The 69016-nt window shown below is 49.7% G+C and overlaps 4 protein-coding genes and 1 long non-coding RNA gene across 8 annotated transcripts; all 5 read left to right on the top strand.

The window, feature by feature from the left end:
• The first annotated feature begins 588 nt into the window (after window positions 1-588).
• Serpina4 (serpin family A member 4) lies at window positions 589-7112 on the top strand. The gene is made up of 5 exons (XM_020185362.2): window positions 589-745; window positions 3041-3702; window positions 4714-4987; window positions 5808-5967; window positions 6719-7112. Exons 1-5 carry the CDS (start codon window positions 741-743, stop codon window positions 6917-6919), a joined length of 1302 nt encoding a protein of 433 aa, XP_020040951.2. The 5' UTR covers window positions 589-740; the 3' UTR covers window positions 6920-7112.
• Window positions 7113-10052: 2940 nt separating this feature from the next.
• Window positions 10053-26358, top strand: Serpina5 (serpin family A member 5). Of its 4 annotated transcripts, XM_074067218.1 has the most exons (6): window positions 16457-16567; window positions 18967-19108; window positions 21987-22626; window positions 24175-24445; window positions 24754-24901; window positions 25408-26358. In XM_074067218.1, exons 3-6 carry the CDS (start codon window positions 22002-22004, stop codon window positions 25591-25593), a joined length of 1230 nt encoding a protein of 409 aa, XP_073923319.1. In that variant the 5' UTR covers window positions 16457-16567; window positions 18967-19108; window positions 21987-22001; the 3' UTR covers window positions 25594-26358. The 4 variants fall into 4 exon arrangements, with proteins under 4 accessions (XP_073923320.1, XP_020040959.2, XP_073923319.1 ...); XM_074067219.1 differs by lacking the exons at window positions 16457-16567; window positions 18967-19108 and adding an exon at window positions 10053-10161; XM_020185370.2 differs by lacking the exon at window positions 18967-19108 and having other exon boundaries at window positions 16409-16567.
• Window positions 26359-40577: 14219 nt separating this feature from the next.
• Window positions 40578-51799, top strand: Serpina3 (serpin family A member 3). Its single transcript, XM_020185367.2, has 5 exons — window positions 40578-40707; window positions 42710-43356; window positions 45993-46266; window positions 48783-48933; window positions 50923-51799. The coding sequence occupies exons 2-5, from the start codon at window positions 42720-42722 to the stop codon at window positions 51115-51117; spliced, it is 1257 nt and encodes a 418-aa protein (XP_020040956.2). The 5' UTR covers window positions 40578-40707; window positions 42710-42719; the 3' UTR covers window positions 51118-51799.
• A 2935-nt stretch (window positions 51800-54734) lies between these two features.
• LOC141421492 (uncharacterized) lies at window positions 54735-58690 on the top strand. Its single transcript, XR_012446045.1, has 2 exons — window positions 54735-55593; window positions 56020-58690. It is a non-coding gene; the product is annotated as an uncharacterized lncRNA (long non-coding RNA).
• A 5125-nt stretch (window positions 58691-63815) lies between these two features.
• On the top strand, window positions 63816-67995 carry LOC109700259 (putative serpin A13). The gene is made up of 4 exons (XM_020185363.2): window positions 63816-64403; window positions 66081-66351; window positions 67569-67689; window positions 67849-67995. The coding sequence occupies exons 1-4, from the start codon at window positions 63827-63829 to the stop codon at window positions 67993-67995; spliced, it is 1116 nt and encodes a 371-aa protein (XP_020040952.2). The 5' UTR covers window positions 63816-63826.
• The last annotated feature ends 1021 nt before the right edge of the window (window positions 67996-69016 follow it).

Below are 69016 nucleotides of genomic sequence, written 5' to 3'. Positions count from 1 at the left end.
AGACCACAACACCCCCTGCCTTGGCTGTTCCTCAAATAGCTTGAGCAACGACTGTCCCTAGAAAATCCTGGGGACAGACACTTACTGTTTCCTGGAAAGAGAGCAGATTTTAGGTACAGTTAGAAAGAAATGTGCCTGGCCTAAGGAGAGGGCTGTTCCCAGTCACACCACCTTGCCCCAGGATGCACTTTCCTTCAGGTCCAGCATGTGCCATCTCAGGGGTCCATCCTCAGAAATTATGTAGTCCAGGGCTGCAAACTGGAAGCCCTATGCAGGATACAGTCCACAGTTGGTCACCTCTGGCCAATACCACATGCCCACCCTGGCAGTTTCTTCACCTGGTTCCTGGGGACACAGGAGTTTGCTGCCCTCGCTGTGGTCCAGTCCCTCACTGTGAAGCCCACACAAGGGGCTAGGTGGGTTTCACAGAGCAAATGAGGGGCTGGTGGAGGCTAGACCCTCCAGGGGTTTCCCCTGGATAAACCTCCATGTCCTCAGCAAACACAGAGAGGTAAGCCCTCTTGGGGTCCTCTCAGGAGGGTAGAAGGGTATTCTTAATAGGAGGGAGCCAACTTCGGGGAGTTTTCTCTGAGACTCTGTGCCATACTCTTGGCGCATTAATCATTAGCTGGCCAGAAGAAGTAGGTGGTGCTCAGAGGGCCTTGTTTGCCAGTCCTCCTGGGCTCGATGAGTTACTCCTGCAGCTCCGACAGCCACCTGAGGCCACTGCAAAACTGACTATGCCGTAAGTAACCCAGGGACCATAGAGACTATAGATGGAGGGTGATTCACAGTCCTGGTTTGCCCAAGACTGAGAGCTCTCCTGGGTCCCAGGAGTTTAGTGCTAAAGCCAGAAAAGTCCTGGGAAAAGTGAGACATTGGTCACCCTCCCTAGACATGAGAACAGCTAAGCTTAGAAGGAACTGTTCCCAATACCCTTGCCATAGTGCTGGGCAGCTGGCACCCAGACCTCAAAGGCTTCCCTCCCACAGCTAGCTCAAGGCAGCATCAGACCAGGTCCCAGGTTTTCCAGATCCCAGGTCAGGTGTTATTGGCAGGCTCATGCCAGAGGGGAATTCTGGGCAATCTCACTTAAAGCCACAGAGAAGAATATGGTGCTGGGGGTGGGTGATCTAGGAAGCCATGTTGGAGAGGGATGCTGAGCAGGTGAGTGGAGTGGTCCCGGGTGTGTTTTAAAATAATTCCTCTGACTGCTAAGGTGAAACAGAGGAGAAAGATAAGGTCTGAGCTACTGCAGTGGTCAAGGTTAGCAAAGTACCACTTGTGGGTCAAAGATGGCCCACAAATCCTGAGCCAAGAATGCAAGACATAAAAGGTCAATGCAAAGCTTGTAACTATACCAGCCGGGTGCTGGTGGCTCACACTACCAATCTTAGTACTCAGGAGGCAAAGATCAGAAGGATCAAGGTTTGAAACCAGCCCAGGCAAATAGTTCGTGATAGTATATTTTGAAAAATACCCAACAAAAAACAGGGCTGGTGAAGTGGTTCAAGTGGGAGAGTGGCTGCCTAGCAAGTGTAAGGCCGTGAGTTCAAACCCCAGTACCACCAAGAAAAAAAAATGTTTATAATTAAATTTAAAATATAAGTTATGAATATAAAATAAAAATGTATGATGTATAAATGGTTGAAAATATCAATAATAGCAACACTTTGTGACACTGAAAATTATTTGAAATTCAGATGTCAGGGTCCATAAATAGAGTTTTGGTGGAACACAGCCCTACCCATTGCTGTACACCTTGTCCACAGCTGCTTGTCAGAGACAAGATGGCACCATCTGGCCCTTTGCAGGGAAGGTTTCTGAACCCTGTTCTGAGAGAAGAATGTGGATACCTGGACAAGGATCCCGGTGTGCAGGGGATGAGAGGAGCCCAAGGAAGAACCTCCAGGGGATGTGTTGACAGATGAAGGGGTGGGTGCAAGGATAGAGAGATGTTGGGGTGGCCGCTGGGGTTTTGGCTTGAGAACCCAATAACAGTAGGGCCCGTAGTGGAGCAAGAGCAGATATGGTGGAGAAAACCAAACAGCCTATCTTGGGCAGGTCAAGTTTGTCATAAGAACGGGATCAGTACTACCACTGCAACCTTGGGTGAGTCCCTCAACACTTTCCTCCTCCAAGAGAGGTGATAATAGAAGACCTGCTCTACAGGACTCTACCTGGGTGGGAGGGTCACAGGAAATAGCAGAAATGTGGACCAAAGGTTGTAGAGTACAGCACAGATGGCAGGAACAGATACTCCAACAACTTTGGTGATTTGTACCCTCTGTGTCCTGTCCCTGGGCTGATTCAATAAAGTCAATGGGAAAAGCAGTGTGGGAGAAACAGTGCCTGGTGGAAACTGGAGGCCTGAGTTCCAGTTTGGACTTCTGCAAGTTGGTAACTTGGTCAAGTCATTTTTGAGAATGGGATAGAGTCAAGCTCACAGAGATGGTGAATGAAATGAGATAAGGACATAGGAATGTGTTTTGCAAGACGAAAGCACTGCCACCAAATAGTGACATTGTCACCACGTTTGTGGAGGATGCTAGGCATTCCCTTGCCTTCCACCAGCAAGTGTTGAATGTGTTCTATTGGGGACACTGAGGCAGATTCACACTGGAGAGATGTCATCACATTTGGAGGCAAGCACATCCCATGTTTAGGCCCCGCTGGAGATCATACTTCACACATTGCATGTGCCAAGATGGCAGAGAGCAGCCCCTTCATGGTAGAGAATTTAGCTCTACAGTCAGCAACATTTACTCTAGATCAGTAGAAGAGGGCTGGGCAGCAATGACTGGTGTAAACCTGTTCCTTGTGGGTTTTCTCTGGAGTACTTCATCTGAAACAAAAAAACAACTTGAAGGTAAATTAGCACTCATGTTAAAAGTTTCTCCCTTTGTAAGCACAGGTGCTAGCCCCCAATTACCTGCCCAGCAGAACACCTCACCACCCCTGGGACTGTGTCTGCTGCCATCTGCTCAGCAGGGCTCAGTGTCTGCTGAGGAATGTCCTGGGCATCTCTTTCCCTCTGCAGATCTCAGAACCTGAGCATGCATTGTATCCACCATCTGCCACTTCTTCTGGCTGGACTCTTGGCCCTTTCTCATGGTCAGCTGCCCTCAGGTGACAATAAAGGTTATGGCAACAGTTCCCACCAGCATGGGCAGGAGTCAGGGGAGGATCCCAGCAGCCCTCAGGTTGCCCCCAGCAATACCAACTTTGCCTTCCGCTTCTACCACCTGCTCACATCTGAAAACCCCAGGAAGAACATCTTCTTCTCCCCACTAAGCATCTCGACTGCCTATGCCATGTTGTCACTGGGGGCTGGCGGGCACAGCCAGACCCAGATCCTCAATGGCCTAGGCTTCAACCTCACCGAGCTGTCCATACTTGACATCCACCGGGGCTTCCAGCATCTGTTGCGTGTGCTCAGCCTCCAAGACCATGGGTTGGAAGTGCACTTGGGCAACACACTGCTCTTGAGTGATGACCTGGAGCTCCTTCCGGGGTTCCTCAATAGCACCATGACCTTCTATGACCCCAAACTCTTCCGACCTGACTTCTCAGACACTGTGGGCACAACCAAGCTCATTAACGACCATGTCAAGAAGGAAACTCGAGGGAAGATCACAGATTTGGTCAGCGAGCTGACCCCGGATGTCAAGATGATAGTAGTGAATTATATCTACTTCAAAGGTGAGGTCAGGGCACTGTGCCAGCCCATTTCTGAGCATGGAGGGCACTGGCCACTGCTGCTCTGTGAGGTGTGGGGGGGCATGGTGTGAGGCAGTCAGGGACAGACTGGAGCATTCAGTTTGTCCTCATCACATCTGCTTGTGAAGGCTTCCAAAGTGCTATAGAGCTTATTCTACTTCCCAATCTCTGCTTGTAACCAGCGTGAACACAGACTCAACAGGGAGCAAAACTCTGGGAAACATTCCCACACAGTAATCCAGGCCACTTAGTCATCACCTGTGTGTCACATGTGGAATTTTTATACACCATGGAACATTTAAAAACAACTTCATAATTCAAAGTAACCAAGGAAAGACAGCAGAAGTCAGGAAGGCCGGGGGAGGGTAGAGTGGGTTAGAATCCCAGGTTGCTTGTGTTGATCTGGACTAATGCTCTGCTGTGGAGACATGGTTCCATTCTCCCTGCCTCCCACTACCACCTGCCCATCACCTCCTGTCCATCTCCTCACAGAGTGTAGATTCTGTGATCGTCACTGCAACCACTTCCTTGCAAACCCTTGTAACCTCCCCCTTGCTATCCCCTTACACGTACATGCAAAACTGCACACCTGCTTAAACCCAATGACCCACCTGATCTGCTTCTGCCCTTGCAGCTGGATGTGTCTGAGGAAACAACCCAAGTGGACAATGGTCTCGCCTGATATTTTATGAACATGGATATAACCAGTCACTGCATACCATCCACAATCCCCTCTCTCTTCTTCCCTTTCCTGATCAAAGATGCTGACCCAACAGTTAATCCCACTTCCCAGTATCATCGATCTCTTCCTCCACTGTTTCCATACCAGCAAACAAACATTCTCTGCTACCTTTTGTTTTAAAATCTAAACAAGCCTAAGGGACCACTCCCATAGTGCACACCAGTGAGATGTTGAGGAAGGGTGACATTCCCTGTTGGGGGATCAGCTTCCTGGCCACAAATGGTCTGTGCCTCCTTTTCATCTCCCTTCAGGTCTGTGGAAGAAACCCTTCCATCTCTCCAGGACTACTGCCGGTGACTTCTATGTAGATGAGAGCACAACGGTGAAGGTTCCTATGATGGTGCAGAGTTTCCAGCACCAGTGGTATCTTCAAGACAGACATGTGCCCTGCTCAGTACTTCGGCTGGATTACCAAGGCGATGCAGTGGCATTTTTCATTCTTCCTGACCGAGGCAAGATGGCGCAGGTGGAGGAGGTGTTGACTCCACAGATGTTGGCAAGGTGGAATCACTTGCTCCAGAATAAGTAAGCAACATGTCATGTGAATTTATAGACCCACCTGCAAATGGACACTTCTAACACAAGCCAGTGCCCTAAATAGGGAGTGATGACATCATTATGCAAGCATTTTCCCTTGCTCTAAGACTTTCTGTGGGTTTCCTTACATAGTGAACTCTCCTATGGTACTTAGAATATGATTTCGTTCCCATCAGTGAAGAGAACCATTGAGGTGTTAGCAATCCTGGGACCTGGATGTAGCCCTTCGACAAGCCTTGAGTGGAGTGACATTGTCTCTCCGAGGGTCAAACCTGTGCAATGAATATGGAGCCCTCCAGCCAGGTGGCTGCTTGAGCAGGCATGAGGGCTCAAGAAAATTCTTTTCAGCCATCCAAGAGAGTAGCGAGGCAGCTTCCCATCACTCAGGGTTCTGAGTGAAAAAGTGTCCAATCACACATAAGAAAAGAACCCATGCTGAAGCCCCATGCTGGTGGAAAACACACAACTCTGTATGATTTCCGTATACTCCATAGAAATCATCTGGCCCCAAACAGGTGCAAAGGGCCACGTGGAAGAATTTGCACCCATCTCCCCGGGCAGCTGCATGCCCCGGAATGCAACCTCTGTGAAAGATGAACCCCCACGGGCAGGAACTCCCCAAACAGCAGGGTCTGAGGGCAGAAGAGCCTGATCTACAGACATTGGAGGGATGGCTGAGCCACAGGTGTTTCTGGTGACCCAACTCAGATGGAGGAGAGGCGGTCACAGTGCCTCCAGGGAGAGCTTAGTCTAGCTCAGGCCCTGGCTGCTTCATGAATCTAATGCTTTTATCCATCACCCCTCCCAGGTATTTTTACAGAAGTGTAGAGATCCACTTCCCCAGGTTCTCCATTTCGGGCTCCTATGCATTGGATCAGATTCTGCCCAAGCTGGGCTTCCAGGACCTGTTCTCTCAGCAGGCTAACTTCTCTGGCATCACCACACAGAGGAAACTGCAGGTGTCCAAAGTAAGTCATCAGGGTCATCAAACCTGCGGACTTCCATGGAGGAACTTCTGCCTCTTGGAAGCAGCTGGGTGGTGGGTGCTCTCCCTGACATAACATGGAGTCCCAGAGCCGGGTTCTGTTCAGTCACCACAAGCATCTGGGAACCAACCCACCAGGTGGAGGGCCTGGTCTCACTGCTGAGCTAGGCATCGACCCAGCCCCTGCATCAGAGGTGCCTCCCAGTCAGGCCAGCTGTGTTTGCATAGGTCATGGTCAGAGAGAGGATGAATGCAGTACAGAAGCAGCCAAAGGTTATAAACAAGACCGGGTTGGGTGTGTGTACATTTTTAAATGACAGTAAGAGACCGAGGACTTCAACTGAGCAAAGCATATATGCACTAGAGGGGACCCACTCAGGTTGGAGGGTCTGAATTCCAGTCCTGCTTCTTATGGCCTTGGGAAGTTGCCTGGTCTCTGAATTAATTATTCTCACCTGTAAAAATGGTCATAATGCTATACCGATTGAATGACTTTGGTGATCACATAAGATCACACACACACCCACACTGAGGGGTTCAGTTAATGATAGCTTTCATTTCTGAGTATCCTGATAGGCTGTCCAGCTCAGCGACCACCCAGTGCACAATATCCCCAGCAAGTGGCCTTGTAGTCATAAGGTGCAGTACTGATCACCAGCAGTTCCTAGTCCCCCACTCTCGTCTAACACCGCCCCACATTGTCTTGGAGATAACACCTGTGATTTCTCTCTCAGAGTTTCCACAAGGCCACCTTGGATGTGAATGAAGTTGGCACCGAGGCAACAGCCGTCACCAGCTCTTTTCTGACTTTTCTTTCCGCCCCACGCAGTCATCTAGTTGTTCGGTTCAACCGACCTTTCCTTTTGACAATCTTTTCTCCCAGCACCCAGAGTGTCTTGTTTTGGGGCAAGGTGGTCGACCCTACGGCACCATAGCCCTCCTGGTTCTGGCTGGGAGGGGAGGGCTGGGTGTGAACAGCTCCATGTTCGGGGCTGGGACAAAGAAAGGACCCAAATCCAGGACAGAAGCCACTGGCAAGGGGAGGGGATTGGGTAGGATGAGACGGGCTGGAAAGCGAGAGAAACCCTCCAAGGTGGTTGTGCTGATTAAAGCCAATGATGCTTCTGAGACCCTGTTGTGGTACCTCATACATATTGGACACTCACAAACACATTCTCTGCCTATCCCTCCAGGGCTCACCTGTCCTCCTCTGAAAAACCTGGGGACAGGGGGTGTGAGATGATGCTCCAAGTCCCAGTGGGCTGTCTAGGTGTGTGGAGAGGGGAAGCCAGCTGCCTTAGGCAGGGTACATGCCTTATTTTAGGGGGATGGGGTAGGGAAGCCTTAGCAGGGCCTGGACATTGATCTGGTGAGGGGCTCCTCACTTGTGGCCAGGAGATGTCCCCGTGTCTCTCGGGCATAAATGGCTGCAGTCAAGGGGTATGCTATAGGAGCAGAAGACAACCTGGTCCTACTGCTGTGGGGACTCCTGCAAATATCTTACCTTCTTGGCCTCAGTTTCCTTACCTGGATGCTATGGACCATCCCAGCTGGTCCAGCTCTAGTTATTTCTTCAAGGAGCATCCCCCCAGAGTCTACCCCCTGTAGAAGCAGGCAGACAGGTAGAACTGGCTTTGTTTGCAGCAAACCTCACTGATCTCTGCCTAGTGCCTTCTCTCTGCCCAAAGGGTTTATTTTTGGCATTAGTATCAGCTCAGGCTCCAGTTTAGCCTCTTTAACCATGGACATGGAGTTCCCAGGAGAGTTATTGCTGGAACAGTACAACCAAGAGGGACCTCTCTCCATTATTTTTCTAGACCTAGGACATCCTCTGCTTTGAGGTCTAGGGCAAGAACTCCGATGAAGCTTTGCCATCGGCAGCTCCCTCGCTGGCCTATACTGTTCCCACTTATTGCACAAGAAACATCATAATTCATGGGGTCAAATCCTAGCTTGCTGCTTAGAAGCTGTGTGATCTTGGGGAAATCATGTAACCTTTCTGGGCATCAGTGTCCCCCCGTAGGAAATGGGGACAAAGGTAGCTTCCCTTACCTCCCGGAATCCTGGTGAAGATTAAGCACACGTGAAACACAGTACAATGCTCACATGAACCCTGTTAGTCGCTGTAATTCCTGTGGCTCCAGTCAGTGCAACCACCACTACCACCTCTGAACTGGGGTCTGTCCCCCCAAAATCAGCTGCCCCTAGAGACCCTGGGCTCTTCTCACGTGGGCACTTTTTCCACTCAGGAAATTGGCACAGCATACCAGAGTGTGCGTGGTGGGGGGGTGGCTGCCAATACTGGAGATGTGTTATGGGCCCTTCTTCTCCCACTGCTTGTCCCCTCAAGCTCCCAGCTGAATTTGAAGAAGATTCTAGATCAGCACTAGCTCTTCAGCATCCTCTACCTTTTCTCTTAGTAGGGCCAGCTGAGGCCAAATGTCTCCTTGCAGTCTGTTCCAGATGGCAAGGTAGGGCTGTTACTTTGGAATTGGCTAAAAGAATCCTCCAGGTTTCAGAATTGGAGGTCACAAATCATCTCTATTCTAGGGGCTGCTTAATATTCAAGAGGCCCATGGCCAGTTCTGAAAACTCAAGCCATAGGCTCAAAGTCAAGACCCAGTGGCACAGGTCTCTGTTTCTGGCACGCAGGATGACCGACATCACAAAAAATGTTCACGGGTGATCCAGGACAGCAGGCTAGAGAGTCCTCTCCCATGATATAGCCAAAATATTTTAGAAACTATGGGACATGGTCCCTGTCTCATTCAATACCACAGTCCCAGGAAACAAGACAGGCAGCAACAGTCAGCCTCTGCTCAAATGCAAAAGAATGGCCAAGGTGGAGGAGAGGACCCTGGAGGCTTCTGTCCCCTCCTGCCTCTAAAACACAGTTCTCAACTGGACACAGAATGGCCTCAGGAGAACACGGACAAAGGAAAGTTCCAGAAGGACAAAATTCCTGAGTGGTTCTATGCTGGGGCTCATCATACCTGCTCTAGGCTTTGCTCACCAGGACCTGAGGGCCTTCCAAAGTCAGAAAATGGCACACCTTCTTTTTCCACCTCTTGGTTTTATTGACTAAAAAGCAAATCTGAGAGCTCAAGGATTAATCCATTTCTCCCATATCTGCTGGGAAGTTGGATTCTGGTTTTCAATAGTCAAGCAAGAAATAAAGTCAGGCCCAGGCTGACTCATGCCCGCCTCTGCTACTTCAAAGGGAGGTGGGTGGATGGAAAACAAGCCTGAAGAAGGCCAAGGTCTAGAGTTACCATGGCAACAGCTCTGCCCAGGGTCATGTGTGAATGTGTGAGGCTTGGTGCTTGAATGGGGGAAGGGGGTAGCAAGTCACCCTCAGGTCAGCATTGAGAGTGATGACTCTTTGCTCTGGTGAAGCTCATTCCTCTCCCAAGCAAAAAAAGTCAATGGCTCCCTGTTGCCTACAAGACAAATTTCAAAGGCCTCTAATCTGTGGCCAAAGCCCTCCCTGATCCTGTCCCTGGCTGACTCACCTGCCTCAGGCCCTCCTCTTGCTCTATTGTATCCTGTGATTTCAGTCACAGAAGATCCTGCTATTTCCCCCAGGCTGTCCACATGTCCCACTTCCAAGTCTCTCTCCTGCAGGCCCCTGATCTACACTCTACAAGACCTCACACAAATGCTTCAACTCTTCATGGAGTCAGACTGTCATCCTGCCCTTACACACAGCTGGGCTGACAATCATTTCTGTCCCCCACCCCATCCCATCTCCTGTTAGATGAGACAGCTCAGCAATAGCACTACTGACTCTGCTTTCCTCTAGCTCCTCGACCCCAGAGCCAACCATGTATGGCAGAGGCCCTGCCAGTACTTGTTAAATGAGTAAATGAATGAATGAGTGAATAATGAGCAAGTGAACGGAAAAGACTGAGCTTTGTGCAAGGTCACTGAGCTATTTGTTCTGCATCACAACTCCTAACAGTCCTTGGCCTGGAATTGATTGGGCAAATATTTAGTTTAGCTCCTCAGATTGCAAAATGTCCTTCCGGAGCATTAAAAATAAAGTAAAATGAAGACACCACACAGGAGATGCTGCCGCTCCAGAGCAGTGCCTCTTGCCTTTGTTGCTGCCTGTGGGGTCTCTGATTTGCAAAGACCTCATTCTGTCACTCAGGAGGCAGATTCCTTCCAGTCCAAGGTCAGTAGGCAGAGGAGCCGGCTATCTGTGGGTCTCCTGGTCATCTCCAAACAGGAAAACAGAGACCTCTGCCCTTTGCAAGAGAGGGCAGACAGAGGCAGTGTGAGTGGCAATGAGGTGTCTGGTTCCACGAGGCCCTGGATTCCAGGGAGGGTTGACCGTGTATGAGAGTCCAGAGAGTTTGTGCAGAGTTGTGCAGGGTAGGCTCATTGGGCTATTCACTTCCTCATTCAGCTGGTCATGTCTGAGCTGAGAAGACAAATTGTTTACATGTTGTAAACACTCAAATGTTGTGGCCACCAAAATCTGGGATTTGGGTTGAGGGAGAGTGAGGTTCTCTCAACTACAACTCATTGTGCAGTTAATTCCAACAGGGCGTCCTTCAAGTCAGTTCCATTTGATTCTGACACTGTCTACCTGGTGTCAGATTGGATCCTGCCGGTTGAAGGTTCAGTCCTACAAGACTGCTCCCTTTGGATGCAAGTCCCAAGTAGTAGGTTATCAACCATCTTAGCAGCTGGCTGTACACTGGGTGCCCACAGGCCCTTCCCAAGGTTGAATTACCCAGGCTGAATTGGTTAGCTGGGAGGACTCACAGAACTTACAGACACTTACTGATATTACCAGGTTTATGATGTGAATCCAGGGCAGGATGGAATCAGATGGAAGAGATGCATAAGGCAAGGTCGGTGGGAAGAGGGTCAGAGCCTCCCCACCCTCCCTGGTGCTCATTTCTCCAAGCTCCTCCATATGTTCAGCTATCGGGAAGATCCCCAAACCTCATCTTTTTGAGTTTTATGGAGACTCCATTACATAGGCATAATTAATTACATCATTGGCCATTGGTGATCAACCCAACCCTTTGCTCTTGTCCCGTCCCCGGAAGTCATGGGGTGGAGGTGAAACTTCCAGCCCTCCAATCACAGGGTTGTTTCCTCTGATACCCAAATGCCATCCTGAGACTGTCCAGGAGCCCATCAAGAGTGTCTTCAGAGCAAAGAGTTCCCGTCACTCAGGAAACCTCAGGGGATTTAGATCTGTGTCAGACACTCCCATCACTATGAAAATCACTTGGAAACCATAATCTTAAGGAGCCCTTTTTCAGGATCCAGGATCAAAAACCAAATATTGGAGAAAAGATTCACCCTCACTCCTATCTACAAGGTATGAAGACCTGTGACTCAGAAGCTGAGGGCAGAGTCCAAATATATGTCTGATTATATCACAAAACCACAGGTAGGCCATTTAGCCAGGCACACCTCTCTGGTGTGGAGGGAGGTGCCTGAAATTTGTAGGCAGAAAGGCTACAGCCCCAGCTTCTCCATGAATGACATGCTGCAGGCTATCCCTTTTCTTTGTGGATCTGAGTTTCCTCCCCTGTGAGTAAAGGTGGTATCTGGGCCACAGAGCCCTGAAGCAGGCCTAGCCCTGGAAATGGTAGAGTGGACATGGGCTCTAGAATCCTGGGCGCCCTGCCTTTTGAGTCTGTGGGGTGGAAGAAAGGCAAGAAGGAGGCTGCTGTATTGTTGGCCACCTGGAAAGAGAAGTGAGGTTCTGCAGTGTTGACAGTCCCCAGGCTCTAAGTGCCTGTCAGGAGCCAGGCTAACAGGTGCTTTCTGGGAGTCAGTAGAGGCTGTGGCGCAGCAAGTACAGAACCTGCACTTTGGCCCAGCACACCTGGCTTGCAGTATGAATTCCCCCAGCTGGCAATGGGCTTGCTGGCCACAGCAGCTGATTCCCAGCTCTCTTGTTTCACGTTCTGGGAGGCTGGAAGTCTGAGCTCAGGTGTTGGTTCATGTGACAAGTATCAGCTCTGTGGCCCTCCCCTGGCTCGGAGGGCTGTTGGCAACCTTTGTGCCCTTGGATCAGAAACATCACTTCAGGCTCTGACTTCATCTCCATGGGGCAGAGTGTGCATGTCCAAATTTCTTCCTTTTCAAAAAACACCAGTCATGTTGGATTAGAGGCCCACCCCACTCCAGTGTGACCCACCTTCACTAATTATATCTGCAAGTTCCCGATTTCCAAAGAAGGCCACCTTCTGAGGTCCTGGGAATTGGAACTTGAGCACATGAATTTAGAGAAGACAGAATTCAGTGCAGAACACTAGGTGTGAGTCTTGGGCCATGTGTCCGTGTGCCTCAGTCTTCTCATCTGTCAGCTGAAGAAAGTCAGAAGCCTGCTGTGGCGCTCCGTGAGTCTCTAGATGTAAAACACTAACACACGCCTCCTCACTGGGCCATCTGAGTGTTAACTATTGACCCCAAACTTCATCTTGTGTCACAACTCAGAGCTCTGGAGCAGGAGTCACGATGCATTTGACTGCCAGGGCCAGGCAGGTCACCTAAACAGGTCAGCTGGGCTGATAAGAATGGAGACCAGACAGATGCTACAGGAGGAGACCCCATTTAAAGTCACTTCTGTTCAATAATATCACAGATGCTTTGTGGACTGAGTAGAACACCCCTCTGCTGAGTGCTAGAGCTCTCTGTTGTCCTCAGTGTTGATGGAAAATGAATCTATTGTGACCTGCCTAGGCCTGAAGTCAGGCAGACAGCCATTCTGGAAGAAGAATGTCAATTTAACCAGAGTCGGGGCAGGAAGCCAACCACCGAGTCATGAAAGAACATAGCTGTCTTTAACCTGAAGCCTAAATCATGAAGACAGAGCTCATAAAGTCTGCCCGCCAGACCAGTGTTAGCTCTGGCCAGCCCCAGCCTGCTCCCTGATGCTGTATGGCTGGCTGAGCAGTGCCAGGGACAGATGACAGTGGCCAGCCATGGTTGCCAGGACCTCAGAGCCACCCAGCAACATGTTTTGTGCTCTCTCTCTCTCTCTCAGTGGCTGCCTTCAGGGAGCGCCTGTCCTGCCAATAACTTGCTTTGGATGCCTGGCCTGCAAGAGGAAATTTTTGTTGTTTTAAGCCACCTAATTTGTGGTCATTTGCTGTGGTCACCCTGGAAAACTAAGTCTCCTCTTTCCCTCCAGTTTCAGAAGAACAACTATTTTTCTTCTTGACAAGCAGGTATCTGTTGCCTTGGGCCTGTAGCCTCCTACCAGCAGGGGGGATGCCCCCATGAGTGACCACTGTCTCCTCACCAGCTCTCTCCTCAGTCTGTAACCTATGAGATGCCTCCTTCCCTGCCATCCACCGTCCTCCCCTCCTCTCTCCCCAGCCCTCCCTACCAAGGAGCAGCTAGCCTCAAACTTGGTTCCACCTCCACACTGAGATCATTCTGGTGGCACCTCTGGACCACTGACTGTCCTTATCCTACCTAAAGGTTTGCTGTGCCTGACATCAACAATGGCCTTCATCTCCTCCCTTGGTACCTCTCTCCTTTCTCCCCCTTACTTCAGTGAGCTCTTCTGTCTCTGATCAGGGTCTCTTCTGGGGCCCCCAGTTCTCTGCTTCATCTTCTCTCTGGCCTTCTTCCCTCCCACAATACCCCCATTCGATCCTGTCACCTTAATTGCCACCCACCTCTGTACCTGCCTCCCATGTCTCCCTCCAGACCTCCTCATTTCCTTCCAGCCTGACACCTCTACCCACAGGTATCATGGCTTAGCAGGCTCACCAGGCCTGAAATTGGCCTTATAACCTGCTAAGACTTCCACACCTGCCTTTCTCCCACAGTGGGTCCACTCTCTTCTTTCCAGCCCTGTGGGTCCAGGCCAGCATCTCCCACTGGAAGACTGAGGCATTTCCACTCTATCCTGTCCATGCCCACTCAGGGCAGCCAAAGAGTTCTGTCTACAATCTCTGTCTCCTTCTATTTCATGCAGGGTGAAGTCCATCCCTGCCCCAACCCCCAGAGAGATTTTCAAGGCCATCCTGAGCCTGGTGTGGCCTTGGCTTCTCTCAGCTATGTCCTCCTTCTCCTGGCTGGTTCTTGACACCCACCACCCTCCTCTGTGGTATTCAGCAGCACCACCCTGCCTCCTGCAGCTGCCAAAGCCTCCACTGCCTATGGGTTCTTCTGTCCACCCACTCTCCACTTAAGCCAGGGGTAGGAAATTCCTAAAACATGGCAAGCTCACTAAACCCAGACTGAAGATCAATCACTGCCCTCACAGGCTTTTCCTAGTCCATCTCTCTCTCCAACCCCAGAAGGGATTGTTCTCTCTTTGTGTCTTTACTGTGGAGTACTGTCAGAGAGCTGGTGCTCTGTGCTTTCATTTTTCTCCTTTAGATAAATAGCTCTCTTCTAAAGGCAAGGGATACTTTTCAGAATATGGTTAGTGCTCAAAAAATATTGATATTTGATGTAGGGGTTAAAAGAAGGATAGAAAATGGAAGGAAGGAAGAAAAGGAGGGAGAGAGGGAAGGAGGAAGGGAGGAAGTAAGGAGAGAAGGATGGAAGGAGAGAAGGAGAGAAGGAAGAAAGGAAGGAAGGAAGGAAGGAAGGAAGGAAGGAAGGAAGGAAGGAAGGAAGGACCAGTATGTATGGACCCAGACAGGGAGGCAGGTGATAGGCAGAGGGAGGCATGGTTGATGGCCCCACAAAGACTCAGAAGAGATGACAGGGAAAATGGGGACATTACTAAGACCCAAAATCAGGATCTCATGCCGGAAGCTGGATGCTGGTTAGTTCAGCCCATCTTTTCTGAAGTAATTTCACTTAGAAACTCTTGAAGGACATTATAGTAGCTTTCTGTGACAAATGTAATAAATTGTCACAAACTTAGTAGCCTACAGAACTCAAATTTATCCTTTACAGCTGTGGAGGCCAATGTAGGTCTCAGTGGGCCAAAATCAGGATATGGGCAGGACTGTGTTCATTCTGGAGTCCATTTCTTCCCTTCTCTAGCTTCTAGAAGCTTTCTGGTTTCTTGGCAGGTGGACCCATATCACCATTGTCTTCCCTTCTTCTGCTTTCATTATCATGTCACATTCTGATTCCAGCCTCCTACACCTCTTTCTTATGACTCTTGAGATTACATGAAGGACTCATCAGGTCCTAAGTGTCTCATGTCTAGATCTTCAACTTGATCATATCTACAAAGTCCCTCTTGTCAAAGGGTAAGTCAGGCACCAGTCCTGGGATTAGAATGTGAATTATCCCTTCCCCAACATGACTCTATGTAGCACCGATTTCCGTCCCACAGATAGGACGTGGGAATCTCTGGGTCAGTGACGTAAAGGACTCTTGCTCAGGTTACCCAGCAACATGGAGCAAAAGCAAAACCAGACAGAGAACCCAGCTTACCCCTAGCTGTCTGTTGTGGCTGACTTCCCGCCCTACGTGGTTCTGATTCTCAGTGATGATTGTGATGGCCCTGCCAGGTAGAAATCATGTCCTTTTCTACACAGAGGCTGAGATCAGGGCCCTCAGGGGCTACAGTAAGTAATGAGAGAGTTGTTATGCAAAGAGGTTGGGGTTGAATGTGTGGGCTGATTTAAAGTGTTAGTAAATACTGGTTGCTACCATTCCTAGGTAAAGATCCCATAGCTGCACCCTTCCCCAGCCTAGGGAAGCACGGGGAAATGTCCTGGAGGGCATGCAGGTACCTGCTGGCTGAAAATCAAGATGGTTTCCCCTGGGTGATAGTACAAGACCTCTGCTTTGCTTTGCCAGCTCTATACCCATGTCACCGCATATCCCTACTGGGTAATGGCCACACATAGTACACTGGACTGAGAGGAAGCCCCAGGCTTGGGGACCTTGCAAACAGCACAGAGCCTGAGCCAGCACTCTGTCCAGATCTTGGAAACACTCTTCAAAAGTGAGGCAGAGTGAGAGAGTCTTGGTTTTAAGAGAGAAAAGGACAGTCCAGCCAGACACACAGAAGTCCCACATATAGCCCCATTCTGAGCAAAAAGAGCTAACCTTGAACCTAAAGTACTGAGCCCCATGCCTCTAATCTCAGGCATGACCTTGAACATTCCTCAATGGGGTGTTCAGTGCAGCTGGGGTGGACATAGTGACCCATGCATCTCAGCCATCATGAGACCTCTTACTGACCCTAGAATTGGAGAGTCAGCAGCACAGTAGGCCCATGGGTCAATGGTTCAAGGCCCTGCACCCAGGACCCACAGGAAATTGACTGTAGAAAACAATGAAATTCAGCCTTGCAAAGGGAGGATGGCCAGCTGTGTTCATTTTTCTGCCTGTGGTGGCCTGGCATTTCCATCTCTTTAGAGTATCCATGCAATGCCAGGCAGATATTGGCCAGAGGCAGTCTTTGGAGACAGTGAGTAGGTGCCCCGGTCAGAGTCTTGGGCTTGGGTTGCTCCTCCTGCAGTTGACCTGTTCACTGAAAGCCTTCAGGACAAGGCAGAGTAGGGAGGGGCGGGGCTGAGCAGGATCAGTGACAATAACAGCCTTCAGTCCAGCCCGCCCTCTGCCCTTTCCTGAGCCCCGTGGACTGCCACCTCTGCAGTGTGCATGCTCAGCTGAAGGACAGAGTGAGTACAGCTGCCGGGATGGAAACTGGTGGGCTTGAGGGTAGGCCAGGAATGGGGGAAAGGTCCCAGAGTACCCAGTATGGAGGGATCAAAAGTTCTGCTGAGTCTCAGAGTGACAGGAAAGGCCTCCTCCGTGTTTGGGAACAAGCTAGGACTTCAGGGGAGGTAGAGGTGAGTCCCCTAGCCATGTGACCTTAAGCTCCACACCAAAGCTGGCCAAGCCTCAGTTTCCTAACAGGAGAATGGAAACAGTTATGCCATCATCATGATATGGCTGAGATTAAATCAGATACTGGCTCTTACTCAGCCATATCTGACACCTCTGCAGACATGTTTGGTTGTCAACTGGTAGGCACGCTACTAGTGTCTGGTAGGCAGAGGCGAGGATTGCTACTAAACATCCTACAATGCCCAGGACTGTCCTTCCACAAAGAATGATCCTGCCCAGGGTCAGCAGGCTGAGGTCGAGAGACCCTGAATGAGGTAGTAAGTGACAGCAAGATGCCTGGAAAGAGGCTCTCGGGAAATAGCAGCACAGACTGCTCTCTGTGCCTGGAGTTGGGGACCTTCAGAAATCGGAAAGATTGTCAAGTGGAATCTTCTCCCCTGGGATCAGGTGGCCCTGGCTGGAGACTGCTCCCAGGATGGTCCTTCAGCTGCCCGTGAGCCCTAGGGGCCGCTGGGCAGTTTGATAAATAAACAAAGCAGAAATAAAGTGAGCAGCATGTCCAGTGTCTCTAAGGGTGGGGCCTTGCAAGAAAAGCCATGTCGTCTTCACAGATTGGGACCTGAAATATGGGGAGTAAAGAGCCAGGAGGAGATATCTAGAGGTAACAGACATGGTCACAACCTTGCCTGTGGTGACACTGTCAAAATTGCACCAATGTCCAGGCTGCCAGCTTTATGTCTAATAAGGCACAGCTGTTGGTCTGTCAGTCGCATCTGGAGAGTGGCTGTTAAAGGGATAGAAAGGAGGTGCAGGTGAGTGACAGGGAGGTGGTACTTGGGGTCACCTGGCAAGAGAGGCCTGGGCTGGTGAGAGCCCAGCTCTGGTGCCCAGCCTGGCCCTATGTCCACAAGACAGTGTCCAGCTTGTGTCTGACACCTGTGAGGTAGAAGAGGAGTCTGGGTCCCCTCATTCATTCATTCATCCCACACGTGGCGAAGACTGGCAAGGGTCATCTCAGTTGAGAGCATGTGTTCCCATGGGAGAGAGGCAGGGACAAAAGACTTTGTGGACAAATGCACATAGAAGTGCACAAATACAATTGACGATGGACTGTGAGAGAAACGGTCACGGGGCCGTTACAGAGAACAACAGTAGAAGAAATAGGGCCAACATGACAGTGACAGTGTGTCACCAAGATGTGACATCTAGGAGAGGCTGACCCTCTGCAGAAGCTGCCTTGGAGAGGAAGGCATGGAAGGAATGCCAGCTGAGAGAGCTGTGTGTGAAGGGCCTGGGGTGGGACAGAGCTTGGTGTGTTAGAGGCATCAGGAGAAGTGTCCTGGACTCACACAACCCAGGGCAGAGCGGGCAGAGGCGAGGCTGGCAAGAGCCAGGCAGAGCCTGGACACGTGGGCCTCAAGGGTAGGGGCACAAGACCAAGTGCAGGTTACCCCAAGTGCAGTGGGTGGTTGTGGGTTCTTAGTGAGAGGAGCCGTGCTGGGTCCTGAGGGATGCTGACCCTAAAATGGCTCTTGGGAACAGAGGGGAAAGACATAGGGGGCCCAGGTGAGAGATGGAGGGTCTTCCAGTAGGTGGTGGCATGGAAAATGGAAAGAGGTGGGAGGTTGAGGACCTGTTTTGGAGACGAAGTGACAAGCTTGCTGGTGGGCTGGTGGTGGCGGGAGGTGGCCGTCACTTCTCCCGTGGAGCTCTGTGGGCTGAGGGATCAAGAAGAAGCTCTGGCTCTCTCCCCCTCTGCTCAGGGTGCATACCCCAGCTCCCTTCACATCAGCAGACATGGGACTGACCCTGCTTACTTGCACACCTCTGTCATCAGAGTCCAAAATCGACCAGATGGGACTTTGCTGCCCACATGGATGGTGGGGATCAGTAGGGAAACTGAGCAGGGTCCACCCTCTCCTGCCTCAAGCCTGAAATGATAGTGACCATGACTTATCTCTCCTCTTCAAGGTCAGGGGCAGGACGGGCAGCCAGACCAGGCTCTCCGTGCACCTCATGGTGGCTGGCTTGCTGCATGGGGGACTCTCTGGGCCTGGAGCAGTCACACCTGGCTCAAAGTTGACACAAAGCTCTGTCAAAGCTCTTTCCACCAGAGGCCCAAGAGCAAAGCCTAGATTTTCTATCTAAGAAACCTGAAATGCACACCCAAGGCTTCCACTTCCTGCCAGAGAAACCTCTGTGACTCTGTTTCCTTTTCTGCGTTACTAAGATCGTGACACCAAGCCCACGTTACTGCAGAAGTGAGCAAAGGCAAGAGAATCGCTTGGGAGAGGCTGGGGATTCACACCAGGAGGTGGGGGCAAAGAGGACTGAAGTGTCGTTCCCCAGAACCACAAGGCAGCCAAGAGACAGTAAGTGTGCACCAGTCAGAGGAACGTGGATTTTAATCCTGGTTCCATGAGTCACTGGCTGGAACAAGCTTTTCCATTTTGCTTAGTCTCAGTTTACTCATCTGTGAAATGTGGCTAATAACACTAGCTTGTGAGCTTAGATACAGTAATATTTATACAGTATCTCCCAGGTCCATTGTAACTAGTGACTTCCAGATGGAACAAGGCAGCCTACGGGAGCCCAAGTGAGCCTATGTCTCCCCTCTCCCCCAGAACAGACCCAGAGGGCTTCTGGCTCTCAGGTCTACTGTTCAAGGTGGGGGCCATGGCGGGGCAACTGCCGATGAAGAAATTGAGGCCCAGTGAGGGGGAGAAGCTTGCCAATGTGGCCTTGCCAGCTGCGTAGGCTGACTAAGGGCTGAACCCCAGCAGAAGCCCCCTTGCCTCTGCGGATTGCTGTAACATGGTCCTCAGCTTAGCTGAGTGGCTCCTCTAGACCAAATGACTCTGTGACAGGTCTCAGCATCTGCCAGAGGGAGCAGCTTGTGCTGTAAGATAGGCGAAAGGACTGGAGATTATACCTCCTACTGTGTCCTCTGAGGCAGCTGTCATGGTGGGAACAAAGAGGGAGTGGAGCACGGGAAGGCCGGAGTGTGTTTCTGAGTTATCTGCAGATTAGGGCTATCTTCAGCTGCCAAGTCAAGGATCACAGACGCAGGAGGCTGTGATAGAGTGCAGGGACAGGGGGAAACCAAATGGGTGGGGCTTTAGAGTGGCTGTGAAGGGCCAGGACTGGGTCTGAGGCCACCATCAGTAAGCATGCAGCTTCCCTAAGCCTCAGCTTCCCCATCTGCAGGATGGAGCCAGAGGTAATCTGCCTCTGAGAACATATGTGAGGCTGAAGGAGTTGACAGGTCAAGACAGAGGGCGCCTGGCAGAGGTGGGTGACACAATGGGCTTCCCACAGCCTGGTGACTGTGGAGTCTGCTACTTTGACTTTTGGGTCTTGGTACCAGAGGTTTGGCAGGCAGAACATTCTAGATGAGCCTCCTTCTCTGAGCTTAAGGTGCAGCTGGAGCTGGTGAGGGTGACTCACCTGAGCTACTGAGCACCTTCAAACAGAGACAGGCCTTTTGTCTTAGACTGCCTGACCTTCTCCACCATCGTTCTTGGCCTGGGGTTCCCCGGTTCAGGGCCACTGCAGCTATTTCCAACCTGCTGTTTGGGCCCTCAGAGTGTGATTTTGCTTAGGTCTTTTGACTCTCTGTGGCAAGCTGCACCTGCCTTCCTGGGCCTGAGGACCCAATGACATGGTGCCCATAGTGGGACAGATTCCACAGGAGTAGATTCTTTCCGGGAACAGTGTACAGGATGAAACTGTCAACAGAGTTGGCAAAGCTGCCACCAGGCTCACATGAGAACGTTTGTGGCAAACTTGCACCTCATGGTGCCTCTGAGAAAGTGTGGCAGCTGCTGGGGCTTTAGGATCCTATGATGCTGACGCTTCACATATCCACAGCACTTGCTTTGTGCAGGGTGCCATCCTACACACTTTGCACCCGGTGAGGGGTTGCGACCCTCCCAGGAACCCCCATGTGGGTGCTGCTACACCTCTACCTCCCTGATGTGGCACCACTTGCCTGGTCACACTGGGAGGTCACAGTGGACTGAGTCTTGAACCCGGGACTGGCTCAGAGCAGGGCTGCTTAACACCACTGGGGGAGGGGGAGGTAGGGTACAGGCAGGGGAAAGGTATCTGGGCACCTGGATGGTGCCAGATACATAAGCATGAGGGAGGAAGGTGAAGAGTGACTGAAGAAGGCCGGAGGAAGAGGGAGGAAGGTCAGAAACCCAGCACAGGTCAACCAGAGAGACCATAGGTAAAAGCATCCATCCTCCTTTGCAGGAGAAAAGAAGAAATGTTTTAGGAAGGAAGTCCTATAGGCTTGGGACTTATACAATGGAATCTATTTTCTCAAAATTCTGGAGGTGAAAAGTCCAAGATCAAGGTGTTGCAGGGCAGGTTCCTTCTGAAGTCTCTCTCCTTGGCTGGCAGGTGGTCACCTACCCCTTGTGTCCTCACATGGTCCTCTCTCTCTGTGTGTCTAGGTCCTGTTGTTGTTTTATAAGGGCACCTTTCCCATTGGATTATGGCTGTGCTCTGATTTCATTTTGATGGGATCAGCTCTGCAAAGGCCCCCTTTGCAAATGCAGTCACTCAGTGAGGTATTGGGGGCCAGGGCTCAGCATATGAATTTTGAGGAACACTGTTCATCCCCTAACAGAAGAGGAGGGAACTTGGGACACTCACATTGAGAGAACAGAATTTTCCAGGAAGGGACAGTGTCTCTGACAACAGACAAAGGTGGCTTGGAGCAGCCCTGGGAGAAGAAGGGGCCTGCCATCGATGGTGAATGAACAAGACAAGACTAGCAGGGCAGGGAGAACTGGTCCGAGTCAATAGGAGGATCACAAGGCCTTGCCATGTGCTGGCTGAGACATCCACATGAAGGTCAGAGTTCACAGCTCTAGTTCCTTGACAGGGCAAACCACGAGGACCCTCTTCCTTCCACACCCAGCCCCAACATGCACCTTGATGTGGTTGAGCAGAGCCACATCTCACGTGGTAGCCAGTACCTGCCTCGGGCCTGCACCTCCTCTGCCTCCTGCTTCCTCTCCCTCCTGTTAGATGTCCATGTCTCTAAATCTCTATCCTCAAGCCACCACTGCCTTCTGCAAACCATGCCCCTAACCTCAAAGAGGCCCTGTAGAATCCAATCTATGTGTTGGGTTCATTCTTCTGGGACATCAGCCTTACTTGTGTCCCCATAGTCTCACAGCTCTGAGAATTGACACAACTGTGTCCTTACTGAGCACTCCTTCCCATTCTTCCTTTCAGAACAGGGCAGCCACCATGCAGCTCATCCTCCTCCTGTGTCTGATGCTCCTTAGTCCTCAGGTTGCTACCATCCACCGACGCCACCATGCCAGGGAGATGAAGAAGAAGGGCAGGGAGCCCTCTGTGGGAGACACAGTGGCCACCAGCAGTAAGGACTTCACCTTTGACCTCTACAGAGCCTTGGCGTCTGCTGCCCCTGGCCAGAATGTCTTCTTCTCCCCCGTGAGTGTGTCCATGAGTGTGGCCATGCTGTCCTTGGGTGCCCGTGCCCACACCAAGGAACAGATCCTGGGGAGTCTGGGCTTCAGCCCCCAGCACAGCCTAGAGGACGAGCTCCACCTACATGAGGGCTTCCAGAAGCTCCTGCTGGAGCTCAGCCAGCCCAGAGAGGGCTTCCAGCTGAGCCTCGGGAATGTTCTCTTTGCTGACCCTGCAGTGTCCATTCAGGACACCTTCCTGAGTTCCATAAAGACGCTATACCTGGCAGATACTTTCTCCACTGACTTTGGGAACCCCACAGAGGCCCAGAAACAGATCAACGACTATGTGACAAAGCAAACTGAGGGCAAGATTGGGGACCTGATTCAGAACCTGGACAGCACCCATGTCATGGTGCTAGTGAATTACATTTTCTTTAAAGGTGAGACTAGGGCTCAACTTTTTCTTTCTCTCCTGCAGCTTTTATCAAAGCAGCAATCCCCATCCAGATGAAGAGTAGAAGTGACTTAGTCCTCTCTGGGAATACTGGGAAAGCCAGCCAACAGCCCAGGGAAGATAGGGTCTTCTTGCTATGTGAGGTGATGTCAGGAAACCCATCGTACTCTTCCCTCTGCCAAGGAACTGGTCACAGCCATCAGGCCAAAGACACTGACACCAGGGCTAGAAGGGCACATTGCAGCTCCTCCCTTGCCCCGGGACCTTGCCCCTCTGCCCTCCTAGTAACTTTTCAGCCAGAATGTGCCCACACTTCTCAGCAACAGTGGTCTCCCTTTGTATCTCCCTACACCAGTCATGAACACCCACTCCTGTTAGCACATTCTTCTGCTTGTCCTCCCAGATGCTAAACCACTCCTTCCTCTTCTGCATGGGTCTGGGGGTGGGAGTGGAGCAAGAATGGAGGAAGAGGGGAGGGGAGGAGAGAGCAGGGAAGGAAGGGAGTTACATTGTTTCCCCAGCCCATCCTACTGCTACAATCACAGATAGTGAGTTTCTCAGCCTATTCCAGCTGCTCTGACAAAATACCACACACTGGGTGGCTTATAAAGAACAGAAACATATTTCTCACTGTTCTGGAGGTTGGCGTTCAGGGTCAACCACAGATTCAGTGTCTGTTGAGGCCTTGTCCCATGGTGGAAGGGACACACAAAGTCCCTGGTGCCTCATTTATAGGGGCACTAATCCCATATATGAAGGTACTACTTTTAAAAACCTAATTACATCTCAAAATCCCACCTCCTGGTACGCTCACCTTGAAGGTTAGGATTTCAATATATGAATTTTGGGAAGGAGGCACAAACATTAGACCATAGCAGAATCAAGCCTGAAGTCTAGATTTCTTGTTCCCTAGTCCAGCGCTGACCCCAGTACAGCAGGCTGCAGAGGACAATTATGAAATAAGCTAAGAGTGATATAGGGGTGGGGTCCCCTTTGATAACTGTTAAGTCAGAAACAATTGCTCATAGTGCTTTCATCAGAAGCAACCAGGGAAGGAGGCATGGAGAAGACCCAACAGGAAACCTTGTACATTTCCAGGACGCTTACAAACACTTTCCCAAACTTAGACCAAAACCTAATATTAGGGAAAGAGTAAAAACCACAACAACTCACCCAGATATCAGGTAGCATTCTCAGCCACCCAGATGTCATTTACCTTAGTTAATTTAATATTTGGCCTTGAATAATATTGGAAAATCAAAGAACATGAGGAGGTGAGGGCTTCTGAAGACAGGAAAGCCAATCTTTTTGTTTGGAGAATGTGGAAGGAAAGGCTCTACAAGAGGTTTAGGCTGTCCCAGAACTATAAAGGGACATGTCTTTGAGGTCAAGAAGTTTGGCCATCCCTGCTGCTGAGGCCCCTCCAAGGAAGAAGTGCTCTGTGACTGCTGACTCCACTCTTCATGTGCATCTGAAACTTTCTCCTTCTTACACAAAATTTTCTTTCATTTCCTACTCCCATGTTAATTTTTAGCTAAGTGGGAGACAGGCTTCAGCCACAAAAACACCCAGGAACAAGACTTCCACGTGACATTGGAGACAGTGGTGCGGGTGCCCATGATGAGCCGCGAGGATCTGTATTACTACTTCCTGGAACGAGACCTCTCCTGCTGGGTGGTAGGGATCCCTTACCAGGGCAATGCCACTGCAGTGTTCGTTCTCCCCAGTGAGGGCAAGATGGAGCAAGTGGAAAACAGCCTGAACGGGAGCCTGCTGAGGAAGTGGTTTCGGATGTTCACAAAGAGGTATTCTTCAGGTGACTCAGGGCCAGCCCAATGCTAGGTACACACATGAAGACAGTCACTGGGCTGCCTCCGAACCAAAGGCATCCTATGAGGTCCTGCTAGAGGGACCAGGGCTAGAAGGTGGGTTTCCTGGTATGGCTCCAGAGCAGGCAGTCACCTCTGGGGGGGAGGGCCAAGCCCAAGTTCACAGCCAGGGGACCTCCATCTTAAACAAGGGCCTAGAGAAGCATATGAAGCCAAGAGGAGGTGACTGGAAACCACTCGGTGAGCCGACGCTCAGTCTAAGAAAGCTTTTTTTCTTTTTCCAGGCAACTCGAGCTTTACCTTCCCAGGTTCTCCATTGAGGGCTCCTACCAGCTAGAGAAAATCCTCCCCAAGCTGGGGATCAGTGATGTCTTCACCTCCCAAGCTGACCTGTCTGGTATCACCAGCCACTCAAACATCCAGGTGTCTGAGGTGGGTCTGGAAACTCTTAAGCAGCTGCCTTCCGAAACTACTATTCCATCCCATCCCATCCCATTTTATTCCATGCTTCATTACCCCAGAGACTCAGTGATGTTCTCTGAGCCATGTCCTCTTGCAATGGGAAGCCATGTCTGTTACCTTGCCTTGGACGAAGAGTCCTGTATTAAGCAATTAGAACCCACAATCTGGAGAAAGTCCTCTTCTTTCCTTGCTATGTGACCTCCAATAAATACTTGAGTCTCTGAGCCTCTTATATAAAATTAGAGGGTCACATATCTCACTCTCAGATGTCACCAGAATTCAATGGCTGACATGTGCCATCACCTCTGCGCATAGTGCCTGGTTCAGGGCACCTGTTCAATGGTTCCATTACCTACCATTTTAGTGCTCAGTGGCATAGATGCTTTGATGTTCTGCCCATAGGCAAAAGCTTTGCCATTTCCCATAAAGACTCCCCTAGCCCCCAGCAGCTCACTAATACCTGCTGTCCCCCACAGATGGTGCACAAAGCCGTGGTGGAGGTGGATGAGTCGGGAACCAGAGCAGCTGCAGCCACAGGGACCATCTTCACGTTCAGATCAGCCCGGCTGAGCTCGCAAAGGATTGTGTTCAACAGGCCCTTCCTCATGTTCATTGTGAAGAACATGAACATCATCTTCCTTGGCAAAGTGGCCCGCCCCTGACAAGGGGCTTCCCCTGAAATGCACAGGTCTCCACAGTGGGACTCAGGGCTATGCTGTGGGTCATCTGTCTGCCAGTAGCTAATGATGCATGTAGGTTTACTTGCCTAATGAGGTGTCATAAATAATAATGAGGTCAATAGACTGATAACTGCTTCTTCTCACCCAGTGGCAAGACATGGGTGCCTTGGACAATGCTGGAGAACTTGATCTTTCTCTTACCTTTTACCAGTGGATGTTAGCCCTGAGGCCCAAAGAGGTCAACTTATTTGTCCAAGTTGTGTTAGTGGCACAGACAGACCTAGAGTTCAGTCCAGTGCCACAAAACTCTGAACGAGAGTGGTCCCAGTAAATGTGGGCCACCACCAAGCACATTTTAAAGGCTTTTCCCTACTTATCAACAACAACAACTCAGAGTTCATCATGATTTGGAAAGTGCTGCAATCAGGATCTGGGATGGGGCTACTGGCCCAACCCTAGCCAGCTATATCGCTGCAATAAAACTTGGCCTCAGTTTCCCTTCTACACAGTGAAGCTGTAATCAGGACTCTTAAAAAAGGCTGAGCCAATCATACATTAAGTAAGACTGTTGGGCACCAGTGTGGAAGTGATCCAGTGCAGGAGCCCATGCATGGGATGGTATCACTCATGGACCTGGCAGAGCAGGAGAGTGGAGGTCTATTGCAAACAGTAGAGCACCAATTGTAGACACTGATGACCAGCTTTCTGAACTTTATCTTGACAACAACAATAAAGGATTTGCAAAGACTGCATCTCACTATCCTTCTGAAGGCAGCTCACACTTTATATTCACCTTTCACACTTCTCCACGAGGCAGGGGTCACTACTACCCATACTTTATAGATGGAGAAGCAAGCTTGCAGTGGTTAGGCAGCTTACCCTATTACATAGCTCATACCTGTTGGAGCAGGATCAGATGGGGACTGTGACCACCACTCGCCCTGTGCTCTGCTAGGGACGCAAGCTGAAGGCATGTTCAGGTGCACCTCAGCCATAGCAGCCTATGGCTGAGGCAGGTGACTTCCCTCCTTTTTGTACTAAGCGAATGTGTTTCCTTCTCTGTCAGATGAGGGGCTTTGACACTTTAAAGACCCAATGAATGAGTGAGTGAGTGGATCCTCCTTCACTGAGTTTCACACTGTCTTTCCCCTGATCAGCTAACCCCAGAGCAGAGGCTTACCCACTTCATCCTACAAGTTCCTATTTTACTTTCCATGAGGCTCTGTCAATCACTCTGATCCCAGGGTCTGGACTGTATTGGGAGACCACAAAAAACAAAAAGTCAGAACCCTAAGTTTTTACTGTCCCCACAAATACTGAGTACCTTCTATGTGCCAGCCCAGGCCAGCTACCTTGCATTTGGGAGCTCATTCCTTCCTCAAGAACCCAGCAAGGTCTATCATTGTCCTCACTTTTAGGGGAAAACAGCTGGTGACAGTGAGGGCCCAGACTTGAGACCCCAGGTGGCACATGCATTGTCTGATGGCAAGACACATGGCTACCAGACCCAGACAGCTTGGCTGAGTTTGTGCTATCAGGTCAGGATGGCTCACTAGGATCAGGCCTCCTGTGGGGTCGTGCCACCCCTGTGTGGCTTCCCCTTGCATAATGTCTAGCCTTTCTTGGCAAATGTTTCTCTGCATGTTTACCCAGCCAGTCCAAGGCCAGGGAGAGGCCCTGCCTGTGTATCATGTATAAGACTAAGGTCTAGCACTGTCTAAAGTTCACTCAGCAAACAGGCACAAAGCTCTACTGTGTGCAGGACGGAGTGGGGTCCAGTGCATTGAGCCTCTGCCTCAATGTCACACATCACAGTGCTCTCCGAGGAGTCATCACAGGCTGTTTGACCCAATCACTACATGATCCTGGGTGCACAGAATATCCCAGAAGCTGTGTGTGTGTGTATGTGTGTGTGTATGTGTGTGTGTATGAGAGAGAGAGAGAGAGAGAGAGAGAGAGAGAGAGAGAGAGAGAGAGAGAGACAGAGCGAGAGAATGAGGCAGAAGAGGGACATGGAGCTGGTCTTTAAGAAGGATTGGGACAGCAGACGTGGAAACAGATAGTAGTAGACTTCCAGGCAGAGGAACCAGCTGGAGAAGAGCATGATATGAGCGAGGCCCGGAATAGGAGAAATCACAGAGACTTGTCTGGATCTGTGGAAGGAGCATGAATGGGAACAAGGAGGAAGGAGGTGGCTGTGCTGATGCCTCGGGGACAAAGACTCTGGACACAAAGCCAGTATTTTTTTCTGTCCTCTTTCATCACTGGATGACCATAGTTTGGCATCCATGCTATACTCTGAGTGTCCCTGGACTCCTTCCTGTCCCTTCCTCTCCATCTGCACATCAGCAGGTGTCTCTACTCAGCCCTCTAGGAGACGCTCATGCCTTCTTCTCCACCAGCCCCTTCCCAGGATTGACCTCGTCTACCGGGTAATGGTCTGTAGTGTGACTGGATATACAGCAGACTGTTCCCCTCATTACCTGCTTCTTAGTCACTGTACCAGCTTCAAAGTACCACATTTGGGTGACTTAAGTCACGGAAGTGGAGATAGCTCCTTCTGAAGCCTCGTTCCTTGGCTTAGAGAAGGCCTCCTTCTCCTTTTGTCTTCACATGGTCCTCCCTCTGTGGGGTCTAGATTTTCTCCTTTCATCAAGACACCAGCTGCATGGGAGTAGGGCCATCCAATCAGATTGGGCTGAACTGATTCCATTTCTTAGTTTTGATAGATATGCCTTGGTGCTATAAAATGTGTATGTTCACATTGGGGGAGCTGGGAGAACAGGGAGAGACTGTCTGTATTGTCTCTACAACTTTCTTGTAAGTCCAAAAGTATCTCAAAATCAAAAGGTTTTTTTGTAAAATAAAGTAAAATCAAATCAAATGTTCTGAAAGCAAAACAAAGGGAGGTGGGCAGGAAAGAAATAGATACTAGTGGTGGTCGGAGTTTCAAAGGCAGAAGGCAGAGACCTATTAAGGAAGGGAATTTCTTACCTGGAATTAAAAGAGAATTCAAGGACTTTCTGTAGCCAGGGTGCCAAAAGGGTCTGTCTGAGGTGGTGGCATTAAAGCTGAGACCCAAGGGACAAAGGTTAAATGCAGGCATCAAAAGCAATGTCCCAGAGGTGGGACAGAGTGCATGCTGCTCACAGAATAGGAAGAGGGTGCTTGTGGCTGGAGGTGGTGACAGGAGAATGGGTAAGGGAAGGAAAGCTCACTCCTCTATCAGCAGTCATGACACAGTGCAGTGTGGCAGTGACAATAATAATAACAGGCAGCACCTAGAAGCCATGTCCTGTGTGTCTGGCACTTATTTTGCATCTTTTACATATGTTGGTTTAGTTAATGAAGAGACACCCTTGCAGGGAGCTGGGAGACAATCGGTGATATGGCTGGCCCTCTCCAGTTTCCTGTCACTCCACATTACTAACCACATGGTATTGGGGAAAGTAACCATCTGCCAACTTTCCCCAACACCATGTGGTTAGGAGTAAGGGGGCATCAAGGTCCCAGGTGACAATTACCATCCCCAAAGACACAATCCCCAGCTCCCCAGTGTTGAAATAATGAAAGAACAAAATTCCTGAAGCCTACAGTCCCTAAAGCCAATTCTAAAAATCACAATCTCACAGTTCCTGAAAGTGGGAGGAGAGGGGAGCAACAAAAAGAGGGGTAGAAAATCAAAACTTCAAATGAGACAATTGGTCACTTGATACAGCAACAAGAAAAACTTAAAATGAGTCCTTTGCCTGCGTTGATGTTCCTTCCAACTATTGACTTTCCAGGAACTTTCAATGAACTAAAGCCAGATTTGTCCAAAGAAGCCAGCGAAGTTATGGACTGGTTTGAAAATAATTATGTACATGGTACAATAAGAACTTTTTTCTTTGGTGGTACTGGAGCTTGAACTCAGGGCCTCACTCTTCCTAGGCAGCCACTCAACCACCTGAGCCACACCACCAGTCCAGGTAGACTAGAATAAGAGCTTATACGGCAGCGCTGCTGTTCAATCAGTACTCAGCACGAGATTCTACTGAATCTGTGCATGCAGAATGGACTTCCAAGGACCCCAAACAACACGGCACAGATGAAGAGAAACTCCAACAGGGAATGTTCAGATAGTGTGTGTCCATCAAATCAAAGGATGTCACAAGGAACCCACCATGTAGAAATGAATGTGAATGCAGCTGGTTTAGGACAGCCATGTCCTAAATGAAGGAAGCAGCTATTCATCTCCATGCAAGACTTCAAAATACGGTAACTGGTTGCGAAAGTCAGCCACCTGTCACTATGTTGGTGTATTTGCCCATGACCTAGCCCTGTAATACACCTTTTTCATATGTCAAATTTTCTCTTTAGTTTTGGGTTTCTTTTTTCAGTTTTTTCCACTATTTTAAATTGTCAGGATACTTTTTATAATGCATTATGCTATGTATTTTATCTTCATGTAATCTCCAATACTAGAGGCAAAACTTGCGTAATTACTTTTATAAAGTTCCAATTCATTAATGTGTCTAAGCATTGTATATGTAAAAATGTGAAAACTTCCTCAGTAAATGAAGATGAGGCAGGCTAAAAACAAAAGATCCCACCGTGGGACTCCCTTCTCTTAACCAACCTGATATCCTCATGCTAGACTTTTTCACTACTCCCCCAGCACGGCCCTGAGCCATCTATAGAGCAATCGGTTCCTCTCTCAGTTGTGAATACCCTGGCAGTCATAAATATCTTTGCAAGATAGTGTCCAAAGGGGCACCTCTGAGCCTGGTTTGCCTGGAACAGAAGAGATCTGCCACCAATTTGACCTCTCAGGTAGAGTCCTCTACTTAAGACCTTAGGAATATTGGTCCCCCACATCTCATATATACAATTAAAAACCTGGAAATTAGCAGAATCACATGTGCAGAATATCCCATGTTATGTGATAAGGCTGTGTTAATTAAATCTGCCAGCTACCCTAGCCCCAACCTAAGGACTGCCCAGATTTTTCCAGCCTTACAACATATAAATTGGGCTTAAACAAAGATATCCATGCTTTTGTGCCATCTGGAAGGAGCCCACCACTTCTCTTGTTCAGCTTCCTCTTACTCTTTCTTTTCTTTTCTTTCATTAAAGCTTTGCTACTGTTTTGCAATTTGTATCTCTACCCAGTTCTCTGTTGAGGTGACACAAGAACTTGGGATCTTCTGGATTAGTGTCTTCTTAGACTACTCAGCCCAGCGACAAAGAGATGTCCTTTTTAAACAGCTACATTTGTGAAAGATAGCTTTTCTTTCCATCTGAGCTCTTGAGACAGCTGTGTATTCAGAGGTGAGCCACTTCAGTTATCCATCATGGTATTTCAGACAACCAAAGTTATGAAGCCAAATATACACATTTACCAACTACAGTTATGTGAGTTTGACATTTCCCTTTTGACCTATTTCTTTATGGATACAATTCATAACTATAAAGCCATGTGACTGTGGTTATTATTCCTGTGGGTTTCTCTTGCCACACTATGTACTCTATTGTTGACTATTCTGTTGTGTAAAGTGACCTACGGAATGTTCCGTTGTGTTTTTAGATGCTTCTCGAATAAGTTCTCTCTAAAAATGTAAATAAGTAAATATTTATTTTAAGACTATTTTAAGTACCTTTTCCAAAACTATATTTTGGGGCATTTTGACTTTAGGGATTTTGATCTTTGTAGATTTCAACATTCACACACACACACAAAGCATATATTCCTGGCCCAATCCCAGAGATCAACTTTTTTTGCACACCTTTCGATAGCTCAACTGGTAGAGTGAAGGACTGTAGACTGCCAGGGATCAACTTTTTAGGCAAGGGCCTTTAAGCGCCACCTCGAGATTCGGGTGCATCTCTACGCTCATTGCTTACTATAAATGTGGGGACAGAGCTATAAAATCAGCTCCCCCGGCCACCTGACACCCAGAGCCCAGGGACTCACCAGCCCCACTGTCCCAGGTGACCTCATGCTTCTCAGAGTGTGCAGGCCCAGGTGGTGTTTGATTCTTGAGCACTGTTCCAACAGATCACTGCAGGATGCCAGCAGGTTGCAAACTCGCAGACCCAGGGACTCCTGTGCTCATGCCTCCCTGATAGTTTGGACCCTGCAAGTACTCAGACCACTGCCTGAGCATAGGGCAACAATACCCAGACGCTGGGAACTCTGCAGGTTTAGTGCCAGCATGTGCCCTACACTTGGAGGTATGTTTGGTTGCCAAATCTGGCAGCTCTGGCTCCAGATAACAGGGGTGAGCATGAAACGGATGTCCCAAAGGCTGGAAGCCACAGCCTTCACTGCAGAGTGGAGTCACAGGACAGCCAAGGATGCTTACTGTAACAGGAGTGGGAATGGGACTCAGGGACCTTAGAGGAAGGTCAGTTCCCAGAGAAATGACCTGGGAGGCATTCCACTGTGTGATGTACAGCCCAGAGTCAACAAAGCCTTACTCACCCGTGGTTGCATCAAGCCTGACCCCAGAGCCAGGGTGCTCTGCAGAGTTGCTGGCTGTGGATTTACCAAGGGAGTTGAAATCCACATAGAGGGAGGCAGCCAGTGGTAGTAAAGAGGCTCTCCTGCAGTTTCCTGGGGTCTTCCTTCCCCTCCTTCTCCCTGCTCAAGTTGGGGACCCCACATTCTGCAGGGAGAGCTCTGCTCTTGGGAGCATTTGGGGGAGAGGGAGTCACAGCTGCAGAAGGAAATGGGGTGAGACCATGTAGGGGTGGACATAGAGGCTTCTCAGATCACTGGGAGGCCAGCAGAGGGCTTCAAATATGCAAGTGACCCAAAGGACTCATTCTGGGGACCCTAGGGATACTGGCAAGTGAGAGCAGCTCAGAGGTCCTTGCTGTATGGACGTGATCGCAGCTTAGACACGTGTGGGCTGCAGAGACAAAGAGGAGGGAGCTCCTTGGGGCAGGGAGAAGAGCAATCTTCCCCACACAGAGGGGGAGATTGGTGGAAGGAGGAGACACCTAAGGAGAGGAACCGTTTATGGATGGAGAGGGGAGGGGATTCTGTTTAGCACATGCTCGCAGGGAGGAGCTGCTAGGGGGAGATGCTGAGGAGGCACCTGTGTAAACCTTGGGCCAAAAGTCTTGGTTCCAGATGCCTTGAAGCACAAAGGAGTTGCAGCACCCCAGGTAAAACATGCAAGGTAGAAGACACCAGAAACAACCAAGGCATGCTCCCAGAATGAGAAGCCCAGTGGTGTCCTCTCAGGGAGAGAGGCACAATTCATAATCAATACTGCCAGGCCCAATTCTTTATTTTCCCACCCAAATTCCAGCACCCTTCCAGGAGCTGGCACAGAGTGGACACAATTGCAGGGCTAGAGTCAGGAGGCCACCACATCCCTTCTGGGTGACCTCAGCAGGCAGTTCCTTGGATCTGAGGTGTCAGCATCCTCACAGCCAGGCTGGGCACAGGCCAGCCAGGAGCGGAGCTATGTTTGCTGGAGAGGGTGAGAGGGTGCACTGAAGGCAGCTTGCTGGGTTCAGAACACTGGCTTGATTCCCAGTGCCTGCCTTTCTCAAGTGACAGTAGACAGCAGTCAGTGGAACCTACTGACTCAACAGGTGTGAGTGAGGATGCATCAGCTCTTAAGGATAAAGAAGAGAGCAATGGTGGTGGCTGCCACCAGTGTCACTGCAGGGAAAAGGGCTCCTATTTAGTAAGGTATCAGCTAAGTGACCCACACTACGTAATGAGATTGCCTTGTCTTTTTTTTCCTGTAATCCTCAAATTTTCCTCTACTGCCTCCTGACAATCCTAAGAGCCAAGAGGGCGAGGTATGGGGCTTCGATTTATGTAAGTCATTTACCGCTGCAGAATCAATCGACCCAAACTCACAGTTTGAAACCACAAACATTTATTATCTCATGGAGTCAGGAATCCAAGAGGGGACTGATCTGGGTGGTTCTGTCTCATGAGTTCGTTTTTGGCTGGGACTGGAGGTTCCACATCCCAGTTCACTCACGGCTTCAGCGACAGGTCTCTGTGGAGCTATTCAGAGGGCTGCTCAGATATAATTTCTGAGGGAAAGAGAGAGAGGAGGGGAGAGAAAGGGGAGAGAGAGAGAGAGAGAGAATGTGAAAGAAAGAAACAGAACCCAAGGCAGGAAGCAGCAGTCTTTTTATAACTCAATCTCAGAGATGATAACCTGTCCCCTGGCTGTATTCCATTTGTCAGAAGCAAAGGGCCAAGTCCAGTCCCATGCAGGGGACAGGAAATTCAGTTCTCTGTCTTGAAGGAAGCAGTGTCAGAGAACTTTGACACATCTGTAAAGCCACTGGAGATCTGTAAACTCAGAATCCAGCAGAGTACGTGCCCTCATAGCAAATTCTTTAGTAGCTCACACCTATAATCCTAGCTACTTGGAGGCTGAGATTGGGGGGATCGTGGTTCTAAGCCAGCCCAGGCAAATAGTTTGAAAGAACCCATCTCCAAAATAACCAGAGCAAAATGGACTAGAGGTGTGGCTCAAGCAGTAGAGCACCTGCTTTGCAAGTGTTAAATACTAAGTTCAAACCCCAGTCCCCCCAAAAAATAGATTGACCACACGTACAATCACAGCACTCGGGAGGCTGAGCCAGAAGGATTGTGAGTTTAAGGCCAGCTTGGGCTGCATAGGGAGACCCTGTTTCAAAAACAAAACAAAATGGATGGATGGACTAACTAGTGAGTAAACAAACCAATGAGCAATGAGGTGCTGCTCTCTCTTTTCACACAGGAAAGAAGCCAAGGCTCAGAAAGTCCAAGTGAGTGAGGTCCTCCTGTTGGTAAGGGCAGCACCAGACTGCTTTGCCAACAATTTCTCCATGTGCCACACAGCCGGGGAGACATTCTGAAACAGAAGCGGATGCTGGCAAGCTGGGGTAGCAGAGAGAAAAAAGGCAGGCAGAGTAGCTCTCAAATCAGAGCCTGGAATTCCCCTGCCCTGCTACTTCCTTATACTGGCACCTCCTAACCCACTTGGGGACCCAGCCAGGGACGGCTATGCTGAAGGGAATTGGCAAATCTTCTCTCAAATCTACAACCGCAAACTTCCCCTAACAACCACAAAAACAGGTCAGTCTAAACATAGCAGGAGAGCAGCCTAAGCATCAGATAAGGCTTAAGCATGAGATAAGATCAGCTTCTGTCCTTATCTCACTGGATCAGAGGCCCCAAACTGGACCTTCTTTCCCCTGGGTTCTGTTACTGCAGTTGTCAGAATCTCAATTCTCCCTGGTGAGAATGCTTTAAAGAACTAAAATAGACAGCAGAGGTTAGAGATGTGAGGTAACTGTCCTTGAGCCACCCACCTGGGAGATAAGGCAGAGACCTGATGCAAAAGAGTGAGGTCCCTCCCATGAGCCTGTGCATCTGAAGGAATGAGCATTTGCCCCTCACAGCCTCATCCCCGCTCCGGTCAAGCCCTGAAATATACTCTTTATTTATGAGCTCAATCCTGTGTGGATACAGCCCTCTTCCTAAGGTTTTCAGCCAATGCCACGCCCGCTTTTAGGCATCACAGTAGCACCACACAGCAGTAACTGTGGAAAATGGTGAACAGCAACACCATGACCAAGCTCATGACATCCGAGGCTCTGACCAGCTCCCAGGTATCAAGGTAACTTGGCTGAAGACAGTGAGAATAGCTGTCCCTCTGAGTGAACCTGCATGTCCTGGGTCCCGGGGCACTCTCAGGCAAGTGCTCCAGCCACGCTAGCAAAGGTACCTGAGGCTAGTGTCACTTCCTGCCTCTGCCTGTCATCTCTTGCATTCCACCACCCTTTGAACTAGGCTCCTGGAGACACTGGCCTGGACCTCATTAAAGCTGGGACAAACCTTCCAGCTCATCTTGGCTGCTACCTACCTGGGTCCATTTGCAGGCAGAGGAGCATGCCAATCCACAGTCACAGTGTGGGGGTGGTGACCAATAGGGACCCCTGTCACATGATACAGACCCACAGACAACCAATGCCTTGAAAAGCATTGACCCCAATGCCTGTTAGACTACCACTTTCTCTCCTATGCTGTAGGATGGAAATGTCTTTTTTTAATTGAAAGAGCGTGGGGACAGGGTGAGTCTTAGATTTGGCCTTGAATTGCTCCACCAACTATGCTATTTAACAGCTGGGGGTGGGGTAGGGGCAGAGATCACATGACTTCCCACCTAGCTCTCCCCTCCTGGAGGGTGACTCAGAAGGAAGCTTGGTAATGACAGGTTGAAAAGAGGGGTGGAGATTTTTCATTTTGATTTTTTTAAAGCATAATCAGAAACAGGAACTATACAAAAACGCAATCCATCCCAGCAACCTCTAAATATTGGTTACCTAGTAGATGTTCTGCCTGTGGAGTATGCAGCCTTCACCCGGCCTGCCCCTGACCCCCAAAAAGGGGGCAACACATCCTGCAAGGTCTCGGAAACTAGGGAGAAATTAGCAAGGTGTTTGTCTCCTCTCCCGGGGGTGGTACAGGTTCATGGTGTTCTGCTTCACAGAGAGATTTCAGTTGGGAAAGGGCTCTGTGATTACATGTAGGGCAAGTGAAGCTGAGGGGTGGGATGGAGCAGTTAAGGTCACTGAGCTCCACATCTCCGTGGGCAGCAGTTAGGCCAGAAGCTGGGATGTGAGCTGAACTAGAAGAGTGGAAGGGTCTGCTCTCTTTTCTGGACCTCCTGTGTGTCTCATCACTTCACACAGTAAAAAGTCTGAAGAGACTGTCCCAGGGTTGACAAACTAGACCCATGGGCCAATTTTAGCTCAGAAACCGTTTTTGTGTACTGTGTTAGTCTGTTTCCCGATGCTATAACAAAATGCTTGGGGTGGGGTTCCTTGTAAATAAAAGAGGTTTATTTAGCTCACAGTTTTGAAAGCTGAAAATTCACGATCGGGCAGCCCCATCTGTTCAACCCCTGGTAAGCAAGAGCTGAAGAACTCACATGGTGACACAGGAAGCCAGAGAGGCTCAGGGAACAGCTGGACTCTTTTTACAGCATCCCATGGGAACTAACCGGGGTCCTATAAGAACTCTATTAATCCCTTCTGGGATTAATGACCTAACGGCCTTCTTAGGCCCCACCTCTTAAAGGCTCCACCACCTCAACACTTCCACACTGGGAACCAAGCTCCCATGAACATTTAGGGGATACAATTAGACCATCAACAAACCACAGCATATATCTCACAGGCTAAGTATGGCTTTATATGTTCACAAAAATTTGTGACAGAGGAAGAGAAAGGAGGGAAAAGGAGGGGAGAGGAGGGGGAAAGAAAGGGAGAGGAGACAGAGCATATGTGGCCCTTAGGTTTAAAATTTTTGTTGTCTGACCTTTCACAGAACCCTAGATTATAGCCCCTCCTCCCCCAGCAAGGGCATTATTTCAAAGCTACAACTACAGCATCACCTTAAGAGTGGGACCGTAATTAGTTTTCTTCACTGCTGGATGCTCAGTGCCTAGGATGATACCTGGCACATGGAATTGCTCAGTAAATATTTGTAGAATCACAGAAGAAATAAATGAGTGAATGATGTTTAGGAATGCACCCAACAGCCTATAAAGTCCATGTGTCACAGGAACAAAGATACATACGAGGAGGAGCCACCCTTCTCCCTTATTCTGCAGGGGCAGCTGCACTCTGCCCTTGGCCAAGGTCCTGGATGGCTTCTGGGGGAACCAAGTTTGGAGTCACTATGCAGGGGCAAGACAAACGTCCACTCAGGAGCCCAAAGCAGAGAGGAGATCCAATGAAGAAACTGCAAGCAGAGAGAGGTTCTCTCCACCAGAGCCCACAAAGCAGGGCTTCTCACCCCTTAGGGTGCACACAGATTACGCCAGGAGATTACTATGGTGCAGACTGAGAATTATTAGGCCTGTGGTGACTGCCAAGAATTTGCATTTCTAACACACCCAGAGTATTGCTGCTGCTGCTGCTGCTGCAGGGGCCACACCTCGAGTATAGCACAGATGTCAAAAGCACTCTTCCTAGTACACATGCATTTCTGCGGACACCAGTGTGCTCCTCATTTTCTTTTTCCTTCTTTTTATGAGGTCTAGAAACATAGTGGGGTCTCCTGGACACTGGTTAGAGGATATACTCAAGGGATTGTGCTCAAGGGATTTCTGAACTGGAAGCAAACAGCGCCCAGCCCTCCTTCAGTCCAGGGAGACCGAAGGAGACCCTCCAAAGAGGAGGAGCCAGGACCTTCTGGAAGGTGCTATCTGGAATGATCTTGGCTTCACTTTTTGGTGTTGCAATTCCTTTATATTCTCCCTGGAGAGCACTGTGACAGATGACATCCTTGTATGAATGGTGCCCACAGAATCGACAGGACTTGAGTCAATGCCTGGGGCAAAGCAGATGAGTGAAGACTGTCAAAACCCAGAGAAGAGGCTGGAAGATGGCCAGGGATGAGGGGCTCATGGCTCTGGAGCATCTGTCTGGAGCTCCAGGTGATAGGTGACATCCAGACCTACCAACCTCCCACCTCAAGCATCCTCAGCAGAGTTTGTGGAGGGTAGGTGGAGTTAACTTGCCTTCATGTTGGGTGGATGTTCACTAAGCCAATTCAATTTTAAAGAAAATGATGGCCAGAGAACGTGACCCTCAGTCACATGTTCAGCCAGTGTCCATGCTCCTTTTCCCTTTGGTGGTCATAGAAATCCCATAGATTTAGCTGGGACATGGCTACCCCATGTGGAATATTGACGTATCTCAAAGACTCCTTTGCCGCTGGGCATGGGCTATGTAAACCATGCTCTGGCCAATGGAACACAAGTACAAATGACCTAAGCAACATTTAGGTCATGCCTCTCAAAGGAAAGGAAACCCTGCCCCATGTCCTTCTTATTTGCTGGAAGGCAGATATGAAATGTGCCATCTCGGGCCGACAAACAGCACCTAGTTATGGCAGAGCAATGAGACAGAAGAGGCCCGGCTTCCCGACAAAGTGAGGCCAGTCACTTTGTCTATACTGCCTTCATCTGGTGAGACACACTAATCTTTGGCCTTGTTTTAACCATTATTTCTTTGGGATTCTGTGTATCTTAAAAATCTGTTCTTAGGGCAAGGGTGTAGCTCAGGATAGAGAGTAGGCTTTAGTGTGGTTGAAGCCCTGGGTTCTATCCCCAGTTCAAATGAATAAATAAAATATGTATTCACCTGTAAAAATGTTTGTCACATAAAGCATCATTCAAGGAAGGAAGGATGGAAGCAAACAGTGCTTTACAGTGTGTATACACTATGCTAAGTAAACAAAATCCCTGTCCTGTCCTCATAGCCCATTTGTTTATTTTTATGGTGCTGGGGATTGAACCCAAGACCTTATACATGCTAGGCAAGCATGTACCACCATGCTACATTCCCAGACCCTACTCTGTCTTCATAAAGCTTACATTCAGTATTACAACCGTGTGCCACATAACATTTAGGTCAACAATGGGCCACCTGTACATGGTGGTCCCATCAGAGTATAAGGGAACTGAAAGAGTCATATCGCTGAGTGGCACTGTAGCTGTCATGATGTCATAACACAACTCATTACTCGTGTGTTTGTGGTGACGCTGGTGTGAACATACCTCCGACGTGCTGGTCACGTCCAAATCTAGCCCATGGGATTCTGCACAGTGTAAACTTGACAGTGATAATAAATGACTGTGCTAGAGGTTTACACATTTACTATGTCATACTTTTTAATATGATTTTAGGGTGTACTTCTTCTATTTATACATAAAACCAAACAAGCTTACTGTAGAACAGTCTACTGTGTTACATTGGCAGCAGCCTCATGCATTTCTTGTTTACTGAGTCTCTTTCTTTCTCTTTTTTTGGCAGTACTAGGGTTTGGACTCAGGATCTCACACTTGCTAGGCAGGCGCTCTACCACTTGAGCCACTCTGCCAGCCCTACTGCATCTGTTGATTGCCTTTAGAGGCCATGTCAAGTGACTGACCTACACCATCTATATTTGTGACAGTACACTTCCTAATGTTTGCACAATGACAGAACCACCTAACACCGTTTTCAGAACATTACCCCATTGTTAAGCAATGCCTGACTGTATCTGACTTCATTTTAACAACTACCTGGCAGGGAAATGTCACCTGCCTCTTAGACATAAGGGGCCAGAGATTTCTAATGATTTGCCAGTGGTAAGTAGCACCTTCAAGACTCAAGCCAGGCCCACCCAATACCAAAGCTCTGATCTCACCACTAGTCCAGTAGTTTCCAAATCCTGCTCTGGGGAACCTGTGGAGTTCCACCTTGATTTCTCAAGGGCTGTCATGGATGAGGGCTTTGACTATTGAGCCTGAGATAAGGTAAGAGGGTCTAAAGCCAGGGATGCAGAACAACCATCTATGGAGATAAACCAGCAGCTGAGGTACAACCGACATCTTGACTTGGCCAGGATGAAGTTCAAGTCAAAGGAGGCCCCAAAGACAAAGGGTACCTGGGGACCAGGGACCCCCAACAGGTGTACTCCAGACAAGTTCTCTCCCAGCCCTCTCTGGATGCACCTCTGGAGAGGGGTGGGGCCTTGAGACCAGCCACCCCTGGGGAGAGATGCTCAAAATGCAAACTCACCTCTGGAAAAATAGTGTCCTGTCATTTCTAATGTATCTCAGTTTGCATGGAGATTCATCTCTTGTATGTGTGTTCCCACACACATACACACACACACATAAGCACATGAGCACAAATATTTTTTAAGTGACTAAGAAATACAGCAACATGTTAACTACAGCCTCTGAGGGATATTGTCAACATCTTTCTTCATGTGCATGGGATTTTCCCCTGTTCCTCAATGAGCATTTCATAAACAGAGTTGTTTGTTGTTGTTGTATTTAAAGAACAGAAAGTTGGGGGCTTTTCCCGTCACTTGGCCATTCCAGTCAATCTACTAAACCCAGGTTACCAGAAGTTATCATTGGGCCATTTCCAGTCTGAGCACAGAGCACTGGCTGTCCCAGCCTGCGTTTCCTAAGAAGGGGGAGGAGCTGCTGGCAGGCATAAATAGGCGGCATGCTTGGAAGAAAACCCAGCACTCCAGGCAGGAGCTTCGGAACCCATACTGGACATCAGCTCTCTGAGCAGGCACAGGTAATCCAGAAGCTTCTGGCTGGGAGCAAAGGACTCATTTTTCCAGGAGGGTGCTGGTTGTAGTCTATGGAGTGTGGGAAGTGGGGTCCCTGGGTTGGGAGGCAGGGGACAGCTCTGGAACATAGCTGATTCACGTGCCTCTAGGAGGGAGTGTGTCCTCACACCTGCAAAGGTGTGGGTTCTGAATAGAGGCTCCTGTGTGTGGACCTGCAGTAGAAGGAGGAGCTATGCCCTCACCTGGCACAGGGGCATCTGTCAGAGGGAGGAGCAATTATGATTGCTGCAGTGGGTCCCCAGGGGCAGAGGCCACACAGTGACTTCTCCAGAGCTCCATAGGAGTGGCCTCTACTTCCCAGCCAGGCCTCCTAGCCAAGCAGACTGTCCAGCAATGGAAAGACAGATAGGTGAAAAACAGAGCCAGACCTCTAGTGTGGAAGTCTTGAAATTACCAATTTGGAGAGACGATATTGTTTAACACTTTTCCAAAGAAATGGTTGCATCAGTCTGTGAGTAAACAAATGATGAGGTAATGAAGCCACTGTCTCTGGGCTTGTCTGAAGGCGTTTCCACTGTCCTGGTGACAAGCAACTCAGCTGTTCCTCCTCCCCGTTTCCCCATGCCCCACTCCCTCCCTGCCCTCCTCCCAGTCTCCTCCTGTCCCTGTCCTTCCCTCTCCTTCCCTCTCTCTTCTTTTCTCTTCCTCCCTCTCTTCTCCTCCCTTCCTTTCTTTCTCCTTCTCTCCTTCCTTCTCCCTCCTTTTTTCTCCTGTTTCTCTCCTTCTATCTTGTCTATTCTTACCACTTGCCCCTCCTCCCTCTCGCCTCCTTTCCCTTCTCGCTCCTTCCCTTCCTCCTCCCCTTCCTCCTCCCCTTCCATCCTCTCTGTCTCCTACTCTCCCCTTTCCCTCCTTCTCTTTGCTTCTCCCTCCCTTCCTCTTCTTCTCTCCTGATCTTTTCTCCTCTCTTCTCCCTTTCTCTCCTTCTCCCTCCCCTTTTCTTTTCCCTCTCTCCTTTCTTCTCCACTTCCTTTCTCATCACTCCTCTGAGTGACAGGACAGAGCTTGGCAGAGGCTGAAGGTAAAGAACCCTGTTGTGAAGTTACAGGCTTTCAGCCCCTCTCTGGTCACTTGTGCAATAGCTGCAGGGGAGCGTGAAAGGAGGTGACCCTCTGGAACACCTATGAATTTCCCCTGAGCTGATGGACATGCTGCAGAGTGGCGTCTGAAGCTCAGAGAGGTTCAGTCTCTTGTTTGCTGCCACAGAATTCACAAGACCAAAAAGACATTCCAGGCCAGGTCTCAGAGGCTCTGCACTTCCCCCCCACCCCGCTTTCTCCACACCAGGAGGCCTTTCCAGGCTTAAGGCGGGAAATGACCATCTGGTATTCTGGCAAGCACTGAAAAGAACATTCTATCTTCCATTGTTCTTTGCACCAACTGTTTTCAGGGCTGTCAGGGCTCCAGGAACTTCCCCAGCAGGTTTCTGTGCCACATTCCATTAACCTCACTACATCCAGGCACCAGCCTGGCCAGGGCCATCGACTTGTCATCTGGACACAGGGAAAGGAGCTGGATTCTTTGAAGGGGTTGGGCTCATTCCCAGGGATCCACCAGAGAGCAGAAGTGGCATGGAAAGGAAGAGGGTATTCTGCCTTCTAATCCTTCTGCCTGGGCTCTGTCTACCAACCAGGAGGGGGAGGAGAAGGCATTCTGATTGGACAGGGTTTGTGCCCGTCTCCAGCGCCTCCACTTGCTTGCTACTTGACCTTGGACAAGTCCCTTCACCTCTCTGTGCTATGGCAGCAATTATAGCATTTTCCTCAAAGTGTGGAAGGATGCACAGGATGTGAGGATGCATGTTGAGTGCCCAGGAGTGCATCTCCCATGGTGGTCACACAGCCAGCAAGGGCACAGGGACAGAACATGGGCAGGTGGGATGTAGCAGGAGGCAGTCAGTCAGGGCACCAGCTGGCCCTTCCACACTTAAGGATCTTTGCTTTTCAGAGTGGAGAGAATGTCACCCTTCCTGGCTCTGGGGCTCTTGGTGGCCGGGTTCTGCCCTGCTGTGCTCTGCCACCCAGGTGGCACACCGGTCAGGGAGACGTCAACCCAAGGTGACCAGTATAATGGGACCCAAATGAACAACATCAGCTTAGTCTCCAGCAACACTGACTTTGCCTTCAGCCTCTACAAGCAGCTGGCTTCAGAGAACCCGAACAAAAATGTCATCTTCTCCCCCCTAAGCATCTCCACTGCTTTGGCCTTCCTTTCCCTGGGGGCCCACAATACCACCCTGAAGGAGATTCTGGAAGGCCTCAAGTTCAATCTCACAGAGATCTCTGAGGCCGAAATCCACCAGGGCTTCCAGCAACTCCTGCGCACACTCAACCAGCCAGGGGACCATCTGCAGCTCAACATGGGTAATGCCATGTTTGTCCAAGAGCAGCAAGAATTGCAAGCCAAATTCAGGAAGGATGCCCAAGCACTGTATGCAGCCCAGGCCTTCCTCACCAACTTCCAGGAGCCTGCTGCTGCTGAGAAGTTCATCAATGACTACGTCAAGAAGGAGACTCAGGGGAAAATTGTGGATCTAATCAAGGGCCTGGACACACAGACTGTGATGGTCCTGGTGAATTACATCTTCTTTAAAGGTGAGGCCCTCAAGGGGATTGGACTATGAGCACATGATAAAAGCGAGAGCACACAAGGGAGGGGTGAGGATAGGTAAGACACCTAAAAAACTAGCTAGCATTTGTTGCCCTTAATGCAGAGAAACTAAAGCAGATACCTTAAAGCAACTGAGGCCAATAGGAAAAGGGGACCAGGAACTAGAGAAAAGGTTAGATCAAAAAGAATTAACCTAGAAGGTAACACCCACGCACAGGAAATCAATGTGAGTCAATGCCCTGTATAGCTATCCTTATCTCAACCAGCAAAACCCCTTGTTCCTTCCTATTATTGCTTATACTCTCTCTACAACAAAATTAGAGATAAGGGCAAAATAGTTTCTGCTGGGTATTGAGGGGGGGAGCGGGAGGGGGTGGAGTGGGTGGTAAGGGAGGGGGTGGGGGCAGGGGGGAGAAATAAACCAAGCCTTGTATGCACATATGAATAATAAAAGAAAAATGAAAAAAAAAATAAATAAATAAAGGTGAGGCCCTTAGAGACTGGTGGAGTGGCTCAAGTGGTAGAGCATCTGCTTAGCAAGCATGAGGCCCTGAGTTCAAACCCTAGTACTGAGGTTGGGGGAGGTAAAAGCCTGGCTTGGGGTCAGGAAGAAAGAGACTCAAAGCTCTGTGCCTTCTGGGTTGTTTGTGCAATGGTGATGGCCTGGGGAACTGTGTTATTAAGCAAACCACTAGAGAGGAAGTGACAATGGTTTGAGGTGGGGGTGGGGGAGCATGGGTACCAGACCCTGTCCTGCCCATAGGTCTGGTCTTCTCCATGGAGTTTTCTGGATTGTAGTTTGTGCTGGACATGACTTCTGGTCGTGCCATTATCTCTCTAAGGGTGGTGGGTTTTACTCTGATCTAAACTTGCCCAGCAGAATAGAAGGCAAGAGCCTTCCTTTCAAATCCTTCCAGCATGGGCAGGAACTACATCCCGCCTCTGCAGAGATGCTGCCACACAAGGCAGAAAGCCCCTGTGTCTGTGCAGTCCTGGGCATTTATGACCTGCACATGCAGTATGAGCTCTGTCTCTGCTTGGATCCTCTGTCTTTGGCCGGGCCCAGATGAGGATAAGGACATCTTCACAGGGAAGGACAAGGAGGTTCGGAAGGGGCTTGGCCACTCTGAGCTTCCAGAATTCTGCCTTCCTCTGATCTTGAGGACAGAAATAGCACATCCCCAACTGGGGAAGAGCCTCAGGGAGTGCACTCTCTAAGGCAGGAGCCTTTCCCAGATTCCAACGGATCCAGGGCCCCATCCCACTGACAGGATTCAACAGTGCCTGCCTCAGCTAGCAAGTTCTGAAGGGTAGACCTGGACTAAGTCCTGGACCAGGATGCCTGATGAGGGGGAGAGGGAGAAAGCTGGGAGGCCAACCTGGATGATGCTGTGGGCAGGAATGCTATGACAGAGGCCCATCCAGACCCCACATGCACAACATCCCATCTGATAGCCCACAGACCAGGGAGCAATGTTCAGAGCCCAGAAATTGGGACTGGGCACCCAGTCCCACTCATGATATGGCTAGGCCCGGGTTGAATCTGGGGCTGGACCTGGGGTAGCTCAGGGCAGAAGGAGGAGTTCTTGCATTATAGGCAAGAAACCAAGATAGTCACCAAGAGAAAAAGGCAGAAGGGGTTTAGAGGTAGGAAAGAGGACAGCACTGGGCTGGGCCCACTGTCATGGGCTGGTGAGGAAGACTGGAAGATAGACTGAACCGCCAGGCTCTCTCTACTGGCCCCAGGATGGAAGCCAGGAGACTGGCAAGGTGGAGACAGGTGCAGAGACTGCTGGATCCTGAGTCCAAGAAATTGTCACAATTCCAAGTCCCTTGAATTGGGAATGGGGGTGGGGACCCCAGACTCAGAATCTAGAGTGAGACTGAGCTGAGTGTCTGTAGTTCTCAGAGGTGGACATGACCCATGTGAGCTGAGGACCTAGAACCAACTAAGGATGTCTTAGTCCATGGCCTTTGGGACATCTGCTCCCCCACCCTCTAAGACATCACAAGTCCCATGAGTGTTAGTGCTGAGTCACTCCTGGCTCTGAGCTCTGTCTTCCCATTAAGGACCTCCTGACCACTCCCAGGTCATCCACACTGCTGGGCACTCTTCTCTACCCATCCCCCACCAACTCACAGGTGGTGCTCAGCTTCTTTCCCCTATTCCCACCCAAACCTCACAAGCCACTGGCAGGGGAGCAGAAGATTTGGGGTGCAAAGGGGTATTCACATCTTGCAATACCGTGACTTGCAAGTGTTTGCAATAGGATGTTCCTCTTAGGGAACCAGGAGTTCCCCACTTCTCCTCAGGCTCCAGCTTCCCACCTGTGTCACTCCTCTTCCCCCCCACTTTCCCTAACACCCATCCGACTTGTACTCTGTTGATTTCTCATTTAACACAAGTAAACAGGCCCCTTTTCCAGTCCAGGCCTGTGGGGCTCTCCCTATCCCCAACGGCTTTTCTACTTATAACCAGACCTAACCACGGCCACCCCTAAGACTCTGGGTAACCATGAATGAACCAAGTGTTATCCCTGCTCTGAAGCTGGGCAGAGGTGGGGTGGAGGCAGGGTCCCCCTGGTGCTCTCATGGTCTCTGACTGTTTGCTCACCTTTAGCCAAGTGGAAGATGCCCTTTGACCCCCGTGATACCTTCAAGTCCAAGTTTCATTTGAGCAAAAGCCAGTCGGTGAAGGTGCCCATGATGAGCATTGAGGACCTGACCACACCCTTCTTCCGGGATGAAGAGCTGTCCTGCACTGTGGTGGAACTGAAGTATACAGGCAATGCCAGTGCACTCTTCATCCTCCCTGACCAGGGCAAAATGCAGGAGGTGGAAACCAACTTGCTCCCGGAGACCCTGAGCAAGTGGAAGGACTCATTGCAATCAAGGTATGTGTTCCCAGGACCTGGAGCTGCCAGTCTGCTCCTCTTCCTTCCAGACCCCTGAAACCCTGCACCTCCCCACCTTGGGGCCTCACCAGTGTCAGGGTTGGAGGTCCTGCACAGGGACAGGAAGAGTCTGGGGTTAATTTGCCCTCTGCTACCTGGGAGACTTTGGGCCTGACTTTTTTTTATTTCCTGAATTGATGATATCAGATAGAGCAGAAGCTGACTCTAACATGTTCTAAGTCATGAGGAATCTTAACACAATCCCAGCATGCATGAGTGCTTTCTCCTTGTCTCAACCTCTTGATGGTGGAGGGAGCCAAAGTCTCATGATTGGGGGAGAGTGAGGTAAGACAAGCTCTGCACTGGCTCACCATTACACTCATTCATTCATCCATTCATTCGTTTGTTCATTGATTCATTCATTTGTTGAGTGGTTAGTTGAGCATCATCTATGCGTCAGTCACTGATTTAGACTCTAAGAGTGTATTAGAAACTAAAACACAATTTCTTGCCCTTGTATAGCTTATCTTGTAATTAGCATGGGAGGGGGGAATAAAAATTCAAGTCAGTAAAGTATTTGATAAGTTTGAAGGTGCTAACAGGAAAGCAGTAGAGGAAGGTTCAAGGGTCAGGGAAGCTGGAGCTGGAGGGAGTTAGTGATTTTAAGTAGAATGACCATTAAGTAAGTGATTGAGGGCCACCAGGACGGAAGTGAAGACTGTGTCATGTGGGTACTGGGGGAAGTGCTCCCAGCACAGGGACAGCCAGTGCTAAGCTTCTGTGGAGAGCAAGCCTGACATGTTTAAGGGAAGAGCAACAGCAGAGTGGCTGGAGCCCAGGGAGACAGGGGAGTAGAAGAGGTCATGGGGATCCCTAGAAAACCTTAACTTCCCTCCTCCAAATGAAAGGGGGACACATCAGGAGGTTTCAAGGAGTGACAGACCTGAGTGCTGCTTTACAGGGATTGCCTGGCTGCTGATTGGAGACCAGACTGTAGGGGCAAGTGTGGGACAGGAGACCAGCCAGGGCCAGACAGAAACCCAGGCAGAGTCTACACGGGTGGAGACCTGTGAGGGAGCTGTGAAGTGGGAGGAGGGATTGAGTTCTGGATAATCTAAGGGTAAAGACTCAGCCAAGGCCACAGAACTGAGCTGACATTGGGGGAAATCAAGGTAAAGCAGTAATTCTGGCCTGGGGCCTGCAGTGGGCCACAGAGAACTGGTCATCTTCTCTGGAAGAGGGGGGTGGTTCCTGCCCCGCTGTCCTTGTCCTTGTGTAGTGATTATGAGAATTTGGTGGGTTAATGGATATGGATGTAACTTTGTAAACCACAAAGGTCAAGGACCTGCTTCAGCATTAACTTAAGGCCACAGCCCTGGTCCCAACCACTGTCCAAATGGCTGGGCACCTCCTGGGGCTCCCTGCTTCTCAGCCCTTCCTCACCAGATCCCAGGAGACTCCAGGACTGGAGCCCTATCCCACTTGTCCAACTCTCTACTTCCTTTATCTCCAAGTGGCTCCATAGAGTAGGGGCTCAATGAAGAGCTACAAAGTACATTCACCAAACTCCTTCCATTTGCACAACCCCGAGGGATTGAGTATGTGTGTATCTGGCCCACAGTGGGTGCTCAATAAATGCTCATTGAGCCAATGAATGAATGAATGAATGAGTGAATGAAGAGGAATAGCCAAAGTTTAATGGAAGATACAGCCTCTTGTATTCCACAACTATAAGGCCAGGCAGATGAAGACCAGAGCACTAAAGGGGACAGGAACAAAGCAAGAGGGACTCTCAGTGGAAGATGTCATCTCATGCCAAGAACTGGCTGTGCAGTCCACTCAGCCTCAGGGAATAGTGCTCAAGCAGATGCAATCCCTGCCTTCCAGGAGTCCCCGGGAGCTCCTGGAAGCCTATGACTGATGGGTCATCTCAGGAGCCCCCGCCCTTCCAGCACAATTGTGCTCCTCAGAAATCCCCATGGTCTTTCATGTGCTGCCTCTAGCCCCTGTCCACCCTTGTCCCTCACTCCCTTCCTCCCAATGCTAAGGCTGCCTCCACTCTGAGGAGGTTTCCCCACTTCCTCTAAGTTCTTCCTCCTGCCTCCTGCTTCCTCGTCACTCAGCTAGCTCCTTCCCCTCCTTCAAAACTTGCCTTTGATGGCATTTCCTACGGGAAGTCCTCCTGGTGTCCACAGGGCAGGCTGCTGTGTGGCTGTCCCTACCCAGCCTCTCGACATGCTGTAGCGTCCCTATTAGAGTGAAGGTGTCTCTGCTGAGCTGTGGGAAGAGTAGGACCAGACTTGGGCAGGGCTCCAGAGCCACCCTGGCTCACGTGGACACGGGCAGCTATTGCTGGATAATGAGTTAAGAAGAGCAAACGCAAGAAATGGAGGGGAAGGACTGCTGTCCAGCGAGAAGGGGCAGTTGGTGGGAGAAAGCAGCAGCCATGCTGTGAGGTGGGGGAAGGTGAGGTACTAGCTGACGATGCTCAGGAGTTTTCATTTCTCATTCTCTAGGCGGATAGATGAGCTCTACCTGCCCAAGTTTTCTATCTCCAGTGACTATGACCTGGAGTACATCCTTCCCCAGCTGGGCATCAAGGAAGTCTTCACCAGGCAGGCTGACCTGTCAGGGCTCATGCAGGATGGAAAGCTAATGGTCTCCCAGGTAAGCTGGTAACCTCAGGCAGTTCGTGCTCCATGCCTGGACTTGAATTGCGAAGGCCAGGTGGATGTTAGGGAGCTGTGATCTTGGGCAAGCCTTCCATTTCTCCATTTACAATCACCCTCCCTGGACTCCCCCAAGTCCAGGGATGGGGCACCTGGGGCATAGTCCAACTCCTCCTACCTCTATGTGATTTGCAGGCACTACAACATGAGGCTACCTAGGTGTGCATGGTAGGGAAGAGCCTGGGCTTGGGCTCAGACAGCTGGGAGCAGCAGCTTTCCACTCTCAGTCTGTTCATCTGTAAAACAGGGGCAAGAGCTCCTGGCTAACACAGTGCCTGATGGATGTAGTACAGTGGCTATCAAGTAATTGTGAGGAAAATATGCTCATAGTATGAGAGAGGGTGGCTTGGAACCCTGAGACTGTGTTTCTAGAAGCACAACAGTCAGAACAGAGGGCAGCCTAGCAGCACTTCCAACATCCTCTGTGCTGTGCTCACAAGGAGCCCTGGCTTCTGAACTGTACCCTGCTTCTTTTTTTTTTTCCTTTTTCTTTTATTATTCATATGTGCATACAAGGCTTGGTTCATTTCTCCCCCCTGCCCCCACCCCCTCCCTTACCACCCACTCCGCCCCCTCCCTCTTTCCCCCCCCAATACCCAGCAGAAACTATTTTGCCCTTATCTCTAATTTTGTTGAAGAGAGAGTATAAGCAATAATAGGAAGGAACAAGGGTTTTTGCTGGTTGAGATAAGGATAGCTATACAGGGAGTTGACTCACATTGATTTCCTGTGCGTGGGTGTTACCTTCTAGGTTAATTCTTTTTGATCTAACCTTTTCTCTAGTACCTGTTCCCCTTTTCCTATTGGCCTCAGTTGCTTTTAAGGTATCTGCTTTAGTTTCTCTGCGTTAAGGGCAACAAATGCTAGCTAATTTTTTAGGTGTCTTACCTATCCTCACCCCTCCCTTGTGTGTTCTCGCTTTATCATGTGCTCATAGTCCAATCCCCTTGTTGTGTTTGCCCTTGATCTAATGTCCACATATGAGGGAGAACATATGATTTTTGGTCTTTTGGGCCAGGCTAACCTCACTCAGAATGATGTTCTCCAATTCCATCCATTTACCAGCGAATGATAACATTTCGTTCTTCTTCATGGCTGCATAAAATTCCATTGTGTATAGATACCACATTTTCTTAATCCATTCGTCAGTGGTGGGGCATCTTGGCTGTTTCCATAACTTGGCTATTGTGAATAGTGCCGCAATAAGCATGGGTGTGCAGGTGCCTCTGGAGTAACCTGCATCACAGTCTTTTGGGTATATCCCCAAGAGTGGTATTGCTGGATCAAATGGTAGATCAATGTCTAGCTTTTTAAGTAGCCTCCAAATTTTTTTCCAGAGTGGTTGTACTAGTCTACATTCCCACCAACAGTGTAAGAGGGTTCCTTTTTCCCTGCATCCTCGCCAACACCTGTTGTTGGTTGTACCCTGCTTCTAAGAGCTATAGCAGAGGAAAGTAGGGGAGTGTGGAGGCAGAGACCCCTGTGGTCCAGGACAATTCCTGTCTTGGAGCCCCCAGGAGACTGGAGTGGGAGGGATGCTGAAACTGCTGCTGGTCCACAGAGGAGTGGCAGCTTCAAGGTGGCCAGCTGACAGGAAGCAGCTTGCAGGACAAACACCTTGAGCTACCCTGCCCCTCCTCCTGACACCAGTGGTTTCTAGGGTCAAGGAAGACAGAGAGGACCCAGGTCAGGGTGTCCCATCTTTACCTCTGTGACTGTGAGCAAATCACTCGTGCTTCCAAGTCTCAGTGTGGCATCTGTGCATAGGGACTGTGCAAAACCAACTGACAGGTTAATGGGAGGAACAAAAATTTACCAGCACAGAGACAAGGCCAGTGGGCCATGTTAGTCCCCTAGTGCATGTGGGCAGGCTACCTCTCTCCTACCCACCCTGTCTCTGGTAAGTAATGCTCTGATATCCCCACAGGTGGTCCACAAGGCTGTGATTGATGTGACTGAAGTGGGCACAGAGGCAGCTGCTGCCACAGGAGTCAAAGTCATTCTCACATCTGCAAAACTGAACCCAGTAACTGTGAATATCAACAGGCCTTTTCTGTTAATCATCAGTGACACCCAGAACATCCTCTTTCTGGGCAAAGTCACCAACCCCAAGCAAGTCTAGAGCTCCTTGCCAAGCAGTGGAGCATCCACTGGGCTGGAGTCCAACATGTGGTTCTCTACGAGCAGCCTGACCCTGTGTCATCCTTGGGATGACAGTGACTGTGTGGCTTCCACATGGTTCAGTCTGAAGGCCCTAAGGCCTTCTGACAGCTGTAACCCATCTTCCTGGGCCTAGAAACTCTCTTTGTGCCCCTCCCTCCTAATTGTCTGGTTCTCCCTCTCTGCCTGTGCCCCAAAGCCTCTCTTCCTGACCTGGGGTGGCAGCTCAGTCCCACCTTAGGTTTTGGCCTCTTCTGCCTTTGGTTTCACCACATGAGCTCAAAATCAAGTCCACCTGGACCTCAGCCCAAGACCAAGAGGTGCCTCTGCTGCCCTGAAGCCCATTCCTGCCTCTGGGGCCACCTGGGCCCCAGTTCCAGCTTCACTCTTTCCCTCCTCAGCCTCCAGGCTCTGCCACCTGTTACACAGGCTCCTGGTCCTGTCTGCACCTGGCACAACCCCAAAACCCCTCCTGAAGCTGAGGCGGTGCTCTGCTGGGACCCTGCTTCTGCCCCTCAGTACCCCTAGTCGGGGGATAGTAGCTATTTCTGGGTTCCCAGGCTGACCTTGCCTGACAGATGCCTTACTCATCACCAGCATTCAGGGTGGCAACCTGTGAGCAATAAATAGACAACTGCATAAAAGTGGCTCTGTGGCATTCACTCAGCTCATGCTGGCAGGTGCGTGGCCTCCAGTGTGACACCAGAACCAAACGGTAGGGCTCTTCTGCAGATATTCTGTGGGGACCTCATCCTGAGATGATCCCTTGAGTCCCTGTGATGACCCTATAACCTAGGCGCTAATATTAGTCTCATTTACAAATGAGGAAACTGAAGCACAGAGACACTTAGTAATTTTCCTAAGCCACATAACTAGTCATTACTACCAGTAGGGTGTTATCTATCCCAACCCAGCTGATGTCAGAGGAGCAATCTTAGCCACAACAGTATTCTGCTCCTAAGGATTTTCTGTTGGGACTTATACTCTCATTGGCAAACAGATGCCAAAAAAAAGGCTCTGGATTGCTTTCAGAATAGCCCCAAACTCAGTCTGGGAGTCAGAGAAGGCTTCCTGGAGGAGGCAGCTTCTGTACTGAGATGGAAGGAGGACTAGAAGGTGGTCATGGGATCAGAAAGGATGTTTCATTTCAGGCAGGAGAAAGCACAATAGGACATTTTTAGCAATCTGAAAGAAGGAGGGTAACTTGGGACACAGAACATAGAGTTTATGGAGGGGAAGAGGCTGTAGCAGAGTACTAGATGTGGGGAGAGGGGCTGGCCCCTTGTAAGGATTCTGGATCAGTTTCCTAGAGCCACAGGGGGCTTTGAAGGAATTGGTGCCCTGGAAAAGCTGCTCTGGCTGCTGCAGGGAGATGATTCGGGGGAGGGGGGCCCATGACAGGGGCGTGGGGATGGAGCGGGCTGCTGCAGAGGAAGTCAGGTCCCAGCTGGGGAGGGAGAGAGGGACCATTTGGTTCCAAGACTGTGCAGGAACTGAGGGATTTTGTGATTGGATGTCAGCACCCAGGGGTGCTGACAAAGAACTCTGAGGCAGGAAATGCTTCTGGGGTGGGGGGGTGCGAGTTGGAATAAGGAGGTGCACATCCAGACCCTGACATCCTCAAGTTGATGGCTCCTGGAAGACAACCCAGGAACCTGATCAGGAAGCAGCTAGGCCTGAGGTCGGTAGAGAAATCTGGGCTCGGGGAAGCACACAAGACCCCCTCCTCCAGGAATGGGCAAGTAAACACTGGGATTCCCTTCCATGAGATCCAATGGAGTGAGAAGAGAAGGAGACCCCTCCCTTGAAGGAGTGGCCTAGGAAAGGGCAGCCCACCAGGCAGAGCAACAAGGTAGGAGTTCAGGAAGAAAGCTGCTACCAAGGATCAAGAGGAGAAACCCATCAAGGGCCCAGGGAAGGTGACTTAGAGGCAAGGCACAAAGGAATGGATCCCTAGAATCCATGGTTTGAAGCCACTTGGACCAGACAAGTGCAATGTAGCAGACTGTTAGAAATGAATTAGGATATTGGGGTGTCATGAGAGAGACAAGCAACTCAGAAGTCAATAGGCAAGGCAAAATTTCACTTCTGCAGAAGGGTGCACCACAAAGAGTCCAGTTAGCAAGCACACTGGGCAGGAAGTCCACTCAGGCTTTATCTCTAACGCAAGTCTGCCCCTCACCCTGGTTGAATGGGTTTCAGGTTCACAATCCTCATGATTGACTAATTTGAAAGGGGGGCAGGTGGGGCAGGGGACCTCAGGGCAGGGAGAGCAAAGATTTTCTTGAACAATAGTTGCTTTAAGCAAGCAGTTTTTGAAACTAGGACATCTGGTGATAACAGGAACTTGCTCAGCTAAGAACAGCCCTTTGTTTAAAACAGGCCTTTGCAGAGTTAAGTGACGTCTCACAAGGCACATAGGCAACAATTTGGGGAAGTTAAGCTGACATCTGTATAATGATAATATCCTATACATTAACCCCTTTGACAGAAAAGACCTGACCTTAGTTGATTCGCACACAGACTTAAGACCTTCAAGAACTAGAGGGTGAGCAGAGGCCAGGATGTGCAAGAGGACATGCAGAGATGGGGCTGGATGGGTGGACAGTGAGTGCTGTGCTGGAGTTAGTTCAAGGGCTTTAAAGATGCTACAACCTTGAGTACATTTTTGTGACTGCATGAAATAGTCAGGAGATCAGGTGACAATCCATCAGGGCTGCAGGGTGCCATGACTGCAATGTAGTACAATTAATGTGGGAGATATGACACACACACCCCAACCAGGAATAGCACAGTGAGCCACCAGCCAGCAGGGTAGTGTAGAGCATCCCTGCAGAGAGCACCATCTCTGGGCAGATGGAATGGGATGGGGTCCAGACCTGGTGGCGGGTTGGTGGGGGTGGCGTGAGAGCCAAAAGCAGCAGGAATGCAGGTCCAACGAGGGAGTGTCCAATGACTAAGGTTTCCAGTGCAAGAGCTAAAGTCAACTGCTGGGTGGCATTTATCAAGATTTGGGGAGTGGATGAGGGTGTCCCCACATGCCTGCCAAACTCAGGGTGGCTCTTGGAAGTCCAACTCTAGGGATTCTTGGTGGTTCCAGCCTTTGGAACCATGGGTTTTCTTTTTCTATTCTCATAAGCCTCAATGGTTTTTAGGGAAACTGCTGGGCATAAAGACAGATGTCAAAAGGGCTGAAGATGCAGAGAGGGATTGAGGTCATGGACCTCAGACTCCATGCTAGGAGGAGTTCCATGAAGGCAAATGGAACTGTCCCTGGGGAAGGCATTGGTGAGGCATGTGGGGTCACCAGCCTGAGAACAGCCTGTCAAGAGTGTTAATGTGAACCAGAAAGGTCACTCTTCCAGGAGCTGCTTTCCGTCATAAGTCCTCTGTGTTCTCCTCTATACAGTGGAAATGATGGAGCATGTGCTTGTGTGCAACATGGATGTGTATGTAACAAGGAAGGATGTCACCAAACTGTTTGCTCCTGAATCTGAAAGGAGACTATTTGCTCCTGAGTCTGAAAGGCTCCCTGACAGCAATCAAAAGAGTCCTGAGACAATCTTTTCCATGTGAGTAACTTCTCACCTGCCTGAATGCAGGTCTCCATGGCTGGTTGCCCCTCAACTAGGGATGCCTGGCTTCCCATACAATAAGACTTTGACCTGCCCCAGCTCTGGCCCTCAGTTCTCCTGGCCCAGATCCAGGTGTCTAAAGAGCCTGGTGCCACAGGGGCTCATCCCGTCTGTGAATTGGGTCTGGAGCTTGGTGCTAAAGGCTTGAGCTCCTCTCTACAGGGGGGAACCTGGTCCCCAGGTCTATGAGTCTCACTCTTCTCCCTCCCCTCCCATGGGGGTTGAGAGTCCTTCCACTTCCAGGCTTCTGCCTGCTGCCCTGATGTCTCCTGCAGGGACAGCCTGGCCCTTGTTCTCATTGTCACTTCCCTCACTGAAAGACATTGACATCAACAAAGGACACCTATGCGTTCTCTCTCTCCTTCAGCCTGTATGAACCCCCAGCCCTCAGAGTGTGACTAGCCTGGGGGACGCTGAGATGAAGAAGGTGGACCTGGGATGTGCCCTCCTGGAGTCTTCAACCCAGTGTGCAGGACAAATAACAGAACATGGATGTCACAACTGCTCTGACAGGCTGCATGCAGGAGCCCAAGTGAACCCAGGATCAACTCCCAAATAATGGGAGTCCTATTTAGCCTCCACAAGGACTGTCCCTGAATGCTAAATCCTGCATGCTAAAGTAAAGAAACAGATCCTGTGGTCTCAGTCACCACGCTTGAGGGAACCATTGTGATCGGTGGAGCTGAAGAGAACAACACAGGCAAGACAATGCCTTGTTAAGGATCTTGGAGTTTATTCAGAGTGGTGGCTGACATCAAAATATTATAAACAAAGGGCGTGTTGATCTGATTACACTTCAGAAGGTCAGGCTGGCTGGGGAGGGGAGAAGGGGAGTAGGGTGGGGCATGGGTTTGGGGGGAAGAGGAGAAGCAGAATGATCAGGTGTTTCAGCACCAACAGGAGCCAGGAAAAGACATGGGTGAAAGGGGCAGATGAGAGAGATAGTTAATGGACCTCTTGTGTGAAGGACAGGACCCGTGATGACACCTAGCTTGCTGAGTTGTACTTGGAGAGCTGGGACTCACATAGTGAATTTTGTGAACTAAGGATTACAGAATGAACATTTTGTCCAGAAAGATCAGCTCTGATCTGGAATGTGGAGTTCTAGATGCCCATAGGCCATCTCAGAAGAAAAGCCCAGTCACCAACAGGCTCCATGGATCTGAGGTTCAGAAGGGAAATTTGGGTCAAAAAGATGGATTTTAGGATTTCTTCTTGTTATTGAACAGGTGAGGTGGCTTCCATCAAGAAACTGCCATCAAAAGAGACATTATCTGCTGACTTCATCATGGGGAAATCCCAACCTGGAAGTATGGAGAGAAGAAGAGGAGGACATTCTTAGTTCTTTTTCTGTTCCTACTGAAAATCACAGACTGAATAATAGATCAATCATTCCTCAGCTCGGTTCAAAGGCTGGGAGGCTCGAGATTGGTGGCTGCAACTGGTGAGACCTTCTTGGTGGGGACTGTCTGCAGAGTCCCAAAGCAGTTCAGAGCATTGCATGGTGAGACAGAGAAGACTTGCTTGTTCAGGTCTCTCTCTCCCTCTTCTTATAAAACTACTAGGGTGGACCAAGGGGGTGGCTCTCAAGTGGTAGAACTCATTCCCACAAGCTCAAGACCCTAGGTTCAATTCCTCAGTACCAAAAAATGGAAAATCACTTATGCCATCGTGGGAGTTCCACCTTCATGAGCTCACCCTATCCTAATTATATCCCAAGGCCCCACCTCCAAATCCCATTGGGACATTAATTATAACATGATTTTGGGGGGCCCTTCAAACCATAACAGTAAAGTTCAGGAAACCTCAGTGTTGTAGCAGGCACTACTACCAAGGGTCCACAGGGGGCTGGGACACATGGTGTCACTGACCTGTGTAGTTATGTGGTTTCTATGTGTACCCAGCAGCCCTGACCCAGATGTAAAGAGGCAAACTCCAAGAATCAATGTTTCCCCCACTTATAGGTAGTCAGGGGCCATGAGTGAAGAACCCAAAGGGAAAATAAATATATTTGAAATATTGAGTAGAGAGTTAGTCACATGATCCAGGCTGGGGACTTTAGGATGAAATTGCAAGGAGGCACCAATGGGGAAAGACAGAGGGGTCAGGAACCAAGACAGTTCATTGAGCTTGACTGTGTGGATTATTTCCTACATGGCTAACAGGGTTCTACCTGCTCAACATTCACTTTATGCAGTGGGAAATATAAGTTCCCACAAATTCCATTCAACTGATTCTCCCTTCTCAGAGCCCTTCCTCCTGACACACAGCCCCAAGTCCAAGTCTTGTTTGACACTTAATAGTTATGTGACTTTGGCCAAATGACCTGAGATAGCTAATCGTCACTGTCTCTGCACTTAACTGATCGGAGAACATTTATTGCAGAGGACCATCAGATACTTTACAAATAATAACAATAATTGCAATGTATGTCAAAGGTCTGGCTGGGTTCTACCATCCCATCCCACCACCCATAACTCGACAACATCAGAAACCTACTCCAGACGCCCAAGTGCATGAGGCCTCTTTGTCCCCACAGGTGTTGCATTAAGGCCGTGGTTGACATAGCCAAGGAGGGCACAGAAGCAACTGCCACCACAGGAATCAAGATTCACTTCCCTGCAAAGAGGACCCATGACCACGGTGCATTTTGATAGGCTCTTCTTGGTGTTTATTCCTCCCTTACATAGCCAGAGCATCCTCTCTGAGCCAAACTGTTACTCCCAATAAGAAGCGTAACTCTGAAGTTGCAATTCACAAAGCAAATGTACTAGGACATGCAATAGAGCACCTGCACCCAACTATGACTTGAGACATGTACAAAGTTCAGAGGGTGTTTACAGTAGTTTGTTCAGATTCCATGCTCCAAGACCATGGCAAACTATAGTAAGAGTGCTCCACTCAGAGGCATGGGATCCAAAGGTTAGACCACTAGCCTGGTCTACCAATCCTGACTCTGCTGTCACCTAAAGCCACCCTAGATTAACTCCAGCCCAGCTGTCACTCCAAGTACCTCCCCTAATTGCCCCTTCTGAAACAACCCTGAGATGCTTCAAGGCAATGACTTGGTCAGTTTTTTGTTGCTGTGGCCACAGGCTGGATAATTTTTGAAGAAGGGAAGCATATACGTCAGCTTTTCATCACTGGGACAAAATACTTGAGATAAAAAACATGAGTGAGGCAGGGTTTGCTTTGGCTTATGGTTTCTGAGGATTCAGTCCATGGTGAGCTGGCTCCATGGCTTTTAGGCCTGTGACAGGACAGAAACATCAAGGCAGAGGGAAGTGGTTCACCCGATAGCAGCCGGGAAGCAGAGAGAGCAAGACTGGAAGGGGCCAAGAACAAGGCATGACCATAATGACCTACTTCCTCCAACAAGGCCCGACCTCCTAACAGCCCACCCAGTGTGAACTCATCAGTGGATTAAGCCATTGAGGAAGTGGGTGCCTCATGGTCCAATTGCCTCTCAATGGTGCCACCAGATAGAGATGAGCTTTCAACACAATAGCCTCCAAAACATAACAAGAGGCTTACTTGGTGCAGCTCTGGAGACTGGAAAGTCCGAGGTCGTGGAGCTCACATCTGGTAAGGGCCTTCTGGCTGCTTTATAACATGTCACAGGGTGTCACACGGCAAGACGGAACAAACATGCTATCTCAGGACTGTCCTCTCTTCTTCTAAAGCCACTAATGCCGTATGGGAGTCCTTCATGACTTTCATGACTTCATCTAGTCCTAATTTCCTTGCCAAGGCTCCACCTCCACACATGTACCTTAACATGTGAATTTTTGAGTTAAGTTCCTAACACGTGAACTTTGGGGAGACTCATTCAAACCGTATCAGTGGTATTCTTCCTTGCTCACTAAAAGTTTAATAAACACATCTTTGTATGATCTACAAGTTCCCTTGGTGATTTTTATGGATAACTTCAACCTCAGAAAAGCCCAGAACTTGCCGTAAAGTAAGTGGAGACTCGGGAGTCTCAACTCTAAGCCAACTAATTCTGCAGTGCTGAGTGACCTCGCAGACACCTTGTGTTCCCTACCTGTCATGTTCTGGGTGTGGAGCGCTATAAAAATATGGGAGCCAGTAAAGGAATCAGAGTTGAGGCACAGAGGCCTTCTGGCAACCACCAGCCATCCTTCCTAGAGCAAACACATTCCCTGTGAGGCTCTGCACTGCTCTGCTAAGTGGAATGACATGTTGAAACACAGCTAGCAATAGAGAGAAGAGAGAGACTGGACTGACCCACAGATCAAACCATGGGCAAGTTGGCACTGGGCCTGGATGGGGGTTGTGGGAGACCTGCACAAAGAACAGGTGTGGGGCTTCCTGTATCACTGATAGGGAAGCACTATGGATAGGAGGCCAGTGTGCAAATATCCTATGGTGCTCAGGAAGTAGAGAATCCTGGGAAGATCTTGGCTCTCTGAGATATATGGTCCTCTGGAAAGATGGCCAACATTGATCCTGTGACAGGATGAGCTGAAACTGCCTGTGCCTGGGGCTGGGTGAGAACAAGACCAGAGAAGTTGGGGCTGCCTCAGCTATCTCAAACAGGTGGTGGTTATGCACGTCTGGTATGGAGAGAGAGCGTTTCTAATCCCACTACCCAGTATCTAACGAAGCAAAAGCTGGCATAGAGGCGAATGTTAGTTTCCTGTGGTTTGTGTAATAAATTTCCTTAAATTAGATGACTCAAAATGCTACCTCTAGAACAGAATCCCTCCCTTGCCTTTCTTCAACTCTGGTGGCACCCAACATCCCTGGGTTATGGGTACATTGCTTCAGTCTCTCTGCCTCTGAAGTCATATTAATGTATTCATTTCCTTCTGTGCCATATGTCTCTACTGCTTCTCTTTTAAAAGGGTACTTGTGATGATATTTGGAGTCCACTCAGATAACCCAGGAAAATCTCCCTTTCTCAAAATACTTAATCACATCTACAGAGACTCCTCCTCCCTTTGTCATAAAGGTAGCATTCACGGGTTCTCAGGATTGTGACATGAAGGTATTTTGAAGGTCATGTTCTAGCTTATCACACAGGAGAAGAGAGAAAAGGAGAAATTAAAAGCTCTCAGATTTCTAATGAATAGAGGAACCAGGGAGTGGAGAATGGGAGAAGGAAGCTATTTTTAATGGTCTCATTGCAGGAGTTTGCTAGCTGAGATATGGGACTCTTGAGGCAATTAGCAAGAAGCAACCTTTTACTGTGCCAGCACAGACTCAGTGGACTCGTGTCCAAAGGCTGAGCCCTGAGAACAAAGGGGTCTCACCTTATATACCCTTGCAAGCAGGTTACAGAAGCAGAAAGCAAGGTCTAATCCATATATGGTTATATTTAATTTTATAGGCTACTTTACCCTAGCTACGTGACTTTTTCCCTTCCCCAGTGCTATGTGACCTTCCTCATGTTCAGATTTTTCAGGTTTTATCTCTCTGCTGTGCCATCCCAACCTCCCTGCTACTTTCTCAGGACTCAGGTCTAGTCTGTTTTCTTCTGATGCTCCTCCCTGCTACATTATTCCCCCCTCTGATGCTCGGACCCACTTAAGGTCAAAGAGCATCATCTTAATTTAGGGGTTTATGTTTTTATAACATTATTATATGTAAGGCCATTTGTCATCTTTTTCTCAAGCCCAATGGTCTCCCATGTTGGTCCCCCCCACAAACATAGCGTGAAGTGACATTCAGTGTCTGGGCTATGGACTCATCCAGTGAGAGGAACAAGTTTTGTATTTTTGGCATATTTTAATAATCCTAAATTTTTAAATTTACTTTTTATTTTTAAGACATAAAAACTCAACTGAAGGAGTATATTAAACTTTTTATCCTTTTCTATCTCTAAACATTTTATGACTTTTTATTTTTTCTTTCTCTCTCTCCTTTTTTCTCTCTCTTTTCTCTCTTTCTTTCTCTCTCTCTCCTCACTACATCCATGAAGACCTCATCCATTTCTTCATTTCCCCCTCTCCACATTCACAACCCTTCTGCAACATTCCTTTTCTTTCAAGTTAGACCAGATCTTACGTATCAGTGTAAGTCCATCCTTCATGTGCTAATTTTTGTAAGAGCTCAGTTAGTGCTGAGCCTCAGTCCGCCTTCAGGATGACCATTTTGGGAGAAGATGTGCAAACTGGGGCACCAAAGCTACCCATCAAGACTGAAAGACTCTGATTCCTCCTCAGTCTGCCCAATAAATTGCTACCTGAACTTAAATAAACAACAGAGTCTGGTTTTTAAAGACCAGTTTTAGCCTCTTGGCTTTTCCCATTCTCCTGGGTGTTAGGTTTGGTTTTTTTTTTTTCACAATTACTCTGTAAACATTATTAATCACAGTTTTATCTAGTGACCCTTCCAGAGGCCATCCTACACCAAAAGCAGGCCAATCTACTTCACAAAGGACCTTTAGCTTCTTAGGAGTTAATTTAACTTCATAGTTAAATTAACATGGCTGACTTGCTGGACATGCTGCAAGACACATACACACACACACACACACACATACACACAGGCACACAGGCACATGTACGCACATTCATACACCCCTTTTAATTGTGGTGTTGGCTCACTCTGGCCCCAGTGACTTGCCTCTGCCGAAACCCTCACTCTTTCCCCCCTCTCCTGGTCTATCTTTCAGTCTCTTCAGAGGCCGCCTCCTCCAGGAAGCCTTCTAGGAACTTCTTACCCTCCATGACTCCTGTATGCATACCATTCACCTTTCGTAGGATGCCTGCCTTGGCCCTCTCCTCACAGAGCTATGATCAGCCCTGAAACAGCTGGCAGACTCCTGCCTGGCAGGGCACAGACTGTGAGTCCTCACGTCCTGATTACTGAATATTTGTTCAAGGTGTGAGTCAACCAGTGAGTGAGTAGCTTTTCTCTGGGCCTCTGTGTTCCCATGTGCAGAAAGCTCTAGTTGGACTGTGATGTCCTTTCGGCTCAAACCTTTATGGCTTGGGGATCTCAGAGAGTTCGTGGTCACTGCTAGATTCTATTACAGTCTTGCCAATAAGGCACGGGGAACCCCACCCAAAGTATGCCAAACAGGAGACAGGAGCAGGCCTCGTGCCCCGGCCTGGCTGTGTGGAGTACACTGCTCTAGCTAAATCTCTGTGCGTCTGGCTCCCTGGACCTGCGCCCTCAGGACGAGCTGCCGTGTCCATTCATCTCACACCCCCACGTCACAGTTCAAGTCCCTGTGGGTGGCAGGCTCTGTCCTTGTTTGCTTGGTGAATGTGTGAATGAAGGAATATTAAATTTAATAAGGGAATGATGGCACAAACTTCTCAACAGACCCAAGATATTCCCCAAAGCAGATTATCAGGCAAACAGACAAATGGAGACTGGCAACTCTTGGTTCTCTGCAAGAAACAAATGATAGAAAACCAAACTTCAGGGCCAGCGAAGGCTTTTCTGGAAGCTGGGTTTTCATTGACTCTTCCTTTTGCAGACTTGGGAACTTGAGTTTGTTCTGAAAGGTCAGGGTCGCCCAAGGTCAAATGGAAGATCACCATCAAGACAGGGGATGGAGTGCTGGTGGACCAGGCTGGAGGAGAGGTCCCGGAGGGACCATGCTCAATGGGGAAGGCCAAACTTGAGCCGTCTGCCCACTGTCCTCCCAGTGTTGAGCATCAGGAACTTAGCAGCTCATGAGACAACAGAGTCACTGCCCTTGTGGAGTTATCTTCTAGAAAAATAGACATGATATGCCACATGAACATAGGAAAAATGAAGCAGGGGGAAGGCTGGCCAGGACAGAAGTGGGCCCTCTCTGAGGAGGTGACTTATGAACAGGGGTCGGAATGAAATGAGCAACTGAGTCATGGAAAGACATCTAACAGCCAAGGCACAAAGAGGCTTGCTGAATTCTAGAATAGTAAGAAGGGCCATGGCAGTTGGAGTGAAGCTAAGGGGAAGGATGGTGAGGGGTGAGGTCAGGAAGATTGACAAGAGCAAAATCACATAGGGCTTTCTCTCCAGATCGTGAGGTACAGAGTGCAGGATCCCTCCCACGTGTGACGGGGCCATAGAGGTGTTGAACAGAGTGAAGGAATCTGATTTACCTTTCAAATGGACCCAATGGCTCCTAAGTGGAGTGAAGAACGTCCACTTTATGCTCTTAGTAAAACAGAGGCCAGGCTCCAGCTCAGCCGGCTGAGTCTGAGTGCTGGAGGGGACGCTCCAGGTCCCTTGTGGAAGTACCATGCATCACTTCCTGGGATCCTTCTGTGCCAGGTCCCGGGTTGAGTCTATTCGGTGCACCATTCCTTTGAATTCTTCCAACCTGTCACATAGGACCCTTTAGCACCATCCCACAGAGCAGAAGCTGCTTTTCCCCTGCTCTTCCTTCCTGTACCTCTAGATCCTCCCCCAACCCCCCACCCCACCCCGTACCCTCCTCACAAGCTCCCTGCAAGTCCAAGACCAGGGATCAGAGATGGGGATCAGAAGGGCTAAGTGGGTTGCCTAAGGTCACAGACCTGAGTTCTGGTGGGGCCGAGGTTCCAAGGAGGGTCTGCTGGTAGAAAGCTGTGAGCTTATCAGATGACACCTACCCTATGTGTAAGCAGGAACAGGAGGGGCGAGAGGAGGGGCAGCAGAGGAGCCCCTCAGGCCAGGGAAGGACTGCAGAGGACTCAGCTGCTTGAGACCCAAGATGCCGCCTAAACCCAGAGACAGGTGTGGAGGAGGCAGGAGCACCTTTGGTGGCCCACAGAGTCCCCGAGTGCATGATGCAGTTGTTCTTTGCTTACACTGTCCCTCATTGCTGACCCACCCCACTCCTGCCCAGGCTGGGTTCAAGACCTCACTCCACCACCCACCAGCGGCTCACCCTGGTCACCTTACGTAACATTTCCATGGCTCCTGTCCCTCGGGCTGTGGCGAGGATTACGAGAGGACACACCTGGGAAGTGTGCACACAGTGCCTGGCACAGAGCAGGTACTCCAAGAATCCCATGTATTATTGGATTGTTACTGTCATCCTTGCTCTTTTCTTCCAGGTCACTGCTTTCAGACCAAGGAACCTAAGGGATGGAGGCTCCTCAGTGGTGGCCGCTGATCACAGCATGCATGACTATAACTCATTGCCTTGTCCTGGTTGACCAAGTTGCTTGTAATCAAATTGACCCCAGTCCCCAGGACATCCCTCCCAGGCCAGTCCTGCCCTGCCACAAAATCTCTGTGAGCAACATAGACTTTGCCTTCAGCCTCTACAGACAGTTGGCTCTGGACACCCCAGGAGAGAACTTTCTCTTCTCCCCAGCAAGCATCAACTTGGCCTTGGCCAAGCTTTCCCTTGGGGCCCCAATAACCAGCAGGGCCCAGCTCCTGGAGAGCCTGGGGTTCAACCTTACCTTGGTGTCGGAGGCTGAGATTCAGGACAGCTTCTGGGACCTGCTGCTCAGGCTCCCTGTTCAGGTGCCCCAGTTCCTCCTGACCACCGGCCAGCACAGGTTCAGCGGTCTGGGGGCCACACAGGACCTGGGGGAGGCCCAGAAACACATTGCCGCCTACATAGAGAAGCAGACCTGGGGGAGGCTAGGGACTTGGGGGCAGGACCTCAGGAATGAAACCACAGTGGTTCTGGTGAATCATATGCTCCTGAAAGGTAAGAGGGTGCATATCCAACATGAGCGCCTCTGGAACCCTGGCTCCATCTGCACCCCAGCTCTGCTCCCTACAATGAACAAGAAGCCTGCTCTTCAGATAAGAAGGCCCTTGGTGTCTGTCCACTGAGTCTTGGATTTTTCCTCTTGAATACTTGTTGAGTTTGTTTTTAAAGAAGGAATTTTTGACCTCTGGTGTGCTCAAGAACTCCCTGTGGTACTGGTTTGAACTTCAGGTCTCCCACACGTGTCCTGGGAGACGCTGATTCAGTGGAAGGGCAAATCCCAGACCCAAGACCCTGTATAGGGAAGAGCTCCCACTCCCAGATCCCCTTCAAGGTTGAGTAACTTTAGAGTCATAGAGCATGTCTGGTTCCCCCTCATCCCACAGGTCTCAGGAAGGGTGGATTTAAGAATAAAGAGTCCTGAAACAGGTGTCCTTTATTTTTTCCAAAAGAGCTATGTCTCCATTATTGCTTCTGCCTGGGTTGGTGTGAACGGCCAGCACCTTTTGCCCTATAGTGTCCATTATGGGGAAGGCAGGGAACAGGTGCCATTTTCCCTGATCCTCACTAAGGAGAGGAGACTAGCCTTTATACATCTGCAGCACTTGGTAGACCTCAGTGAGCCACACCTATGATCTCATTTGACCCTTTCACCTGAGTGGAGCAGTAGGGCTTAGCTTAGCTGATAAGGCTAAGATTAATGTGCCCATTCTACAGATGAGAAAACAGATTTTTAAAGGAAGAAGCCTCATTTATCTGAGTCAGTAAGGCATCACTCAAGTATGCATCTGTAATATTTATGGTACTTATATGTAAGCATGTTCACACATACATTAAGTATGAAGTTCTTATTAACACACTAGCAGTTTGTAGACTTTTATTTAATTCTTATCAAAACCCAATAAGGCAGGCATTATTATGTCCACTGAACAGATGAGGAAACTGCAGCTCAGTGGTTAGCCATCAGACCCTCACCTCCAAATCTACACTTGTCTCCAGAGGACCTTGCACCACAATGACGTGGGTTTTTTTCCTCAAATAGCTACCACCCAGAGAGATTGAGAAGAGAAAATGTGTCAGTCAGTTTTCTGATGCCATAACAAAATACTTGAGTAAATTTACTTGTAAAGAGAAAAGGTTTCTTTTGGCTCATAGTTTTGGAGGCTTGAGCCATAATCAGTTAGCCCCATTGCTTTGGGCACATCAGGATGACAGCATGTCATGGAGCAACACTGCTTTCCTCGAGGCCAGGATGCAAAAAGAGAAGCAGAGGAAGGGGCTGGGGTCCCACAATCCCCTTCTAGGGCATGCCTCAATGGCTTGAAAATCTCTCACGAGGCCTCACCTCATTAAGGTTCCTCCAGACCACCACCCTGGGGACGAAGCCTTGAGCACATGGGCCTTTGGAGGACATTCAAGACCCAAACTCTAGCAGAGAGTAACAGTACTTATGCCAGTTCAATACTATTCTACTGTTGAAATAGGATTTAATTGTATTTAACATTTTACAAATAAGGGGACAGAGTTCAGGGAGGTCACCTAGGTCAGGAGTGCATCACTGAGCTGGCCTTAGCTCCCAGGCTGGGGACCTGGCACTCCAGCGCTTCCCGCCCCGACCCTGCAACCCCTCTTGGTTCTCCACAAGGGTGACATGGGCATTCCTTTTCTCGTTAGCCAGGTGGGCGCAGCCCTTTGACCCTAGTGCCACCCGCCTGAGGGAGTTCTTTGTGGATGAGCACAGGGCTGTGCAGGTCCCCATGGTGAAGCAGAAGGCCCATCATTGCTTCCTGCGAGACCCTGAGCTGCAGTGCTCCGTGCTGCAGATGGACCACACCGCTAACGCCACCACCTTCTTCGTCTTCCCTGACCGTGGCAAGCTGGGCCAGCTGGAAGGCGCACTGCTGCCTGAAACGCTGATCAAGTGGGATGGCCTGCTTGGGACGCGGTAGGCTCCCTCAGCACACTGGACGCCCAGTGAGCTGGGCCCGGTGCTTCCCTGGCTGTGCTGTCCCCTGCAAGTCATGATCCAGGGCACTGTCACCTCTATGCAGTCACCACCCAGGATGCTGTCACTTCCCAGTGCATTGTCACCACCCAGGACACTGTCACCTCTCAAAACATTGCCACCACCCAGGGTGATGTCACCTCTCGGTGTATTGTCACCACACTGGCAACAGTCACCTCTCACTGCACTGTCATCTTTCAGGGCTCCATTATCTCAGTTAATTTTCGCCCTTTAAGATTTTAACATCCCCAGGTCACTGTCATTCTTAGAGCATTGTCATCCTTCAGGACACCTTCACTCTCCATGACTCATCACCCCTCGGACACTGTCACCCCTCGGACATTGTTACTACCCAGAGCATATCAGCCCTGGGCCTTGTCACTTTTTCCCAAGCACTGCCACCTGCAGGTACTGTCCCTTGTCTCCCAAAAGGTACCAGTTTGAGACCAGGGAGGGAGCAGTGGACCTGCGGTCTGCACTCTGGTTTGGTCCCATTTCTGCTACAGATATGGTGGCACTCTGGGTGACTATCATCCCTCCCTGGGCCTTGGTTTTCTTGCTCTAGAAGCACAGTTATGATGACAGGGACATGTAAACCTCGAGGGGGAGCTGCTATTCTTTTTTAAAATAACAGGTGATACACAATGCACTGGTCCGTTCCGCCTTCCGGGGACAGGTGAGCCTTCACAGAGCAGGTGATCACTCAGGTATGTGTGGATAAGACACTCCTGAGAGGAGCAGCTGGGGAGGGGAATGGGGACGAGGAATTGACACATGCAAGGGCCTGGGAACAAGGTGCAGCCTGGCTAGAGCTGGTCACCCCGGGAGCTCAGGAAGTTCCAGGAAGAGCCCCAGGTGAAGAACATGGAGGGGAGGACTTGGAGGGGACTGGAGAGTGGCCAGGGCTGGAGCGCCAGGTCCTGAAGCAGCAGCAGCTGTGCAGGGTGACAGGAGCCTGTGAACATTGTGACGTGGGGATGTGCACATCTTAGAAGCTCTCTCCTGCTACCCCTGGGAGATTGGGCTGGAAGTGGGGAGTGGGCAAAGAAAGGGGTAAGGGAGAGGGGGACAGGCACAGGCCTGGGCAGGCAGAAACTGCACGTAAATCTCGCAGCCCATCTGGGATCGCCACAGCAAGCCAATTTGTTTCTCCACAGAGAAGTCGACTTCTATTTCCCTAAATTTTCCATTTCTGGTACCTCCAGACTGGAGATGTTCCTCCCTCAAGTGAACGTGGGTGGAGACTTTCCCAGGCAGCTTGGATTGAATGTGTCTAAAGTAAGTTTGGGATAGGTTGGGGGAGGGGTGTCTTGGTGTCTTTCCATAAACACTAAGAGCTGTCTAGGACCTCCTTGGGGACAGGAGCTGTGTGGGTTAACTTTGCATGTGTCTCGTTGGTTCTGCATGTTCCACTTAACTGCACACCTGCCATCACAGGACACCACCCCTGCCCCCAACAAGTCACCATTCCAGCCAGAGGATGACAAGGAAAGAGATCAAAGATGTGCAAGTTATGTCCAGTGGCAAGTGCTGAGGCTGCCTGGGAGGCCATTCCTGCTGTCAGGCCTGAGGACAGCTGTGTGAAGACAAGACTGAGAGGCCACAGGACACAGGAGGGACAGCCTGGAGGAAGAGGCTGGTGCCTCAGGGAAATGAAAGTCCCCATCTGTGTGGATCTGAGGCCCTGTAAGACCCTGTTAGCTGCTTTAATGACCTGGGACTCTGTCCTGAGGCCTAATAAGAATTTGCAGGAGTTTTTAAGCATGGAAAGTAGCTTGAGGACATTTGCACCCTAGAAAGATCTCAAAAGACCTAGAAAGGACAGAGTGGAGGGGACATAGGTCAGACTTGTCCCTAGGAACAGAGAATGGAAGGAAACACATGGAGCCCTGCAATCTAGGGGAGGAGGGGCACTGCAGGAGGAAGCAAGACAGGCCAACAGGGGAAGCTGAGGAAGGGAGAGCAGTGTCTTTTGGGCTCCACCCACACCCACACCGCCCTCCCTTCTGCATGGACACTCGACAGCACTGCTCTAGCGGGTGCCATGTCAGCCCTCCCATTTTACAGATGGAGAAACTGAGGCTTAGAAGGTGACTTAGTCGGTTTTCAGCATCTATACCTGAATACTACAGACTGGGTAATGTATGAACAATAGGAGTTTATTCAGCACATGGTTCTGGAGGCTGGGAAGTCCAAATGGAGGGCTGCATCTGATGAGGGCTTCTTGCCATGTCACAGCATGGCAGAAGGGCAAGCGAGCCTGAGAGAGAGAAAACTGAGCCATCCTTTTCATCACTCCTGTGATAACTAACCCATTCCCGTGGTAACTATCCCCACTCGTGGTAACTAGTCCACTCCCATGGCATCCAGTCCACCCCTTTGGTAACTAGCCCACTCCCGTGATAACTAGCCCACCTCCACAGTACTGCCATTAATCCATTCACAAGGCACTGTCCTCATGGTCTAGTTATCTCTGGAAGCTCCCCCTTTTTAACACTGCTCCACTGACAATTAAATCTCAGCATGAGCCTTGGAGAAGAAATTCAAACCACAGTAGAAAGGCAGGAAGACCACCCTGGTTACTACTGCTAGGCAGCATCCAGCC

Source organism: Castor canadensis, chromosome 3 (genome assembly GCF_047511655.1).
Source record: "Castor canadensis chromosome 3, mCasCan1.hap1v2, whole genome shotgun sequence".
NCBI classification, from domain to species: domain Eukaryota; kingdom Metazoa; phylum Chordata; class Mammalia; order Rodentia; family Castoridae; genus Castor; species Castor canadensis.
The sequence above is the reverse complement of the archived record's forward strand: the minus strand, read 5'-3'. Positions and strand labels throughout refer to the sequence as shown.

Bases quoted from the DNA above. Each gene is read 5' to 3' on its own strand.
- Serpina3 (XM_020185367.2), top strand. From the start codon at position 42,720: ATGTCACCCTTCCTGGCTCTGGGGCTCTTGGTGGCCGGGTTCTGCCCT. The intron at 43,357-45,992 runs GTGAGGCCCTCA...GCTCACCTTTAG, and splicing joins GAATTACATCTTCTTTAAAG to CCAAGTGGAAGATGCCCTTT. The intron at 46,267-48,782 runs GTATGTGTTCCC...CTCATTCTCTAG, and splicing joins AAGGACTCATTGCAATCAAG to GCGGATAGATGAGCTCTACC.
- Serpina5 (XM_074067219.1), top strand. From the start codon at position 22,002: ATGCAGCTCATCCTCCTCCTGTGTCTGATGCTCCTTAGTCCTCAGGTT. The intron at 22,627-24,174 runs GTGAGACTAGGG...GTTAATTTTTAG, and splicing joins GAATTACATTTTCTTTAAAG to CTAAGTGGGAGACAGGCTTC. The intron at 24,902-25,407 runs GTGGGTCTGGAA...TGTCCCCCACAG, and splicing joins CAAACATCCAGGTGTCTGAG to ATGGTGCACAAAGCCGTGGT.
- LOC109700259 (XM_020185363.2), top strand. From the start codon at position 63,827: ATGGAGGCTCCTCAGTGGTGGCCGCTGATCACAGCATGCATGACTATA. The intron at 64,404-66,080 runs GTAAGAGGGTGC...TTTTCTCGTTAG, and splicing joins GAATCATATGCTCCTGAAAG to CCAGGTGGGCGCAGCCCTTT. The intron at 67,690-67,848 runs GTAAGTTTGGGA...CTGCCATCACAG, and splicing joins TTGGATTGAATGTGTCTAAA to GACACCACCCCTGCCCCCAA.
- Serpina4 (XM_020185362.2), top strand. The intron at 3,703-4,713 runs GTGAGGTCAGGG...ATCTCCCTTCAG, and splicing joins GAATTATATCTACTTCAAAG to GTCTGTGGAAGAAACCCTTC. The intron at 5,968-6,718 runs GTAAGTCATCAG...TTTCTCTCTCAG, and splicing joins GGAAACTGCAGGTGTCCAAA to AGTTTCCACAAGGCCACCTT.